Source organism: Rhopalosiphum maidis, chromosome 4 (assembly GCF_003676215.2).
Source record: "Rhopalosiphum maidis isolate BTI-1 chromosome 4, ASM367621v3, whole genome shotgun sequence".
NCBI lineage: Eukaryota > Metazoa > Arthropoda > Insecta > Hemiptera > Aphididae > Rhopalosiphum > Rhopalosiphum maidis.
Genome location: NC_040880.1, coordinates 12,899,016 through 12,971,104, shown reverse-complemented (window position 1 = coordinate 12,971,104; position 72,089 = coordinate 12,899,016). Strand labels below are relative to the sequence as shown.

The window sequence follows — 72,089 nt, the reverse complement described above, 5'->3', positions numbered from 1 at the left end:
CATAAAAATATTTTATTAGGATTAGATTAAATAATGGATGCAACATTAATTATACGAGCTGCTTAAAAAATATTCTTGCCAACATTTAGCCTGCACTATATTTACTGGTAAGTCATAACAATAAGTATGTTCATCAAAGAAATAGAAAATGTCCTACAAACAAAATAATTTTTTGATTTATACATTTATACTGTATGTAAAATATAAGTATCTAAATATAAATTTTAATTTTAATAACACGATTTTTCAATGTTGAACAATTTTGATTGTTTCAAAAATTATCTAAATTATCATTTATATACATGTATCCTGAAATGACTAACCGATGAAAGTGGTGCCAAGTAATATCCCCACTCTCGATCTTTTTCTACACAGTATTAACTGTTTAGAGTGTTAGGTAGACGGTTATAATAATAGTTTAATTATACAATTTAAGATACAAACCAATATTTAATTGATGAATATTTTTTTGCATGAGAGTATGTTAAAATTAGGCAAGTTTACAGGTATTGAGAACAGGTAGCGTTTCTTTTGTAGCTAATAGACGTATAGTCACATAATAAATAAACCCACAAGTTAATATAAAATAATTTTAGTTGTTTTCTATTAACTTATTAATCTAAAACTAATATTGAATAATTTATCTAAAAAAAATTAAACATAGTTAGGTATATTATATGACGAGTTTGTACAAAGAAAAAATATTTGCCCCCACCTCTTAAAAAAAAATTCCATGGACGCCCTCGTGACTACATTTTATTTAAATTTTTCGTAACTTAAAATTTATTTCGACGAGAACTTGGACACAATTTTTCTACTAGGCCGACAATGTATTCATTATAATACGCCAATACGCCTCTCGGATTCAGAATCAGTCATTCCGGTTCGACGGGCGTTGACTTTCTAAATTCGTAAACTCTACAACCGGTTTCGCGAAAAAAAAACAAGTACCTAACAAAATATACATCATGCAATTCACAATGAAATCGGGGTCTTGACGAAAATTATACGGTTCAAGTCGGTTGCCCTAGTCTGAACAGTTACTCAACTATATTATACTGAATAGCTCGAAGCATCGATCGAGTTTGGTTTTTTTTTTATCTTCAATGCCATTAAACGATAATAATATAACATGGTAGAAAATAATACGTGCAATTCTCGTCCAGCGTCAAATCAAACAAATAAATAAATAAATGCGATGTTTAACGATGGAAAAAGTCTAAATTCATCCGTGCAAATATTTGAATATATTGGCCTATCCGGTCTTAGAAATTATTGATGTTCGATTTTTAGAAACTTGGAAGTACTTATACGCGATTACGGTTTACCGTTACAATACTGCCTATATCGGCGCATTGAAAAATTCAAAAATGTCACAAAATTGTAAAAACTATAGTTTAAATACTGACCGTAATCATATGGATACGCTAACAAAAACCCATTATGATTTAATTTAAATTTGTCAATAGTTTATATGTAAAAATAAATACTATTTATTTTAGACTGTTTATAGTAAATAGTTATGATTGTACTATGATTTATTATAAAATAAATTACTATTGTATTGAAATAACAGGTTTTATCAAATTTTTTTTATTTAGAATTTGTCGAATTCATATTTTTTTTTGCAATAGACTATAATAAGTATTATCATATTTAGTTTTGTGAAGAAATTTGAAGGTTGTTAAGTTTTATTCTGCTACGATTCAAAACTGCATGAATATAAAATAGGTAGTCTTCGTACAAAAAAAAAAAAATAGTAGTATTTTTCATAAACCATAATGTAATCCTATAGGTTTTGTGAAAACCAAGATTAATTTTAAGAGAACCTGCTTAGTTAATATATAGTGCGTTAGATACGATGCATCTTTTTCTAAAAAAAATGATAAATTTATTTTAGTATTTACAATAAATAATCAATGTTTCAAATTTAAAAAGATAGGTTAATAACTACCATTCTGCTTTACATTAGATGTAAAGTGTGTCATTATCAATTATTATAGGTCTGATAAATTTGAATTCAATTATATCATTAGATGTATGACATAACGGTATATCAGTCTTATACAAAATATATAAAGATATCCTTTGTGGGGGTCATGTATTATATGTTCAAGCATTTCTAATTTCTACCCAGCTAATAATTTTTGATCGAAATTTATAAAACTAAAAACTAAAAAACTTAAAAAAAATTTATGTCTATAAACAGCTAAAAAAAATCGAAATATTTTTAAAATTTTATTTGATGTAGAAAACGATAATATAAACATTTAGTAAAAATGTTTAGTATTTAAAATTATTAGTTTTTGATTTACATCGTTTTTGAAAATCAAGTCATGTTGTCAACAAATTTTCTCGTGTAGGTAATCATAAAAAATAAACACATCATGATAAGATCAATACATTTATCGCTCCGCTCAGAATCAAATACTTACAAGTTACAAAACTTATTAAAACCTATTAAAAATCAAAATTCAAAAAATAAATTAAAGAAAAAATACCTAAATTTATCGTAATACATAAACATTGGTAAACAGCTTTTATATAATGTATAAAACAGGGGTGGATACATTGCGGTTCTCTTCATCGACGTATTTATTTACAAAAACTACAATTTTAATTTTTTTTGCACACATTTATAAAAAAAAAAAATGTTTTTATTATTATTATTATTATTTTATGATTTCATATTTCGTAATTTGATATGTTTATCGGATGTTAGCTATCTTTATTATTTGTGTGGTATAAAAGTACAGATTAAATAATTTGGCTCTTGATATAATTGCATTAATATATGTGGCTCGCGTACATAGTCATGTTGGCCACCCCTATTATATAACATTAATATTATAACATTAACAATTAGATAACATCATATTTTAAAGAATATCATACTATTTTATTTTATTTACTTATATCATAATGATGAAAAATTTGTTCTCGAAATATGGATATTAAGTAAAATTGGAAATATGGCTACATTTTTCTAAACATCTACCTATATTATCTAGGTAGGTTACAACTTAATAATTTTATCATAAACAAATTAAATATAATTTAGTCCAAATAAGTCTATTTCGGTTATAAATAAAATGATTACCATTGAAATGTATATGTTATTTATTTAATCTTTGGACAAGTATATTATACTAACATAAAAATATACATATTATAATGTATACTGTAATACATTAAAGTTGTTTAACAAAATCTGCAGGGAAAAATGTTGTAAAAAAAAATGAAAATATCTTGTTCCGTTATTTTTTCCGTGAACACTTTTTTTGTATAGAATGAATAAACTCAATAAGCCAAATGTTTCATGTACGATATTACCTCTTTTGTAGATGGAAAGTTAAGATATTTGTCCAGATTTGTTATCCAAGCTCGGAACACAAACAAAAACTCTTGTTTGGTTTTTAACGAGTTCTGCTCAGTAAATAGTTTTTTATTATTATTATTATTACACAATTAGTTATCATCGATTTCATATTGAACTTCCCAATTAACAATTTATACATCTCTATAAATTCAGCATTCAGTTTAGCGAATCGATACCCGAACAGTATTATATTATTTGCATTCTGTTCGGCTTTTTTATTTCAACTATAATTTATATTTGTAGGTATATTATTACATGTGTCTGTATATCATATAGCCCAATGCAATCAATATACCCTGTATCTATTATTATCGTGTTCGTTATCGTCCAACTGATAATTGTTATCAATATATTATAATAATATACAATAATATATATAATATTATATTATATAAACGTATAATTATTAATTACTATGATAATTTAAACGAATTTTTTTCTCACCGATTGTTCATTGGTTGCGATTTTATTCAGTTAAGTTTTTATACTTGAAAGAGTTTACTGTTATATACGTGCGTTTATGCCTGGAACAAATCACTATATTACATTAATTATTCGTGTTAAATTAGACATAACACAATATTATTACTTTACATGCATGGAATAATTAGATACCACCAGGAAATGTCAGATGCAGCTGATGTTGTTTCATTTAATTTTCGATGCGAACATGTAAAACCATTTATTCTAACTTAGATATTCTTAGAAAACTTAACAGCCAATTTGTATTCAATTATAATAATTCCAAAAACATATAGTTTAATGTTTTTGTCGAGTTCGATGTAGGTAATTTAAACATATGCGGCTTGATTAAAAAGAATATTTTTGTGCTGCTATAATGTCAGTACCTACTCAGTTAATAATTATATTAGTGGTTGCACCAAAACAATTACATATAGGCATACTGCAGCCAATCATTAGCGATGTCAAAATATTTTACCATATACTTATTCAGTTATTTAAGGAAATTGTAACGCTAATTTATATAAATTCCCTATATCTCTAATCGACTTCAATTGTATAAAATACTCATGTAAAATAAAAGTTGGCATAATATTTTTAAAATCTATTAAATATATATATTGTTACATTTTTCGTTTAAAAACAAAAAATAAATAAATAAATCTTGTTCGCATCTGACCATAATACAGCTGGTTAAGAACTTAACTAAACGGTTTTCATCTGTCATCGTCGTCAGATATTGGATGATTTAAAATAATTATTTCTAAATCTGACCTATTTAATGAGTAACAGTATATAAGAAACAATTTATGTAAAATATTTTTAAGCTATACAGTTGAAGTACATGTAATATTGAAGGTTTATTATATTATGTATATAATCTCTCTCTCCATTGTTTTCGTTTTTAATATCATCCTAAAAAATATTTTAATTTATAAAACACACAGTATTTTATTTCATCTGAATTGATTAGAATATTAGTATCTTCTAACCGCTAAATTGTGAGTTTATTGGTTGATGTAAAAAATTGCTCCATTTAGATATGCAAATATATATTTAATAAAAAGTAATTTTATACGATTTTTAGTGAAGCAATACCGTCCATATGTATATTATAGTCTGATAGGTTCTAAAAAACTCAATCATGATATTTTTATTTTGTTTTGTATATATATATCTTACCTTTTATAACAGTAAAAATACTTCAATCTTTAGCTTGTAAATAGTTACTGATAAAAAATTGTATCTAAATATAGATACATAAATAATAAATAAGTATTATTAACACTTAAAATTTTTAACAATATTAGTTTTATTATTTTGCTATGATTAAAAAACGAATAAAAATAACTACTTGTAGCTTTCACCAAATAATTATATTCTTTTAAGTATTTTATTATTTTAAAAATGTTTTGGTTAACATAAGCTATGTATATTAAAGATATTTTAAATTATTTTCGTTTTCTCGTATTATATTCGGTTGAAAAGGTTGGAAATTTAACGTAAAGCTCCTCATATAAGTTGTTCTTACTGGAATTCATAAATATTAAAACACACACTACGTATAATTTTTGATATAATCATTATTATTTTTTCGATGTTTTGAAAATATCAATGCAATTTACCATAGGCACCGAATAACTTATAGAAAAATATCTTTAGACATATTATTATACGCTACACGCGGGTAGGCGGATATTACCATCTCCACTCAGAATCGTTTTTCATTATACATACAATAATGTATAATATATATATTTTCATTAAATTCAAATTTAACGCATCCATTACAATGACTTACTCCGTTAAAAAGTACACTCGACACCACTAGAGTGACTCCCCCTGTTTTTTTCTTATTTTTATCGTTCATTGATTCGTTGAATATTTAAATAGCAGGTACCTCTCTTAATATTTAAACCCTGCTGCAGTGCGTGCAGCCAGTCAATAATAACTACGTTTATGACACCCTATACTACCAATTAATTCTATATAGTCTCTAAATTAAAAATATTTGAACTATATAATATTACATAGCGTACACCTATCGCATATATAAATACATAAATAAACTATATATGTGTGTGTGTTTGATTATTGTTCACATTAGCAAAATTATTACGATCAACAAACAGAATAGCGTGAATTCCAGGCACGCATCGTATGTACATAAAATGTATCGTATATTATGTGATGGCGAAGGAGGATGTGTGCACAACGCGAAAAATTACACGGTTGGCAGGATTATTCTCGGGTCGACATTGTAGCCATTAAAACGTGGTCACACAAACAATTATCTGATCCGTAATTCTGCAGTATATTATAATAATATATGTGACGCCCGTGTTATATTATACGCCAGCCATAAGCAACGCGCGTAACTGCAGCGCTTAACGTTCCTTTACGTATAAAATATATATAATATAATAGGATACGCTCCTATGAGCCGGAATAATTTTATACGGCAGATTTCGTTTTTTTTCTTTCTTTTTTTTTTTTTTTTTAACGTTTGTACGTGCACACAATATGCAATAATATTCTAATGTGCATTTTTTTTCTCATTCCAGAACTCTGCTATTTCGTCTACACGCCGCCGCCGTCTCGCGTGTCAGATATAACGGCGGAGATAATATAACCTGCTGCAGCTGCACCGCAGTGTATTAAATATATGTTATATATTACGCGAACGCGAGAGCGAGCGCCGGCGCGGTAGAACGATATGGACGACGGTAATGCGCGCGTATACTTGGTATACGTCGTACCTATATATACGTCGACGACCACGACGTTGTACGACTACGAGTTTTCGTGTCTCCAAAATGCAATTGCCGTTGTCAGATCGCCATACAATCCCGAGTGGTTTTTTCTTTTCTTTGTTTTGCTTGCATGCACTCGCGGACGAACGCCATGCAACCGCGGGTCGTCTGCAGCGATGTTTATGTTCGCGGACGTAATTATTATTTCGTTTAGCCGCCCGCCCGCCCGCCCGCCAACCCGCCGACGCCTAAACCGACACACACACAAAGACGAGAGCGCGCGCATTTCGCGCGTATTGATTCGTGTTGCGGCGTGCGGTGCATCCGACTACGGCGGCGGCGGCGGCGGCGGCGGCGTCGGCCTTGTACGAACCGTTGTCGAAAATAATCGTTTTGCGCAATGCACAACAACACATCACCGCCGTGTCACAGCCGCACCGCGCGTGTTTGTGGAAATTTTCGTCAAAACGAAAATATTAAACACTCTAGCCGTCTGCAGTTTTCGCGGGCGCGCGTACATAATGATCAGACACGGAAAGCCGCCGCGGCGTCGGTGCAGAACAGATTATGAGCTGCATCGTGCAGTGTTACGGCATTGTTATTAAACTGTACGAGCGGCACCGGCGACGGTGATTTATCGCTTTTCATTACACAAAGAGGAGCAGCGCACACATGACATTATACATATGTATATATACTATGAAGTGCACGCGCAGCAAAGTTCCGGCACTTGGCGTGATGCGGTGGGTGTGTTGGAGTGCAGTGGGGTGTTGTCTACGTCTGGGCCCCGCCGAATATAATAGGGTGCCCGGGAGCGTAAACAAACCACAACTACACACACACAAACTCATATATGTAACGTACACATATGAGTTTGTGTGTGTGTATCCTATATATATATATATAAAATGTCTGTGCTTGTGTTTGAGATTGAGTTTGTGTGTGTGTGTGTGTGTGTTGCGGTGCGGGTGCGGGGCAGGAGCGGGCCGCCGTCTGGCGTGTTAGGGTAGGTCCTGGACCCGGGGAACAGACGGGATCAACGCGCCCATCCCGACCTTCAAGTGACCTCGTTCGCGGCGGATCGACGCCAAACCGACGCCGACACCCCGGGAATATGCGTCGCTGCTGTCTTTGTTCCGAAAAATCCCTCGACGCCGCCGGCACCGTCATTACACCACTCGCCCGCCCGCCACTCGTTCACGCCCGGCACGTCTCCGTACTTGCGCGAGGTGGTCGCGCCAGCGCCCGTCCACCCACCCACCCATCCGCCGCGCAACGACGTAGAGAACTCCCAGACGTCTGCGTACAGCTACACACACACACATACCGCCCACCCGACGGCGTTGAGCTTTTTTCGGCTGGCACGTGCGCGCGAATTCACCTCGCACCACCACCACCACCTCCCCCGGGCCGAGCGCCGCACCGCCATACGCCGGCGAAGCGCGAAACGAGTGACGGCAGCAGCGCTTGAGGCGGTATATATAGTGACGGCGATGACGATCGCGGGGGACTGCACCGAACGTTGCGGCGGCGGCGGGTCAGGGTTGAACGACCGAACGCTACGACGGTTCATTCTATATGGCTCTAGGGGTCACGGGTTCAAAAGTTTTCTGCGACGAAATAATATTATACGGAGTACTTTGCGACATATATATATATACCCAACACTACAGATCGGTGATGGCGGGACGGCTGTGCGAGTGTGATGACCGCAGACGATTTCCCCAAATCTGGCCATCATCCCCCTTTTACCGCGTCCCATACGCCGACCCCGCCGCGATGTAAGCCATACACTTATTGTTATTGTATATACACGCACAATCGACGACTATACCCGTGTAGGCGGACGGCGGATGGACAAACGCCTACACACACACACACACACACACACATAGGTAATTCACGCGAATCCGTATTATTTCGTTTCGTTTAGTGTTATTACAGTCGTACGTATATTATTTATTATTAAAATAGTACTCAGATCGCCGTTTCGTAATGTATACACACACACATATTATAATATACCCGGACTGCAGTACTATATGTATACGCTAAAAGTGTTGTTATTGCGCGTAGTGGTTGTCATTAGTATATAGCGCGTGGCCATTAACAATGTACCTACTCGTGCGGGTCATGCTGCACTACTACGCCGTCACCGGTGGCTTTTTGTCGGACGTCTCAAAACCGGACCAATTAAGGGGCGGCGGCGGCGGTGGCCGTCACGCGTGGGATTTGGCGTAGGCCAACTAAGACGGTAAAAAAACAAATCGAAACGAAACTGAAACCGAATAACACTATACGTAGGCCTCTGTGTGTACACGCGATAAAAATGTACGCGTGAATCGCCGTATTCGTTCGTATTTGTTATTTATGCGAGTTTGTATACTGTAACTCGACAAAATGACAATAGACAAGTCCTCTACTGACTCTCGTCTTAAGGACGAGAAATCCTTGTTGAAGCAACTCGAGGATTTTAAACAGGTATAGACCAACTTGAAGGATTTCAAAGTTACTGGGAGCACGGCGTGTCAAGACCTTCGATGTAAGCATAAAACCTATAATGTTAAATTATTGTATTTCATAATACCGTAATTTGGAATACAATAAATAAGTAAAAATCTTTAAAAAAAAAAAAAAAACTTCTCACAACCGATTACCAACCGTAGAGATGACGACAATCGATCACCGTTTTGATTTATAAAATTCCAATTCCTAACCTGTGGTAGTAATTTTTTTAAAACTTATAATTATAATAGAAGTATGTATTTAAAATTTAGTTTACGGAATAATAGTAGACTTATGCACATTCGTTCAATCGAGTTTTTTTTATCCGCATCGATAATATAATACTCGTACTATTATTAACAATATAAAGAATGGAGATTATATTATAGATGTATTATATTAAATTATTGAATTCATAACGGAGCGGTTTTTTCAATTATTATTATTATTATTTATTTTATCTACGTACAGTCGTAGACTATTATAATATGATATTATATGTATGGCTGGTGTATATAAATTATATAGGTACACTCGTGTTCAAGCACCACAAGGGCAACAACTGTATTGTATTTAATTTTTAGTTTTTTCAAAAGTTAATAATATTTATAGGTACCTATACGTCAAAATGTTTTAATAAAAATGAAAACATTTCATTACAAATGTGACGAAAAACTGAAATCCTTCTATTTTACATTTGTTTATAATATTGTATACAAACGTTTCGCTAAATATTTATCGTAGCCTGTAGGTATACCATTTTTAAAAACGTCTATTATACTTATTTTTATTTCAGTATATCATCATCGTGTCTTTGCGGTTCCGTGTGAAAAAATATAGCTAACCGCACCTACGTAATATAAAGGATATAATATTATGCATGACTGAAACAATTCATATCGTTTTAATGTCAAACGTTCGATTTAGTTTATTATTATTGTTTTTTTTTTTTTCGTTATGTATTGAGTGGCTATAGTACTTAAGTAGAATAATCTTAAAACAATAAGGAAAACTATTGTATTTAATTTAAACTTGGAACTGTTTTGGTACTGTGTAGGTCAAGTATAATAATCTAATATGAAAGTCGTCATTTCGAAATTGTCCTAATAATTGTTAATTCTTGGTTGATATTTATACAAGTACCTAGTTCTTATCACAATTAGGTAGATAATTTTGTTTTAATCTTCATTGAAACTTTGTAGCATGTCAGACGTGTTTTCACAGAAAAAAAAACATACTATACACAATGTTAGTACTTTCCATTATATTATTGTTTCTTCTAAAATATACTATACAGGTTTATTGTCTATATACAGTGGCAGTTATCATATAAAATAAAAAAGTATCAATTTTTAATTTATCTATAACCCACTCACCTACCGGCGTACTGATCATAAAATATAAATTACTTACCAATAGTTTAAAATTGTCATACAATAAATAAAAAAGAGGATACATGTATAAAAGAAAAAATACAAGACAAAATTATTTTAATGCCTTATTTACTACCGTAAAACTAAAAATGTAATTTGAGTATTATATATTTAAAATTGTATATTATGTTAAATGTAGGCACATACCTATCTAGTTGAGTTATTAATAAATTATTTAATACCTTAGGTAATATAATACCTATAAACATATATGCGAATTGTATATAAATATAAATACATAACAAGGTCAAGAATATAAATTTGAAATTTAAAATTATAATTTAATATAGATAAATTTATAATACCTATGGGAATCCATTTTGGGGATAATAATTCAAAATAGAATGACTGTAGAAACATAATATTTTCATCAAGTGTTTATATTATCATTTTATAATTTCTATACATGATAAGGTTCCTTATACGTTTTTATAATGAAAATTTAAAAAAATATATAATCATTTGAAGTTAGAATTTTAACCAATTTTGTCGAAATCACAAAAATGGGAAAATTATTTTATATATTTTAGACATGCATTAAAAATTTTATTCTTTATCTAAGATTTAATATTTAATACTTTTATTTAAAAAAAAAAATGTACCAGAAATTTTAATATAATATTCCTCATAAGTAGTTCATATTGAGACTATAAAAATATATAATTAAACATAATTATTTTTTATAGACATTTGAAAATACAATTTTGGCAAAATCACATATTTAAATTAGGAATAACAACAATATAATTAAATATCAATAATATAATAAAAGCAATTTTTCGCAAAAATTGAATTAACTTATTATTTACTATTGGGTAAAATGAATTACTTTATTAACAATGTCAAAAAACATATCATAAAATAAACGCAGTGATCTTGAATTCAAATTAAAACACAGACATCACAGGGGCCTATATTAGAGACCTATCATACAGCGGATCAGAATTCATGCGCATTTTTCAATATGAATTTCTAGTATCTATTAACTAATATTTCTCAATATTACTTATGTAATAATATATTTTTAAATATTTATAATTAACTAAAGTTTTAATTTTTTTACTTAACTTGATCAAATTTTTTTTAATGCCTTGCATATAACTTTTGTAATACATATATATATATACATATATATATTACAAGTAAAATAAACTTCGAGATAGTGAAGTTTTAACTAAACTCCTAAGACTTTGATTTCTATCAACACATATCAAGAGCTAAGTGTTATAGTTAACCTATCCTTATAGAAAATAGCAGGGTTTAAACCCGTTAATCGATTTGTAACGAAAACTGGTAAAGAACCGATAATTTAAGAACCAAAAGTCGCTTTTTTTAAGTAATGCTTAAAGTGCTTATTGGTTACCGGAAATCAAGATAATTACCTAAGTATTAATATCAAAGCGGTTACCTTTTATTTTCAAACCCTATTTTATAATCAAAACTTATTCCTTAACAAAATAATCAACGATTTTTGGAATCTGTATTTAATATTTTAAATATAAATATTTCGGTTTTAATTATATGTATAGTCTTTTATATTTTTATAGTAAAATTTAATTTTCTCGCTATTTTTAAATTCTTTAACCAATTAATAGTTGTCAAGTATTGCTTATCTATTGTGAATATCATATACACATACAGACTTATTTTTAAGACTTATCTTCAAGACAAGATTTCATAATAATTAGAGGCATCTATGAATGTGTAGTTTGAAAATTAATGCTTTTCAGCTTTTTTTTTAAACTATTTTTGTAGTATATTTATTTTTTTTACAGTCAAGAAGACAAAAATACTTAAACAAATTTATATTGAGATTCATAAATAATAAATATCATTTTATTGAATTTGGTTTCTACTTTCTTTACGCTCTACCCACACGTACGGTTTTGTCAACCACCAAGGTTCTACTAGCATTTCCAAAAATTCACTCCTATCGTCATTGCCGATTATAGGCCTACAATGTATTTATGTATGTGCAGGTGATGCTGGTTGCTTTCCCAGTTTAAGTGATGTGACTCCTTTATTATTATCGTTTATAGCTTTTAGGCCTAATGCATTGCCGTCCAGGTACGATAGATACCTTTCTCCCGTTATTATGTGTTAAATGTTTCTTCATACGTCGTGGTACCTTTATTGTACCTTAAATTACTACAATATATCGGTGATCGTTATTTTAATACTTTTGTCTACGTCGCAGAATACTTATTACGTATTATATTATTAATATAGGATATCATAGCACTTAGGATAGTATACATATAATATGTATATATCCAATTATTGTCATGAATTAATGAGTATAGGGACTCAAGTAAACGGAGTTCACTGGCTGTGGCACATTCAAGTTTTCCAAAACCGAATTAAACCGGTAACCGATTGCCGAAAAAGCTAATCTACGTTGTAAACAATTACCAGTAATCCATTGGGTTTAAAATATCCTTAAAGAAACGATTACCAATTACCATAAGATCAATATAAAACAATAACCGGTTACCGGTTTTCAAAATTTTATAGCTCCTATAGGACTCAATTTTTTTTTTTTTTTTTTGGTAGCAGCTTCAAACCCTGACCAATTACAAACACTACTTCCTCAAATACTCTGCAGGTGAGTACCTATTGACTACTGGGTCAGAAGTTTTCTGTACTGTACTGCTGTTTGCTGATGTATGTTCCAATCAAAATAAATATTACTCAAAATCTGAGAGAAACATTCAACAGGTTATTGTATATTCTAAATAAATAATATTCATGATAATTTTGTTTAAAAAAGAATTAATTTACATTATTTTATATACAATTAAAACAATTGGATGTCATTTAAAAAACTAAATAAATTACCGTGATCCAAAAATTGTAGTTTTTCATTCTATGGGTAAATTGTAAAATGGGGAGACTTGAAATTTTTCCAAAAAAAAGTACTATAATATTATAAAAGAATTAATTTTTAATATAGATATCAATTTGTGATGTATATATATATATATTTAATATCATTAATAAAAATAAAAATTAATAAAAAGTTTATTATTGTAGGTATCATGATGTTTTTTGGCTTTGCGAACAGTGACAATTTGTTTTTTATAACTTAATTACTTATAAATACGTTTTTACAGTTCAAAATAAGACCATAAACTCACATCAGAACTGCGTTCACTCCACTATACAGAGGTTGAGAAAAAAATAATAATTATCGTCGATTTAAACAAAATGAATAGACTGCATAGATTAAACGTCTAGAGTCTAGACAAATGTATAATTACTATTTCGAGATAAAAATCAAAATCGCAGTTATGTTTAAAGTTCTCAAAACAGTGTGTGAAAAAGGACTAAACAGTTAACTCGTATGCACGCACATTCGCATCATTAATGTATACACATACGTGTAATAATAATTATAGTGTATTGGCAAGGATTGCCTACTACGTATGTGAAATGTCCGTATATTATATTATGATGATGAAACATGTTCAAAAATAATAATAATAATACACATTAAATGCATACTACTTTTACACAATGATTGATTAATTTTCGCGGTGTTTATATACTGATATACTGAAATATTATTTAGTAAATAATAACTAATATTAAACATTTTATCCACAGTAGAATTGCAATAGTAGTATAAACTACTAATAATCATTATTATGGCATATTTCATGTATAAATACCGCGTTAAGTATCTTTTACGTTTATTTATCGTAGGTCATGATTATTTACTTGTTTTCTTTATTTTAAGATACAGATACTTACTTTAATATTTACATCGTAGCAGTAAAAATATATAGTACATGATTATTACACATTATACGATTTTTGACATCATGATTATTATTATTATTATTTTGGTATTGTGGAATTCAAATTATTTTCTTAATTATTACACATTATCGTTAACGAAAAAAAAGAATATATTCATACATTGGTGCATTATAAGGATAAGTATATCATAGAAATATAAATATTATCCGTGCTCAAGATTTTGAATGTTATTTATGTATTACAAGACAGTCTTAGTTTATTGTACAAAATAAAATCACTACAACCAAGAGCCGTAGTCTATAAATTTTGTGTATATTTGGTTTTTACGATATTTTTTATATTTTTATTTTAACTTAATTTTATATATTTTATATTTTAACAGTATAAAATAAAATAAAAATTTAAATAATATTGTACATTAGATAGAAATTCAACTGTTGTATAGCTGATGAATTCGATATTACGATGTTTAAGTCACGCTGTACATAAAATTAAACACATATAATAAACAGACGTTTAAAATAATTACAAACCGGTGTTTTTTACCTAAAAGTTTTATTGGCTAGTGAATTGCATTTTTTATCGGACCCTGGTTTTACCTAATAAGAATCCTTTCTTCAAGTAGGCACGTCAAAATATGGCAGAAGTCCAATTCAATGTTCCAAGCCGATTTGCCAAAATAACGAAGAAAACACTCACGAGAAATAAATTCAATTTAGTGGTGGGGTTAATAATTTTACATTATGTATGTGGTATTACTGATGAGATACATTTTGCAAATTAATTATACAATGTATAAATTATAATGTAGAAATCGTATAATCAATAAATTGAAACATGTTATTTGTACTATTCAGTTTCACCGTTTGAAATGTTTCTTTTAAATTGCCTATATACAAATCCTTAAATGCCAAAACTATAATATTACTTCCTTTTGAAGTCTTAACTCATTAATTTCACGATGTATTATATAAAATAAATGTATACAATTAATTTAAATTGACGCTGACGGTTTAAATTAATTTCCTTATTAATATGATCACATTGAACATCATTGAGTTTCTATTAACTTAACTCAAATATTTATTAAGTTAAGTGCTCTTCAACATTTTTGAATTTCTATTATTTTTTAAAGAACTCAAGAATTATTATAAGCATATAATATATGTATATATGTATATATACTGTTCTATTGTACTCTATATTAATATATTTTATATAACTTAAAAAAAAATTATTTATGTTACTTTAGCTCGAATGTCATCGTTATTATTATAAAAAGCTTCAATTAATTTATAACATTTTATAATAATAACTAACATAATATTTAGCTTGCAATGTGAATTTCGTATACGATTCAATTAAAAACTAAGAATTTCTAGTATTTATACCAAAGATTATAATTGTATAATATTAACAATTTAGTATTGTACATTTGTATTTTATATGAATGACAGCTGTTATTTTTTTATGTGTATATATGTTTTAAATTTCCCTAATAAGTTTAAAATTTAATTTCATTACAATTGGTTATAGAAACTTATAAAAAATTTTAAGTTTTTTTCTTTATATTTTACGTTTTATGATGTGTTTTTGTAATATTTGTGTTTATGTTCTATGTTTTATTTGATTATCTGAGTCATTAGCCTACATATTAATTAACATAAAGTTTTTAACGTATTGTGTGTTGTTTGTTTGACCGTCAAATTACTTTTCCGTGGTATACTAGTATTGGTAATGTTTTTAAATAAATTCACTTTTTGTTCCGACTTGATAATATTATAATATACTGCAGAGTTAATTATGTACAACGATTCAGTTAAATCAACTGAATACCGACTAACAGTTTTATCCCGTTTTAACAAAATCATGAGATCAGAAAAATAACATATATTACGTTAAAGACATTTTCAGCGAGCAAAAAGGCCACGTACAATTGTCATATTATACATTTGTACATACACAGAGTCAAAACGTCTTAGAGATTAATGAAAAATAGTATTATATTATTAGTGTGTATTGTATGATAAAATATAACGTTTTTTTTTTTGATGTTACTTGTTCGATTAGTATTTCAATTTCTTTTTTTAGCGTATAAAAATTTCGACTGCCCAGTTTTCTCTTTGGACGCTTGTCCTTCACGTAGGTACTTACAAATTACAATATCTGCATTTGCCTGTTATAAATTTAAATAGAGTCTGGTGGGAAGTAATTAATTTTTGTTATTTTTTGCTCGCGTTTTGTTTACTATCACTGCTGTCACGATTTCGTCCACATCACTGACGACGTCTACCAACGTATATAATATATATATAAATGTATATACACAAGCGTGCAACACATTTCAAACATAATATGTCTGCAAACGTCGTTTTTTTCTCGTTTGAATTTTCCGTGAAAATATGTCTGAAGGATCAGAGACGAGTTACTGAGGCTAAGTATAGTGAGGTGTTAATAAATTTTCTCCCAGACGTGGACAAATCGTATAAGTAATGACAGTATGACACTACCGTTTATTGTTATCTTATATTGTAGCATTTGTAGCCATTGAAAAAAAATAACCGGAAAAGTCGTTCTATAGTTTGTATCGAGTGTACTTCTTCATTGAATAGGTCACTGTAACTGATTTGTTAATTTATATGATTCAATGATATATTGACGTATGTACGATAAAAAACGATTCGCAATTTCATTGTTTATAGTATCAATGCAATAACTAGTAATAACTTCGGGTGTTAAAATTAATAATGTTTAGTATTTTTAATTTTTAATAAATTAATAATTTACATACCTAGTTCCGTGACTTTGGCAAATTTGGTAACTATCTAGCGCTAAACTATTAAAAAAAAAAAAAAATTGGTAAATATATACATGCATTTTTTTAATTGCGGTAAGAGTGACTAATGAGAAACTATGTACTAAATTTTATAGCTATTTTTCTCACTAAAAAAAATTTATTAACCATTATAGGTCAAAAAAATAATTTATTATTTAATGAAGTACACGTCTTAGTTACGCCTAGTGCAACATGTATATTACATTTATACTATTATTTTGATTTACTAGTGCATATTAGGCATTTTTCTAAATCTGTTTTATATTTTATTTCACACATTATTTATTGCTATATAAACGTATAATTAATATAAAATACCATATTATCATGCAATAATGGATATGGGCGATTTAAATTTTGTGCTCTGTTACAAATTGTATATATACCGACACTTCGACAGTGCAAAAATGTAGGTATATGCGTATTCATGGATAGAACACTTGAAAACATTAGCTAAAAAAGTTTGACGTTCATAAAACAAAAATTATAATATATAGGTAGGTACCGCAATTTATCTCTACCGGCCTTACGGTCTCTATATAAATATATTACCTTATTATACTACATAAATAGGATATTATAACAATACAGATACGTATAATATAGATGTGGGTAATAATAATATTATATACAGCGGTGGTCGTATTGTAATATCACACCACATCACACGTTATATCACGTTATTCATTATGTATATATACCTATACTGCAACGTATAACACAATATTAAGAGCGGCAAGCGGTGACATTGGTACATAAATAATATAATATAGGTATAATAAATAATAATAATAATAATATAATATACGTCGGGTTTAAGCGGCGCCGGGAGAAATCGATTTGGCCGCGTCGCACGGAGCGGCCGCGGACAGGAGGAGGAGGAGGGGTGGGGGGAGGGCAGGGAAATAAAAAGAAATGGCCCGGGGTAGAGTGGAAAAAAATTTGCCGACGACGAAAATATACGCATATATATATATATATATACATAAAATCCGTACAGTTCGCGTTTTCGCATGTACATAGGCCTGCTGCCGCCGCCACCGCCAGTAGGACGTTTATCGAACCAGAACCCGTTCCCTCTCCGTGTGGCCCCGACCCGGCATGGTCCGGGGCCGTTTTCAATGCCACTCCCGCCGTCCCCCAAAAAGGAACGAACGAACACGCACGCACCGACCGACGCACGCCGACTCGCCGGCACGCACCGCGGCGCCGCACACGTTTTCGCGCACACAATCGGCGGCCGGTTCCATTATATTATATATATATAGTATTATTACTATTATTACTATTACTACTATACATGTATATATAATATATTATATACCTACTGCGTATAGTACGCCGCATGCCACCGAAGGCCAAACGATCCGTTTTCGCGAATGCCCCCCACCCACCCACCCACCCACAACCGAAAATCCCCTCCGTGCCGACCCGTGCGACCGACGCACGCCGCCGCCGTACGAGCATCATATATAATATAATAATAATATGCCTATATCATATTATTTCCTGCGTATAGAAGTACGGGCGGCGCGCACGCAAAACATTTCGCCGCCGGGCCCAGATTTGGACTTTCGGGTCGGCGGGGTGAGGCGTGCGCCCGCTGCAATACGTCATAATATATTATAATATTTGAAGGCCCGTATTGTACGTTGAGAATTATATTGTGTGGTCAGAACCTGATGGGTTTAACGTGTGATGTACTTATACCGTCTACATATTATAATATGACGTGTATGTAAATATTATGATGCACAATGTTTGAAATAATTATTGATAAACAAAATCTTAACCCTAACCGATTATTATAGGTAATATTATATAGTAGGTACACGATCGTATGCGTCCGCGGACTGGTGGTCGCGAAGTGTACTGCGACTGATAAATTATGTGCTCTCCCATATAAATACAAATGTCCGTGAACAATATATAGGTACATGTACTATTTTCATAAAAATATTTAACAACACCTTAACAGCTTCATATTAGAAAGTATTATGATTTTAAACGGTTTAAAACGTATTTCTGTAAAGACGTGTTTATTTAAAAGACCATATAATTTCATGATTCTTGTCACATAATTAAGTTTTAAATATCGATCATACCTACCGTATTTATTATTTTTTATCGTTCTATAAAAAATATTATTTTGGGACTTTAGTAATGATCTTAAAATAAAATTTTTTCCCCGCCCCCGCACAAAGGATATTTCAGCGAATACCCTACATCACCCGAAACATACACATACATGGATACAATTTTTGTGTGTACGTAACTGATACAATAGATATATTATATATATATAAAATTGGAATAAATTTGATTACAATACCTAAGTATAATTTGTTTGGAATGAACGTTAAATAAATAATTTTACAACTAACAAGCTATAATATACTAGATATTGAAAATCACTAATGATGCACTTGCAAATTGCAATACATAATATTATATGTTCATGAAAACTCGTAACTAAATCAACCATCAAATTTCTTAAAAAATATAAAATAAGGTAAGTATTTAATAAAAATGTAATTATGGTAACATCTCCTACATACCTACATACGTGTTTATTAATTTTAAATAATAATACAATTAATTTAGTGTGATATGCATAATATAATACATCACCGCTGGACTGTATACACTATACAGCATGATTTCTGTTCAAAGATCATTTAAATAGTTTTAAAAATTAATTAGCATAATACTAAATATGTACAATGCTATACTCCGGAGGTCAAGCAACACATGTCCATTTTTGACAAAACTAGAAATTCTATTGTCGGCAATAAAATCAATAAAATTAAGCCCTATGTTACAGTAACATATTATTTAAATATGTTAATTTATTATTTACCATTTTTATGTTATTTTTGAGTGCACTGGAAGTCTGGAAACTACTACTAAGACTATCCATCAAATTTATCTGCTTTAATAAAAATGTGTGTGAAAAACAATAATAAATGGTTTTACAATTCGGTTATAATATAAAATAATGTTATATATTCGAACCTTAATTGACTGGATTAAGGGAGACCATGGACCAGTCTCTTGGACTATAGCAAATCTACCATGCGCCTTTAACTATTTTATCAAACGAGCATTGATATATTACTTAGCGCGATTCACATTATTCGTGCATTGTAGTCAGTAATCGAAGTGTATGCATACTGATTTTTATTTTATTGTTTATTTATTATACTCTTAATTTTATTTATTTATACATATTTTATTAACATCACATGAACTTATTGTAATTTTAATTATAATAATATGCTTATTATATTAAATAGTTTTCGTAAAATCAGTGTCAAGTATGTCACTATTATAAAATTTTATAAACCACGATTTACCTACCTATTTATATTATCTGTATAACAGTTGTTACATAAACAAAACAGATATACCTACTTACAATTTACGATTATATTTTGTTAAGATGATGGAACATCCTAAGAGTTTTTGTTCACAACAATTTAATATTACCCCACTTATTTTGTATTACTTTGACTTTTATATTGTTAAAATTAGTATTATATAATATACTTGGTATACAAATTATTTTAAATATCTACTAAAAGATGGGTTAGGTTTCTAGGTATATAGTTGAAACCTAACTTGAATAAATAAGACTATTCTTAATTTTTTTTTTTTAACTAGATAAAATTTACAATCTCCATATGTAAACAACACAATAAGTAAATATGATAATATTTAATGGGATTCCATAGAAGGATTAAGATCAGGTGGAGGATATAATAACTTGGTCTATTTACCATTGTTTGAGAGCATAATATGTTTCTCTGTGAGAGCAGTTAGTAGAAAGATCAAAGGATTACTGTAGTTACTCTTTATTCTAGTTAAATTTATAAAACCACACTTTATTTAATGTTTTTAGCACTTAAAAATATATTATTATAATATTATTTATATGTATTTTATAAACAATTATAACAATACGTATATATATATTTATTATTTATATTATTGCCTGGTATAATACTATAATATCGTAAATAAAGACGATAATGTTATAATTTGTTGGTAAATATTTATAATAAGAAAAAAACTGCATTATTTTTGTTTTCATTGGTTGCGGTGGGACACGGCCAAGTATTAACCACTGGGCCACTAGAGTACTCAATCCGGGCTCATATATTTATAATATAGTATATGAATTATTTGCCGCACCTAGTTTCGCTTTCTACATGCACGCAGTGAAAATTGCACGTAACGTGCATTGACTTGATGTATCACTATTCGTTAAAATAAAAGTCCCGAAAATAATAGTCGGAGGACAGTGTATAATATCACGTATGCAACGGATACTAATTTAACGACTGAATTATCGGGGCTCGTGGATATTATTAATTATTATTGTTGTATATTGTGGTTAATAGTCATAGATTGAGTAGGCGAGTTTGAATAGCAATATAAATGTTTATAATATATAAGAAATGTAGAAAATAAATATTAAAACTAAGTTTAATGGGTGACGAATTTATGACTGCGTACTATTACAATCACATTATGTTTTAATAATTAATAATTACCACGATGTCGCTTAGTTTAATATTCCAAACACAAAGCGAAGTATTTATTACAACAGTAGTTTTTTTTTTTTTGAGGTTGACAATTATTGTCGATCAAAAATAACTCGTTTGTATAATATTTTAACCATCGATTGTGAATACAATTCATACTTTTATTATATTTTAAAATATTTTATTTTAGATTGATTGTAGAATACTATAATAGTTTGATAATAACAATAATTACAACAGTTAATATTATATCAATGCAATTGGCTTTAGACAATATCAGCATAAAAGAAGAGACTTTTCCTAACTTGTATAAATTACGAGTAGATACTTCAAGTCTTCAAACCACTATCATAATTCCAGTTAGTCTTGAAATACGCGAGCACGCAGTTAATCAAAAATTGGTGAAAGATATATTACGATAACGATTCTCTGATTTATCTTTTTTAAATATTCAACAAAATATTACAAATGACTTAAAATCAATTTAGTTAGTTTTAACTAAGCACAAAATAAATATTTAAAAAGGGAGGAAAGTAGGCAACCAATCTGCTATACAGTAGGAGTTGAGTGTATTTCGTTATTGAGTAGGTCACTGTAATGGATATGTTAAATTTGAATTCAATTATAAATCATTGCATATAAAAACGATTCTGAGTGGAGAATGTCTGTCAACCTAACATCATATAAATATATTGCTATTAATTATTATGTAGTAATTTATTTTACCTTTAGTAATAAATAATAATATATATAAATTAAAAATAAGCATCAAAAAATGTAGCTAAATGTTTTGAAAATGTTATTTTTAAGTACCTATATAAAATATGATAATAGTGATAAAAGTTCATACCCCCACGAAAAATATTTTTGAATTTTAACAAAATAACTAAAACCGTTGTTTTTCATTTGTAGAACAAATTTTATCCAAACTTGAACTTCAAATGTATATATTTTTAGGTTTTTTGATTCTAATATAAACTACGTATGAGGGAACTTACGTGTACCTACAGTTTTTAAGCCTCAGTAATAAAAAACGAATACTTTTAAATTTCCAACAATACAAAATGGTTTTCTAAATTTTTGTGATTTTGACCGTGGGAAATGGTTGGGTTAGAAGAAGATTTCTTTTCTATCAACGTAAAGGTCGTAAAGTAATTACTTTCTTTTACTGTAAAATAATACACATATAATTTCAATTGGCTTATACTGCGACCGATCGCATGCATATCGTAAATACCGAATTGCACATTATTAATCCGAAAAAATCTCATTTCTCTCCTCCCATCCGATCTTATATCCAGTCACCTGAACACTTGTGCATCGTGCTGCAGTAATAGACATGCAGCAGCAAGATTTGTATATTAACGTATAATATAATACGAGTATAGACGAGATAGGCGACTTTCGCCCGATTTTATAACGGGAAAAAGCGAATAATTTCAAGTTCACTGCACCCCACGCGCACGTTGCAACTAGTCATCCTATAATACTTATATACACTATATATGCGTAGGTATGTGTATATTATAATTATATTATACATATCGGTCGGATTTAATTTGGGAAACGAACCTTTTGACGTGCTGTTTTCAAACGACGGCGCCTCGTAGTCCCGCACGCGCGCACGAGGTAAATTAAAACCGCAATAATAACGGCAAAACAATAGTAATTACCGAAGACCGTAAAATAATAATATGGCTTTAATGGGAATCGATTAAAACACTATTATTTTATACGTCCGTGGAAATGCAAATATATTATTGACGGTGGGTTGTTCACACCACTCCGCTCTTTACATTAAATGTCTGGTTTTGTTTTCTAATAACGCCTGTTGAATTTTCATCGCATAGACCATAATTTATTGTAATTATGCACTCTGCTGCAAATGATATCTCTAACTATGAGATGGACAAACGTCGTTGTCTATATCGCCGCGGTGTTACTCACTGTCATAATATTAGTCACAAGTTTTCAAGAAATATGATATAAATATAAATTATATATATTATATATATATATATAATTTTTGCTATACAAAAAAAAAACAAATAAAAAATATTATTGTTTAAAATATTGTGTCATTGTTACCTATAGTAAATCCAATAATACCAATTTCTATAAAAGTGTGTAATTGATAAAAATGTATGTATTTTTGTTATGATAAACGCACAATAAATAAATTACTTGTGAAATATCGTGTATAGTAGATACATTTTATTTTTAAAATTAAATAGTAATCATAATTTATTAATTTCATTTGGTAAAATTAAAAAATATCTCGATCGTTTGTTTTCTAATAGACTAATTTACTAGCAATCTCAATAAATATTTAAATGAGTTAAAACAATAAAAACATTTTGTATAGGTGATATTACGGAACTCGTAATACAAAAAAAGTCATCTAAAGATATTTCTTAGTCAATGGGTTTTCCAGTCTCTCTTGTATTATGAGTTATGACATATGCCGTCCATGAAACTTTTTATGCACACTCATAAATGTATGTTGGATTTCCCATAAGAAAATCTTACTATCTAAATAATTATTAACACATTATTAAACGACTCTATATTGATCACGAATTTCGTTTTGATCATAATACTTGTCTTAAACGCATTATTCTTAATGAAGTCCAACTATTTTATTATATGAATCTGTCCAGTACAAAATTAATTTTCAGATTGAATTTTTTTATTATTATTATTATTCATTGTCTTAGAAAAATAACTTAACATAAAGGCAAATATGCGATGTACAGTTCATTGAAATTATTCGATTTATGTAGGTACCTAAACGACATAAATTTATTAAATTATAATAATATTTATTATACTTATTTACAGTGTATAACTTTACTAATGTATATTAACAGGTATATTATAAAGAAAAATTTGTCATTATCATATTTTTTTTAGTTCCTGAACACCAATAAAATTATTCTGTATCAAAAAAGAATAAAAAATTACATTATATCTGAGAGTGAGGTCATTTATCAGTAGATTTGATTTAATTATTATATATTACTTATTAGTACTATTAACTATAGTACCTTATAATTTTAGTTGCTTATATTATAAAATGCAGACAAACACTATAATAATTTGTAAATAAAAATAAATCGTATTTTATCTTAAATTTTCTAAAATTTCTATTATTTTTAACAAAATGAATCTTTTTAAAATCACATAAGTGACATTGTTGTTGTATTTTTATGGGGTCTGCTATTTGTTTGTATTTAAAACGTCCTCATAATCGTTGTTGCTGTCTATTGCTATAGCAAATGTAGGCTTCAAATCCCTACTCTGTTTCCATTAGCCGACGGAATAACTTGATGCGCTTGTATTTTATCGCCTGTAGTGTATTGTACAAGTATATCATACATCATACGGATAATTATGTGCTTTAAATTATTAAGTTTGCCGGGGATTGGGTTCTGACCTCGAGCGTCGGAACCGTTATAAAGTTTCTTTGACGGGTAAAAGCCAAATTGGATTTCGGGTAAGTCGTTGCGGTGGTGGCAGTTGGGGTGCGGTGGTGATGGTAGTTGGGGTGGAGTGGTAGAGAGGGGGTGGTGATCGTGGTGATGGTGGTGGTAATAGCGACGGCGGTGGCAGTGACGAGGGCCTGGGTTAGGTTAGGAAGTGGTGTACAGTGGTGGAATGACAAAGGCGGGTGTTTGGCAAGTGGATGGGTGGTGAGCCAAGATAGGAGGGGTTTTGATCTCCGGGCCGAGGATTTTCGAACTACCCTCTCCATCCTCGAGCTCCCGCCTTTTCCCAACCACCGCACGTTCCTTTTATGTGTTCCCTTCACCACCTAGTCCGTCTGGGAATAGCTCTTTGTACGACCTCGTTTGACCCGGCCGAATTTCAGACACCCGCACCTTGCCACTGTACGACCCAGACACGGTTGCGCAGCGGACGGTGAAGTATTTTTTCTCAATCCCTCTCCGCCATCCATTTCCCTCGACCACCACCGACTTCGCCACTGAACAACAACCGATCCCGGCCATCTCATCCCACACAACCCGTCCACTCAACATCAATCCGGCGCCCGCCACAAGGTTTTGAACCCCTTTTGGCCATAATAGCGGAGACCAGTAGTGGTGGTGGAGAGAATACTCCATATACACTCGATTCCATTAGAACTTTTTGGTTCGCTTGTTTTTAGACCATAGTCCCTCTGCTCCTCCGCTTTTAGACTTTTCCTTCCCTTACTTTTCGCTCTCTTCTTTTCTTTATTATTCTTTGTCCACTCCTCTTTCCCTACTTTATTTCCTTTGTTTTTTTTAACTACTCGATTTTTTCATCTAACTATACTCCATATCAGATTGACTCGTTGTTATCCCTTGTTCGTATGTTTTTAAAAAGCAAACAAACCATTCAGACGTGTAGTATAAGAAAATATATCGTTCTACACAATGTTGTTAGTTATGTCACTGCGAGACTTATTTCTGTTGATTCCACGTTGTTCGATAGTTAAAATAGATTTATATGTTAAAAAAAGAAAAAAAATTCATTTTTTAATTTATTGGTCTTATTTGTATTATTACATATTACATTTTTTTATATACAGTTATAATATTCCTATAATTGACACGATATTATATACCTGTATACCGTATACCACCTGTTTCATGTTTGTAAAGTATTCTGATTTAATTAAAATATATTTATATTTAATTAAGCTATTAAATAACTATGCATGCTCTACAATAATGAAATAATTAATGATTTTTCTCGTAATATTTTCAAACTTTAGATTCTATAATCTCTTCTCCGATCTTGTTTCTATCGTTACTCATATTGTCTATATATCTTTAATTTTAGAAGTTGCAGGATTTGTAATTTTATTTCATATTTTTTTTAACGATTCAATTGGTCTGTTATCATGTATAATCGTTTGAGAAAAACATATAGTTATTATTTGTTATAACACATTGACGGTTATATAAAATGTAAATATGCGAGATAGATTAAACCATAATATTATAATGAAAACAATGTTGTATGCTAAAAGTCTAGAAGTATTGTTAAAAATCTTGATCTAAGTCGTTTTTAAAAGATTAATTGTATACATAATTTTAATTGACTGAAAATACAAATTTTATTATCCATATCCTAAATCCTAATAATATATAATTTGATATAACATTCAAAAAGAATTGTATGCATCCTAACTTAGTAACTTATGTCCTACACAATGATGTATATTATAATCTAAAAAATACTATGATGTTTTATATGTAATATACTAATATGCATAATAATTTATCTTTATAATATTTGATACTAATTAAATACTTGATATAGCTAGTTTCAATATGTAAGTAATAAAATATTTATAAGGAAATATAATTTTTATGATAAAATCTTGCTTAATTCAATGGATGTAATAGGTATATTATATAATAAAATGTAAAATTAAGTTTTAACTTATAGAAGAGTATAATATATAAAAAATATTTTACTAGATTACTTATTCATTTTTAACTAGCTATTGATTTGATTTCTAACTTCTATTTAAAAAAACTTACAGTAGGACGTACATTACGTCTAACAAAAGAAGAACACATTATTTTCTATGCAACTGTTAATAAACTTTAATAATAGGTTATTATTTTGATTTTTACATTTTTTTAGGTACTCCCTAATCTATATCTCTGTCTATTAAAATTAATAATATAACTAACGGTTTTCAATCTTTGGTAGTATATAGATACTTGTATCAAAATATTTTTCATAGATAATCTCTCAACTCAAACAAAATAATTAGGACACATTCCTATGCTATGTTTTATTAATAAAATGCCGTAAAAATTGAAATTTCGGGTGGTCAGCCATCAGTTTATTAATAGAGTGGCATCCATTATAATTTATAAATATGTGTTTTAAGTTTGTACATACTAATAATATTTTTATTTATAACAACAACAATAATAATAGTACCTAATCAGTTAGTGCTAAAATATATTTATGACTACATAATAACCATTAAGGCTCACGTTAATCCAAAAATATTAATCTGTTTGGTTATACAAATCATTACATCATCTGGATGTTAAGGCATGTATTTTTTTAAATATAATTTCTTAATTATATGTAATAAATAATAATAAATAATTAACCGCAATAACACTAATAAATTAATTGTATAAACACGAATAGTTACAAATTGTCTCGTATAAATATTAAATTTATTCTTAAAACATGAACTATTAGCAAAATGCATTTCACTGGATGGCAGTGAGGAAGGAATACAAAATAATAAACTCTGGTTGGATACTAAAACGGTGCATTTTATTTTTGTATTCATTTTGAGGTCAATGCAGACGAATGCAGTAAACCATATTTAAGAAAGAAAGAAAAAAAACGATCCCTGTTGAATATTTTTGCCAAAAAATTGGCCGTTTATCTTTTCAGGCCGTTGCGTGTTTTTCGCGAGTTCTAGAAATAACCAGGCCGTTCACATCGCGAGTCTACCCGCACGACCGATTTTCACGGATGTTGCCAAAAAATTTCCCATATAATTGTTAAGACTGCTTAGCACGCACAGGCCTAACTAAAACAAACGCGCAATACGTGTGTATTCGCCTATAAATATATTTAATGTAGTTTATCTTTTAGCCAAGGCTTCCGTTTGAATTACGTTCCGAAACGTAGTGGCCAAGATATGAGAGTCTAAATGCTCAGAAACAACGAAACCAAGACGTGGTTAAATGGTATTTATTTATTTAATGTAACAGCATTGTTCATGAATATTTATCATAAAGATCGATGAAGATCTTTCACATGATACATGATACGTGATATTTTATGATACTGTTATCCATTTGTAAAATATAGTTCAAGTTTAACTAAAATACATTTTCTAGGGTTTTTATTGAATAAGCAAATTGTACGTATATTATAACTTTTAAAATTTACCAATGATTAATATTTTATAAAAACATTGAAATTATAATAACAATCATATAAATTCATAAAATATAATAATGCTTCTCTACGTATTATTCTACATTATTCGAATTTAAACTATATACCTATTAATTATAGACTCAAACTATAGATATTTAAGTAGGTATATTAGTATATTACCTGACTGAAGGTGGAAAGGATCCTCGTTGATACTACTTGCTGGCAAATTTATAACATTTATTTTTACGACTATACATGCCTTGCAGAATCTGGTTGTACTGATAAAAAAAAAACTTAGGTGGATCAGTTCTGTGGACCGTTTAGACCAAATAATAGTTAATACTACACATTTCTCTATAATCGAATTTTATCATAATATTTCAAACCATTAATAAATAACATATTAGTGCATGAGAAATGGATTATAGGTATATATTGATCCTATAGGATCAAGGAAAGTGAGGTGATATCATATAAAAATTACATTAAATTAATAAAAGTAAAAGTCTCTATTTCAGATTTTCTAATTGAATTAAATAAGTATAATATATTATAATATTATACTATTTTGAAAAAATTGAATTATATAGTACAAGTGTCATTTATGATCCTGAATCATATTTATGATAATTAATAATATATTAATACACTGTATGCATATAATTTTAATGGTGTATATATATAGATATATATATTATACAGATAATATAAGCATAGGTCCGGTATATTCGGTATAGCTGGTATTTAGGTACATTAAATATACACACAGTATAAGCACTATGCCGGTTATAAATTGTATAATTGAAAAGTAAGCAAATTTAACGAGGTAGAAAAATACATAAGAAGTTTTACTTTTTTAGGATAACGGTGCAGACACGGTACATATAGTATAGCTGTTTTGGTACGGTAGAGTAGACATATATTTTCCATGATGTACATAAGTTTACACTTTAAGTTAAATGTATAATGAGCTCCAAGAAACCAACATAACTATAGTATAATTTATATAAATGTATATTTTCTGATAGGTACGTTTTAATATTTTAAATAAAGAAAAATTATGGTATGATTGTTTGACTTTGATTATAATACATTTATATTTAATTTTTATTAAATAAAATAACTCATCGTCTAAATTTTTATATTGAAAGTTGTATCTCATTACTTGTAAATTTAATTATATCATTATTACATTTTTAACATATTCACTTCAGTGAACGTTGTTGCATAATCTACCAATGTGACAATGATTAATAACACTACGTTAGTACGTTATTTTATAGAGAATGATAAAATATCTACAATGATATTTTTTTTTGTGTAAAATACACCGATGAAAATGTATTTCCTATCAAATGTCTTTAATTAAAATTTAACCCATAATAAAATGACATTTCTAAAAAATGTAATAATTATTTTTTTTTCTGCAGTGCCTATAGATATTTTTATTTATATTTAATTTATTTGCATAGAATTCTAATATCAAATTACACATGGATGCACAAATGTTATTATTTTATAACAGGTAATCGATATACCTGTTTCATATTAATAACATAAGAAGATGAAATAAAAAATACGAATACACTAATTTATGATATTTGTATTTTCATTCTTATTAAAATAAATTTTATTAAAAATACAACAAACCTATTTCAGAAATAAAAATATAAAAATGTATAATAATAAAATAGAAATAAAACTAAAGTTTTTCATTTTTGTAATATATAGCAGTGGTTCTTAACTATAGGTTCGCGACCCAATTTCGGATCGCCAATAATCTTAAATGGGTCGGCTAAAATTTAAACCGCCATTGAACATCATTTATAAAAAGGTCGTATGAAAAATTTGGTAAATATCTTGGGTCGCCACTACACAAAAGTTAAGGACCGCTGATATATAATATATAAATTTTTTTTCTAAGTGTCAGCACATACACACATACATATACATCGTGTAAACACACATATTATATTAATTATTTGATGTACATCTCGTATTGGTTGAATATGAATTAAATAAAAAAAAAACAAGCAAACAAACATTTTATATTTCTGTAGGTAGGTGTGCTCCGTACAACAACGAAATCGCGTTGGATGTTTTTTCTTTTTACGACTTTAGTGCGTGTCTTCTATATATTATGGTGAATATATTAAACAGGCGTGCTAAAGTTGAGGATGACTGATGCAATCAGCTGTATAACATAAGCCCCAAACGAAATAATATGCAGCTATCGATATATTTTCACAACGGCGAACGGATATGGTTGGTTGTAATAGAATATATAGAAATGTGACAGAGTGAAACACAAAATCGTACGTTGAATTTAAAACGCTTTGATCGGGAGCGAGCGAGAGAGACAGGGAGTGACAGAGTGAGAAGGAGCACGACAGAGGTCCGGCCGACGACGTTGAATTTATAATTCGGACGACGATGTTTTTGACGGTGGCGATTACGAGTGGGGAGTGAGATAAAAATTAATATTACTTGCGTTCGGACAACGGCCGTCTATCACTTCATAATATAATATAATAATATTATAATAAAGTAACCACCGTATGTTTAATATTTTAATAATATTATTATACTCGACGAGTGAAGATGATAATAATAATAATAATTGGGTATACGCAACGATAACAACGACAGTATCGGCGGCAATGACGCCGACGACAGCTGCTGCTGCTGCTGCTGCGCCTTAATGAAACGTTACATAGTAGATAATGTTTTAAGGTACCAGCTTAGCCGTATAATATCGTGGTCGTGGTTCGTTTCGGCGACGAGCGCGCGTACCGATCGTTCAGATTTGGGGAGGGGGTGTGAGGGGGGCTCGGCCGTTAGACAATGGACAATGTATAATATTATTATTATTATTATTATTATGTTTGCCCGGCGGTTTTTGCGGCCGGGCCGAGGCCTTGAGAAACGACCAGGAAACGCGAGCGTTGGGCGCGCATAAAGAGAATAATGGACGGACGAACCGACGGCGTCGAGACTTGAGATTTCGTGGTTATACATATCGTTGCCCCCACCGCCGCCGAACACGGTTTTAATCATTACACAAAACCGTCTTGTAACATTATGTGTACAAACACAGCCACACGGGCACACGGACGTATGCGTGAGCGAACGCGCTGTATAATATATATATATATATATATAAATATATAAACGCATTGAATAATGATATAATGTAATATTATTACTATATGCTTGGCGGACGCGCCCGCGGTAAAATGTAATACAATAATTGTTGCGCGAGTCGGGCGGCTCGTGATCGCGGCGGCTAAGAGCGCGCGTGTTATTGTATATAATATGTTGTGTGTACGTACAACCAGCGTACGCGACTACAACACCGCATTATACCTAGGTCGTGGTGTCGACGTCATCGCCGCCGTTCCGCGAGTGCGTGTGCGAACGATCACGCGTGCGTGGTAAGTCGGCGGCCGGCGAACCAGTTGCGCACTTGCGCGACGCGCGTCGACCGCCCGCGATGCGACAGCGGGCTGAGGATGCTCGTCGGTTTTTCTTCTATATTTCGTTACGTCTTTCCGCATACTATAACTACTATTGAAATATAATATTATGTATTATTGCACTTTTGACGACGCGATCTCTCTATACGGTCGTTTAACACGGTGCACTATTTAAAATTCGATGTGATAATATTGTATATGACATAATATTATACTATAGGCTCCGATACGTTCAACAGATCGTTTTTATTTTAACGGAAAAGGGGGGTAAAGTTAGAAATCTATGGGTCGGCATCCACCCGCACAGTCGTTAATAATCATGAGACGCACGAGCTTACAACATGATGCTTTTACATATAAGTATATATATACCCTATATACCAGCTATAATATATATATGATCCACACACATAATACCTACCAAATCCCCAATCACCCCGCTTCCGGAGATTTGCACCACTGGATACGATTCGATTCGGACGTTTGTTTTTAAACTTTGAAACGCGCGACCGGGGTCGTTGAACGGCTAGACTTTATTATTCGCAAACGATTTCGGCTGCAAAATACGTTTTTTTTTATCACTCGAACCGCGGTCACGTTATTTACATATGCGCTCGCGAGCACAAAGAACCTACGACCACCCTTGTAAAAATTGCGCCAAAGGTGCAGACCGTATTATTGTATAAACGATACTCAAGTATATATGTTGTCATTTAAATAATATCATATTAAATTCTATATAAGACTCGCCATATTTGAATTGTATTCTCATATTATTATACCCGCAGTGAGCATATGATATACACACACGTCATATTATACGTTACAATACGCCGGGTTATTGCTAAACAAAACAACCCAAACCGAACAAACGACTATTTACCTATACTTAACACGTCCCATACACTTGCACCTATATACGGCTTAATCGGTATATATTGACGCAAAATATGGTATTATGCTATTATATAGGTATTAAAGGTATATAATAATATAATCACAATACACAGATATATCGTGTATAAAAAAAATATAACAATTTAATGTAGTTATTTTTGTCATATAACGACGAACGTGGATGACCATCATCGCTGTCGTCCGCCCTCCAATTCGTTTGAGGCCCCATTATCGTTATTATTACTATATTTTTTTTTTAATACGACCATCACGACGTGCTTCATCCGTCAGCTACGAACGGACATGTCTATGTCCCCTATGTATACACACATAATATTAATATTATTGTCGCGCCACTCTTGTTTCCGTCCAAATATCATTATTTCACCCGGCGTGCATGTTTGTACAATATATCGTTACGATACATTATTTTTACACGTTCGGGTATAATATATATACTGAGTGCATACAAAACACACATTATTATATATATCAACGATGACGATGGACATTTCGCGCTGTACATTATTATTTATTATATTTTAACATCAACGGTAATTATTACAACTATACAATGATTATTTTTGGATCTTCGTTGTTATATCTATATATTATATACAAAATAACTGGATAACGGACCATATTTATAATTTTTATAATTAGAGTATGAAAACTAACACACAATGCCTTGTTTGAAACATATCAAATTTCCAAATACACTATAATAGTAGAACTTGATATGTAGCTTAAAAATGTTATTAGAAAAGTTTTGCCTTGGCAAAAATAACAAATTTAATGAAAACCCTCTTGTTAGTTTTTTTTTTTTTTTTTAATTAACCAAAAATTGATCCAAGATAAAATTAATTATAGTTCATTCAAATAAAATAACACTTACATTAATTTTGACTACACTACAATTTAATAGGTATATTGAACTGACCTATTAGTGTCGAACTACACATAATGTTGACCTGAGCAGACACAATAATAACAACAGGTGTATATAGGATTCCGAGAAACATAATATTGTTACATTTTTTAGAGGTCGAGAGCAGTATTTGCATAAACTTTTTTATATTCTAAAAGAATTGTGAAATATAGTTTGGTTTATTTTAGTATATTATATGAATATGACATATTTTTTATAATAAATATATATAAGATCAATTCTATTCAGGTCCATTCAATTCTTCAGTTCAATTGAACCTTCAAAAAATTAAATTTGGGTCCCAGACTTTTTAGGACTAATTTAGGCAAACTGCAAATGACAATTACGTATTATTAATAACAATAAATGGTTTTTATGAAAATTTTATTCATCATAAGTATTAACGTTAAAAATATAGTTTTTTCTCAATTATTGAAACGCAATTAAAGTTTATTAACGTAAACTGTTAGATAAAAATCATTAAACGCATATATACTTTGCTAAATTGTTAATAAGCACTATAGGATTCTTTTCAATTTCCTGAGCCAAAAGATAATGTGAAAGGATCAGATTGTAGGACGTAGGCACCTATACTTTTTATTATAGCTATCATTTGATTTACTTATATTTAAGTATTTAAAACTTTAAAAATATCAACTTATTATGACTTTTTATACTTATAGATAATTTTACAAACTTGTGGCAATGAAGAAAGTTGTACGCACAAGCGTTAAAAACACAATATATTGCTATATATTATATGTTAAGTATACTCATATTCTTGTAATTTACCTATATATTATTATTACTTTACTAATAATTATTTATATTGCATTAGACATTTTTTATAATACCTATATTATATTGGTCAGTGGTTACAACATACCTATAATTGTATACAATTTTATACTCACCAAATAACCGAACGAGAAATTGTATAAGTAGGTGCAGTACCTATACCTTTTTTAAGATGATTTTACAACACTGTCTTAGAATATAAAAGTTTATTTCATAATAGGAAAAAAATAATTTTCTTATTTTTGTATGTAAGTATCTATTTGATGACATAAAGTCATTACATCTTACACGATATTGGTTGAATCTATTATAATAGCATTTTTTTCCATAATAATAACAATTATTACTTATTTACAATATATATATATATATATATATTAAATGTACCGTGTTTATATACATAACAATACATATTTTATTTACAATGTCCTCCAACGTTAATTATAAAATCGGACTATGGCGGTCTATACCATGGGTCACCAAATGGCGGCCTGCGAACAAATTTTATCCGGCCCACAGACAAAGAATAAATAACACATATTACCACAATATTATATGTTATTGTTGTAAATTATTATTTTTGTTAAATATTATTGATTTTTAAACAATGTAAATTTGTACTTAGAATTTTGATGGCCCGCGAAAAATTTTCAGTTTCCTAATGGATAACGTGGACCTTCAAAAATATTAATTGGTGACCCCTGGCCTATTCCATAATACTACACCTATACGTATAGTACCTGCTTATAAAGTATATAGCCTTTATTGATTCTATTCTATATATACATATTATATACAATATACACCATCAGCTCAAATATTATTCTGACTAAATATTATTCTTCATGATTAAATAAAAAAAATAGAATAGTATTCTATTGACAATTATTAGAATTAGTTTTTATTATTCTTAACACTATTCGTACTCACGGCAAAAACTCTCTAGACGTCTAGACTGCAGTTGTACCTTGGTATACATTTTAATATTTTATTGTTCAAATCAATTTAAAATCTACTTTGTTCTATAATAGAAAATATTGTAATAGCTTGCAAACCCATATTTGATAAGAATACAATCAATACGTTCAATAAATATAGTTAATACCAAACTTATAATATAAATAGTAGGTAGTTGAATATATTTTTAAATATTATTATTTAAACTATTATACAAAATAATTGAATTCAATTTTTGACTATGTTATATATAGCGTGTAAATTGATCCGGTATTTTATTTAGATAGGTAGGTACTTAAATTATTGTTGTTATATAATTCTCATTAAATTATCAATAAATTAGTATATATAGGTATCTACGACTCGTATTAATTAAATAAAAAATATGAAAGACGGTATAAAATATATGCATACATTGATATATATGTATACACACGTATATACATTTTTATTTCACAAAAATAATACAATTTTTTTTAACTATATGACCTTAAAGGTATAAAATTTCAGATTAAAAATCGTAAAATTTTAGAACGTACCTATTGCATGTATTTTTTGAATAGATTATATGCAATTTATAAGGAGCCATTATAAGCACGACTACTCTTTTTGACCAATTAGAATCAAAGACCTTGTTTGTTCAAATAATAATGATAAAAGTAAAATAAAGCGGAAATATATTTCTCTGTAGCTAAATTTTTGCAAACAACAGAAAATACAAAAATAAGTTTTAATAATTTGGATAAAAAAAGTTAGAGCAATATCATTAATAATTATACTATGCCTATAAAATAAAAACCATATGAGTATATTATTGAAAAATTATAAAAAACACGTTAAATGTAGCAACTATCTAATACATCATCTATACCTATAAAATATTTATATAATTATTTGAAAACTATATATACTTAATACAAATTAATTATAATAATATAAGTTTTTAGAAATATTCCTGTTCTTACAGTAACAAATTATTAAACTTTTTCCGATACTATCATTTCTAGCTGAAATTAATTTCATGATTCAAGGCAGTTCAGTGGCCTTAAACGATTTGCATTTTCTGCGTGTTAGTAACCATATTTTGCTACGTTTATACGTGTGGCTATTTCGAAAAGTTCGCCTAGACGCAATCGAATCATTTACGACATGCACCTAAATAAAAATATAAAATAAAACATCAATCGCCAAACGAAAAAATCTCGGTTATGGCTGTATTTGGTCAGTGCAGTTGCCAGTTCTATAATACACTACTCATATATAGTTTATGCTATATTATTTTAAGTGGCTAATAAATAAAATGTATATATATATATATATATATATATATATATTATATATAAAATCGAAAAATTGATTTCATCAGAAAACGATGTACATGGACTTTCGTACAAAACGTCATAAACGTGTTTTAGACGTGTCGGGCGTCGGACCGAAAGTCTTTTAAAAAAGATTTTTTTAAGAAATACACAAATAAAAACCATCGTCGTGAAAGGAATCGGCGTTGACGGTCCTAAACACGGATGTGTACGTGTGCGTATGAATATCATTATAATACGATATAATATGCGTATAATCCGCAAACGGCAATTCGGTCGAACGGCCAATGGGAACGATCGTATAACCTATCTGTTGACGATAAAATACATGTAATACATTATGTTGAATAAACGCGAGGCATTCATAACAGAAATAATATATATATATTCACATTTATTTATATATGTGTGCGTGTACGAGCGCGCGCGCGCTTGAAACAAATTCGCGAACGTTTGATGACGCGTTACGCAACGCGAGGCGATCGGCCGAATATCACCTGCACGTGCGTGTAAAAAAAAATCGCAAAATACGCGAATTTCCAAGGCGACCGGTTTTCGGCGGCGGGACGCCCAATGACGATGCGGAGAGGTGGCGACGATGCCGCGGCGGCTATACACGGTCGCGGTGGGAGGTGAACGTACGGCGGCGGTTTCGCGGCACGGGATGGGTGGGTCGGGAAAGTGGGTGCGGATGCCGGGGCAGCGTCCTCGCCGCTGCGTCGAAGGTTCGTCTAGTGCCCCCTCTCACCCACTCAAAGCCCCGCGTACCCCTCGCACACGCGTGCACGCCAATCGGGGTACTCCGCCGCCAACGCCGCCGGTCGCGATATTCGCGGGTGCCCACCGCCCCACCAGTCGTCCCCGACCCAGACCCAGGGCCCGCGTCGACCGGCCTACGCCGTCGTCACGAGGACGAGGCGCGAGGGGGCCGCGGGAGCCGGCGTCTAAGCGGCGTTGTCAGTTTGGGCGCACCGCCGGCACGACGTTTTTGCGCGCGCGTCCTATTCCGCCCGGTCGTTTCGTTTTTTGGCGCCGCGCGCTATACGGCACCAGTGCGGTGTACGCCAGCGCTCACAGTCACTCGATCAGTCGACCGGCAAAGTCATCGGAGGCCGGTTGAACTCCCATCGAAAGCGCGTGATAACGCACACACACACACACACACACACACACACACACACACACTCACTCACTCACTCATACACACTCTCACTCTCACACACACATACACATACCAAACTTACACACATACACTTAAACAGGACATACACATGCTCACAAATATATGTACACACACACGCACGACATACGCGCGCGAACAGAAATATTCGCGAACGACGCGATTAGTGCGCTCGTCATACGCCGGCGACGTGTTATACCGGTTTGTGAAAAAAAAAAATAATTATAATAATAATAAAAAAATTTTTATCGTTCCGTGTGTCCTCTCTATCGAGTGCCGCCGTGTTACACGCACACTCCAGGCGCCAAAATGAATTCATATAGCTAAGGTATATTAAAGAAAAAAAATAAAAAACAAAACAAAACAAAATCATAAGAAATTCAAAATACAAAAATATTTTTTTACTATTTTTTTTTTTTTTTTTTTATTCAAGTTTTATTTTGTATTTTGTATATAATAATTTATTATTGTTGTTGTTGTTGTTGTTGTTGTTGTTGTTGTTGTCTTTCGAACGTGCATTTCGTAAAAGGCGTTGCGGATCAGCTTCTTTTTTATTATTATTATTTATTTTGGTGTGTGCATGCTCGGTGTGTCGGATTAGCCAAAGTGCAAACAAAATCGTGTTATATATACCTTTACAACCAAACTTCCGTGATATTTTATTAGCCAGTACTAATGGTGTTACGAAAAGGAATTTCGCGAAGGACGATAACTACTAACACACAGTGCGTATAACTATGTGATTTTTTTAAATTTTATTTTATATTTGTAATTAATTTTTATTGTCTGCAATCCGTGGATGACGCACATTCATATAAATATATATATATATATATGTGTGTGTGTGTGAGTGTGTGTGTATTGGCGTACAATGTCGATACTCGATAGCAGAATCGCAATTCGGCCAATGTACGCATATATATATATATGCATATAAAATGTACCGCCGACTATACTATATGGTGCTCATTTAAGGCAAATATATATAGGTATTTACATGTTGTAATCACTTATCAAACGCTTTCAAACTTTCATCTTCTTATCACTAAAATAAAATAAATGTTATCTGACATAAAATACTTTATATCTATAAGCATTACCAGAAAATATTTAAAATTCAATATTTTTTCAAATATTATTTGTATTCGAGATTATTTATCTTTCAATTGAATTAAAATAATAATAAAATACATATATGTAATGTATATATTTGTTATGGGCATGCGCGTCTTTAAATTGCATACACATAACGCCAGTTAACGAGAATTTACAGAGTTCATTACTCAAAAATAATATTTATATAATGCACGATGAATAAATAGTAAAAATAGTTATAAAAAATATTTCAATACAATACAATTAAAAAGATGATTTTTGTAGATACCTTTAAATTTCAAAGTTTATTCCGTCACTTTTAATTGATTTTGTACCGAACAAAATGTATTCAAAAAAAGTCAATATTTCGATAAAAATTAGATTAAAACTTTCAGCGCTTGCTAGTTTTCTCCATTTCTTGAATATAGAATTTATTGTCAAGTTAGGTTGTAGTATTCTATTTCTATAAATGCCTAATCTATGACTGTTTATAAAAACTGTTTAGTATTTTGTATTTCCAACAAAAAATATTTTTCAAAAAAACTATATTGTAAAAATAGCAATCGCTCATTCATATGCATCAAACCCTAAAATTTTAGTAAAATTAAACTATACATTTTTTTCACAACAATACAGTCGACACTGAGCTTAAGTAAAAACCAATTATCTATAATATATTATAAACTATAAAACAATACACATTTTTACTAATATTATTTTCGTTCCTAGTATAAACCTATTTGTATCACACTACTTATTTGAGCATGCATTATACAGTTTTACATTTTTTTTATGCTTTAAGTGTTTTAAACCTTTAAATTATAATACTGTAAAACTATGGAGAACCAAGGTTATAAAATAATTATAAATCATCTGATTGGTTTTGAGTAGAAAGGACTTGCGAATATTACTTACCTGTAGAACACTCTAAGCCTTAATGGTTCCCAAACGTTATGACAACGTGACCAAAATATTTAGTTGATTCAATATTGTTGAGCCATACAAATAAATAATATTTTTAAAAAAAATACTTTGAAAAAAAATAATATAATAATATTTGAAACTTTAAGTATCAAATATTATAAGATATAAATTATAATATATTATTAAATTAAAAAAATAAATAAAATTACGAGGTTATGCGTGACCCACAAATTGAGAACCGCTAGGCTCGTAGATCAAGAATAAGGATAATGTAAGAATTAAATAAAAATAAATTATATTCGTTTTTTAATTATAAATAGATCAAAAAAATTAAAATACCTTCTTTGTTCAAAAATTTACATAAAACATATATTTATCATGTACTATGTGGGCAATATTAAAATTGGAAATGTAACATAAAAATTAAATTAACACGATCAAACTATAGAAAAACGAAAAAAAAAGTTTCAGTTTATGAATTTCTAAATGTAATGAATAATTTTTTTTCGATATCTAAAATAAAATATACTAAATTTCAATTTTCAGAAATATTTTCTACGCAATTTCCATACTTTATTTATAAAAAAGTTACAGTACAATTCTGTATACAGTCTTAAAATACTTAATGATAAAAATGTAACTGTAATATTATTTTTATTATCGTTATGGAGCATATTGTTGAAAATACAATTTTATAATATTTATTTGAATATAATAAATAAAATATTGTCAAAACAAAATTTTATTTGAAATAAGTTTTTGGTAATGAATAAAGTGATGAAATATTATAAATTTATAATTGAATACATTTTATACGTAGAACGAATACTAATTAACATTATCATTTAGTAAATAATATAGAGTTGGCTCAAATAAAAATCAATGGATGATAAACTAGATGTTCGTAATAATGAATACAGACAGTTATTACATAGGAAGAGCAGGATAATGGTTACATTTTAAAGAAAAAGACATTTAAAGTAACTGTAAAAAATTGTATCTAGAATAAGACTATGACCAGCCGATCAGATGACCAGAAGGTAATATAATGAAAACGTGTTTTTTTCTATACTAATTTTTTAATTTAATATTATAATTTTATCAAAAGTTGAACATAAATACTAGTTGAGAAGAATAAACTCCTATAAACCAACTTACCGATGATTTTACTAGTTTGTGGGGTGTATTGCCTACTTTTCCAATCCAATTTAATAGATTTCTTCCTTAAAATAAATATATAGATTCTTTTAGAACAAAAAAGTTATGTATATAATATACATACGGATCTTAAATTATGTTATAAATATAAAATTAAAGAATATTTTCCTCGATTGCATTTTTTATAACTCGTTTCATTCGATCATAGAGGTTTCAATAAGGATCACAACAATAAATTGGATCAAAACTAATTTTTATCTGACTAGAATTCTACCTTAAAAATAATGATATTAGAGAAGTAAATAGAGTAACGTACCCATATACATAATACATATTTATGTATATATATATATAAATCATTAGTTTATAATAACTCATCATTTACATAATATTATTATTTTTACTTATTTAGTACGGTATTATAGATAAAACAACTAAGACCAATATTTACAAGGAAATAATTTACCTATATAAACAGAATTAACATTTATTTGGCTGAAAATTGAATCTAATATAATAACAGTCAAATATAACCTAACATAAGAAAGTATATATATTGTATGGTTCAAACTTATGAATAATACAATACAATATCAATAACACATTTTACTGAAATCATTATTTTAAACACTTAACACGTAAATGTCGAAATCTTCTCTTCAACATATATATATATATATATTGTTATCATAATTTATTTTATAATAAAAAATAATGTGAAAATTACTATACAAATAAACACAAATTGTCACTTATATTATATTATATTATTGTATTTATTTATTAATTAAACAAATGTTTTCATTGTTTTTATGATAAATTTTTATTGATTTTTTATGTTACACTTCTTTATTTTATTTCTTGAGTACAATATACGAGTATACAAATGTATAATATACATAATATATTAATATTCTAGTTGAATTGAAAAAAAATATCTGAAACATTCTGTATATAAATTGTATCTATATTTTTAACTTCATAAATTATCTATAAATAGTATTTTATTAATAAGATTAAAGTAAATAAATATTTCACTATGTCGTAATAGTAACTGTTTAATAATGACTATAGGTCGAGTTCAGTGATAAAGTACTTATTAGTGTGTAGTTTTTACGATGATCGATTCATAATAATTATCTTTATAGCATAGTAACGATCAAATTGCCAATTGATTGTCAAACACTGTACTAAACATTTTTTTTTAATCCGTTCACTTATTTATTTTTCTAAAATATACCTACTATATGTCTGTACATATGCTATGATAATTAATATAAATATAAAATCTGGTGTTTAATTTAAGCGGTAGCTAGGTGTGTGGTGTATGGATTAGTCGGTAACTAAGTATAGTCCTAATTAAATTTTGTTCTTTTTTGATTAGATTATTAAAATAAATTGTATAAATTATAATTAATAATAGTTATTATAGCATATAATCAACGTTGACAATTAGTTTTAAAAAGCCTCATCAATATTTTTATCAACACGAGTGTTAAGATTTTTGATTCTAATTATTCTATTATTCAAATTATAAGTTCGTTTTTAAATTTTTTGAATAAAATATAAATATCATTATATTTTATAGTGATTAAAGTAGGATAGGTTAAGATTGTGTGTCGTGTGTATTGTATTTTTATAATAATCTAAAGTACCGCCATAGTTTTCTATTTATCATTAAAATAATGTACAAATATTGACTTCGGTGGTTTAATAAAGTATTGTTATAGATTTGAATAAATGATTTATTACGAGAGCGAAGGAAATATATACCTATATACTTTATGTTATATAAACAATAAACACACCTAAACGTTGATTATCATTAAGTCAACGGCTATGTATTAGAGAATTATACAGCTGCACTGCCCGCGATATCATAACGTTATAACTTATACACACATCAAGCTAGCTTGCTATAGGTAGTTTGATTGTACAATTGTAATTGTACACCCGATCTATAAAATGAATGCAGATAAGAATTTTTACGGCGATAGGTAGTAAAATGAAATAAGAAATATATCATAAATAAATTTAAAACAATAAATAATAATGGCCAGGACACTTCAGTAATTCAAAATTAATTATGACGAGCTCGTGTGATTTTACCGATGTCGGTCCTTATATCACTCGTCGTGTTAATGTCGAAAAAATACGTTTTTCACAAAAGCATTTTTTTTTTTATTTATAAAATTATTATATTTTATAATAATTATGCATTTATTGCAACATCACAAGTTCTTACATCAAATTTTACAATTATAAATATAATATTGTAGTACCTCCGGTAAGCAAAGCTTGTGCTGGGGGAGCAATTCTTAAAAATATAAAAGAGAACAATATTATATAATAAAATTTGGTATATGAATAAATAAATAGTATGTAGAGTCAAAAATATAGGAATACAGTGGATCATTCCATTATGTATATATAATATACATAAATCTTTTCGATTGTCGAATAAGTCCGCTTAATATGATATGCAAAGTGTTTATGGTTCGATTTGGTGATAATATGTACGAAATGAAACCTCGTGGGTCATACTGAGTGACACGTGGTTTCCCGAGGGAAATCCAGAAAAGTATATGCGTGTGCTTCTGCTGCGTATCATGTATATTATTTTAATGATATTATGTACGACATAGTAAACGTGTGTTTTTGTTCGTTACACAGGCTGTCTCAGACATGGGAAGCGAGCACTACTGTCTCCGGTGGAACAATCATCAGAACAACCTGCTGGGCGTATTCAGTCAACTGCTCCAAGAAGAGTCCCTCGTGGACGTGACGCTCGCCTGTTCGGAAGAAGGCCGACTGATCCGCGCCCATAAGGTAGTGTTATCCGCGTGCAGCGCGTACTTCAAGGCACTGTTCCTGGACCACCCGACCCGGCACCCGATCGTGGTGCTCAAAGACGTTCAATTCTCCGAACTCCGTGACCTGGTTGAGTTTATGTACCGGGGCGAAGTGAACGTGGACCACCGACAGCTGACCACCCTGCTGAAGACGGCCGAGAGTCTAAAGGTCAAGGGGCTGGCCGACATGGCTCGCCCCAGTGACGGCGACGACGACACCGTCGGCGACCGCGTCGAGCTGGTGCCCGCCGACAGGGATGACGAGCCTATGGAACCGGAAGACCTGCGACCGTTGAGCCGATGTCGGACGCCGGTGCCAGCCGAGAGTCGTACCCCGTCGCCACCGCCCACCGAGAGCGACGACAACCTGTCCATGCAAAGCGAACCCAGCGACATGACCACTGTCTGCAGGCACGACGACCAACCGTCCCCGTCCGGTTCCGGTCTGCCGCCAGTTCAGCAAGTACCTTTGGTAAGTGTTTTTTTTCTTTCACAACACATTTTTATACGATTCTCGCATATATACTAGTATGATATTATTATACAACATTATATAATATATTTAATATACCTATCTTTCGTTTGTTAATTTCATCTTTCAATTTTTTCGCCGTCAGTTCTGAATCTGATGTCGCGATATCGATGAGATTCCAATATATTGATTTTTACATGTATATTATACATACAATAAACGATATTTCTTTTTTTTTAAATGCGTAGTGAACACGACCGCAACTGCATCGCGGTCACAGACATAATATAATAATACCAACAAGGTGTCGAATGTAACACAATTTACGATGCTGATAATAATATTATTTTCATAAAAACTACGTGTAAGGAATTATTTTCTTTTTTATTCGGTCAACTTCTCTTAAAATTGATCGTTTCCCTGGAGTTACGTATTTGATATGTATATATGATAAATATGTGATGAGTATGAATCCCCGTCGCCGATCAAAGGAACTCATATCTATCAGCCCTTGTAATTGGATTACGTTGACAAATATATCAGATGATGATTTTATTCGTTCGAGATAGGCGACCCGTAAACTTCTCAGATTACGTTTAAGAACAACGCGTAAAGGTGAGAATATTCAAAAACAATACCGTTCGATCTCAGGTATAGGTAAACATTCAACGTATCGAGAAATCACAAACACCCGCGATTGTATTTTATTCGTTCGCGCCCTCCAAACGTCTATTTTACACTACTTCCGTTATTACATACCTGCGCGTGTCAATTTTAAATCTGTAACACGTCATGACTTTGCTGCTATACTATACCTATATTATTAATACAATGTGGCACTCCAGTAATTCTATGATGTGCGCGTTTGTGTGCTCCCGGGCGAGCGTACGCAATAATTTAGTTTATCTTAGTAAAATCATAATACAAATTACGTACTCATACTCAACATTACAAAAGTAATTTTAATTATAAAACGTAGTTAACATTTAATTATTTTTCTCCGAAATTCAATATTTTGTACCTACTCAAATATAACATAAATAACGGATCAATAACACTCAACAAATCAAATATAATGGTTTAATAATAATTGATTGCTGATTGCATTGACATGACATATATTTAATATTTTTCTGAGTTGACAGAATATTGAATAAAAAGTAATTAGTATTATTTTATTGGTTTAATTATTTTGATAATGAACAGACCTAAAAATTTGTATGCTATATTATATATGTATATTGAAATTATCAGTTAAAGGATTCCATTTCTTTAAAACATCGCTAACAATTTACCCAATGTTTATGTTTTCAATTTTGGATATATTTATTTTGTTTTTGTTTTTTACTGTTAAAATAACTGATTTTTTTAATTACATTTACTGAATTTGAATGTATGTTAATTTTTTTTTTTAACAATGACATTTTTATGAGGAATTTTAAATTAAATTCCTATTATGACTAAAGAGAAAGTATTTAAAGTACTTAAATTTCAGTAACAAAAGTAAAAAACTACCTTTTACTTATTATATTTAATTAATTACTTTAAATATTTAAATAACAAAATCATATTATATTAAACTTATTATGTATTATCTATCAATCTATCATAAATATCATCAAATGTTCAATAAAAATAAATAAAAAGTATCATTTTGAAATATAATATATCTAAAAATCATTAATATTTTCAAAATAGTTTTTGTAAGATTTCATTAAGATTAAGTAAATATAACAAGTATAAAATCGGCACTACATTTTAAAGAATTCAGTTCAACTTGTATAGCAATTTATATAATCGTTTTTATTCCAAGAAAATAATAACATACATAAATAATATCATACGTGTAAAGTTGTAAAATGTTTTTGATACAATCCCATCATTATAGTAATTTTAGATAATAACTGTGAACTCTTGATTTTAAGTTATCCTCTATACATTTTTATAATTTTATAATACGATCGGGTGTACACTATATTAGCATTTTCTATTGAAGCATATAGACACATATTCGTTTAATTGTATCATGTTAAATAATAATTTGTTAAGATTATCTTAAACTTACTGTTTAACGTGTTAAGTTAATTAGTAAGCGTATCTTGAAAGTAACTTATCTTATACATAGTGAACTATAATACCATGAAAGAATACATTTTAACTTGAGTTTCAAATCTAAAAATAATACATATTTTATCTGTATTTTATCTGTCATGTTAAATATTATGATAACATATTTACGTTTTTTTTTTCATTTAAATAAGATATTATATAGAATATATTATTTATTTAATTTGTTAAATGTAATTATTTATTTACGTGCAAAATCATTTAAATTATACTAAAGTTATAGACTTATATAAAAAGTACTTCAACTCGCAATTATTATATTATAATAATTTTAAATTCAAAATTAGTTTTCTTTTATAGTTACGTAGTTAACCCTAATATTATGTATGTATACCCTTGGATTGGAAACTTAATCATTTTTAGTACTTTTAAGAGCTAAATTTTCAATATTCCATAGTGTACATTGTATATTGAAGATAAACTAATGAAATTATGTCAATAACATGAAATTACCAGTAGGTATGCACCTTTTAAATAACATATATTTTTGTTATTTTGTCGTGATTCAAAGAATAATAACAATGTTATAGCCATTTAAGTATACCATGTATAATAACAGACATTAATTAATAATAATAAATACACCACGTATAATTTTATCAGTTTTTGGTAGTAAATAATATATTATTTTAAATAGTTTTCATTCTAAAGTGAGAAAAATAATATTGATTTAACTTACTAAGTTTTTACTTTTTTTTTCTTTTTAATATTATAAGTTCTGGCACAGAACGTTTCGTAAACATCATTATCACTACTGTCTAGAATTTGTATTGATTAGAATCGAATTCAGTTGGCACTTTGGTGAGTCTGATTTTCTCTGTATTTTCATGTTTAATATTTTCCCAACATAATTAAACATTTTTCGTAACCATTAAAAAATTTTGTTAATATTTCAGAAAAATAGTTTTAAGCTTAGAATCGTTTTTTAAATATGATGATTTATCATTACTTTTGACTTGTGCCGTTATCACTAATCACAATACCACCATTAAACAAACATATGCTGAAATGAGCGAAACAAAATAAGTTCTTAATATCCTTGGTCTTTATATTTTGGATATCTAGAGTAATTTATGAATTAATAGAATTTATAATTATAAGTATCAAATCTTGGCATTTTAATACAAGGCTACCTTATCGCATTCATTAAAATATTAATTAAAACACAGTAAATGTTGAAAAACTGTACTTACTAAGTATTTATTTTTAAAAGAAATTGAATATTGTATAAAGTTATTTATAATAATTATACAATAGGTACTATGATACATATAGAGTAGAGTAAACTTATATAAGATCCAATATCCTTTATTTGTATTTTATATGCTTAAATAAGTATTAACTAGTATGCTTTTATCATGAACCAATTTAACAAAATCGATAATTTTATTTGAATTTTTAATAAAACCATACGCGTATGACAATGTAATAAAAAAAGTATCTCTATATATTATATACATATCTTAAATCAACATAATTTTTTTTTATCATATTTTAATCATAAATAAAGGTTGCTGACGTTGCTATTAAAATTATTATTAGGTGCCTACCTACATGTTTTATTTACAACAAAATAAATAATTTGAATATCATAACTTTATAATTTTCGTAAATAAATAGATTTATATTAAATTGGTTTTAAATACTCTCAATAAAATAATTAAATATATCAATATTACGTAATAATCTATGTAGTATTACACTATTTACTATGCTTAATATAATATTTCGAAATGTTTAAAGTATATTATACTGTCACTGTGTGCATAACTGTTGGGTATAAAATGTTATTTATCTGTCAAGTATTTTATTTTTAACCAGTATAGACATATTTGAAGGTCTACATTAAAAATTATTAGTTTAAGCCTAAGATATGATGCAGTCTGTAAATTTATGGTATCTAAATTTAAAAAAAAAATCACAAAAGTATACAAAATATTAAGTAGGTATTCTAATTTAATTATATAATGTATAACACTATACGTATATAAAATATTAAGCCAATTAAAATAAGTTTGTTTAATAATAAGGTAATTACTTGGAATGGAAAGAAAATACCAATTAAATTTTAAATTTTGAACAGTTTATTAATTATACAATAATATGTTGGTTCTAAACATTAAGAAGTACCAATATGGCAATTTGTGAACATAATATATAATTAAATCGACCATCAAATTTCGTAAAAATATAAAATTATTCAATACAATTTCAGGTAATGTTGTATCTTAGAATATAATTAATAATTAAATTTCGCAAATAATAAAATAGCAAAATCATAAGTTCCGACTTTGAAATGACTAATGACTTATTTTTTGCATACTTTATAACCAGGAAATCCTTCACACATAGTTGATCATGAATATGCATTGATATTCAAAAATGTAATTCGTTAACTTTAAGTGCGTGTTTAATTAAGACATGAAATTCAGAGAGCAGAGATAAATAACATGACCTAAATGTATATTTGAACCCAAGTATATATTTCCCAATTTATTATTTTTATGATAATTTATAATTAAGACTTAAAAATATGGAGAAATAAGTTTTTTGAGTGAGTATTTCTTTATTGTAATAGGATATATTTTAAAAATTAACAAGTAATTGTATTATATATTTCATTTCAAAATATTTATTAATTTCCTCAACGAATAAAATTATATTTATACTAATAATTACTCAATTTTTTTAAACTATATAAATATATACGAGTATATTATAAATAAAATTATTATTTCAATAGAAAAATAATACATAAATTCATTACTTACCAAATAACTGTCCAACCTAATTTAAAAATTAATTAGGTTTAAATTAGTAGTCTTGTATATAGTCGTTTGTCTAATTTATTAAAGTTATCAATAAAATACTTAAAGTAAATAATTTTCCTTGATTAAATTTTTAATAATCAAGAACTTTTGATATTTTTATTCTTATCAAAATTAGAGTAACCTTTAATTAAATTTGTTAAAGTCTAATTTTTTTGAGAAATCAGCATAATAATAAAAATTTTAGTAATTATTATAAAATATTACTATAATTATTTTTAACATACATTCTTTAAGTATGTAGTTATTAATATATGTATATATTTATAAATTAAGTATTACGTTTATTTCGTCTAAAGTGTTATGCAATACAACCCCAACTTTGAACCAATAATATGTGTAAAAAATAAAATTTATAATCTCATTACTTTCCTCTGAAAAATTATTTCTAATGCAACAATGCAATTGCATTAAAATAAGAATTAAATTTCAAAATCCAGTAATTAAACTGTTATATTTGAGTTCATAATATGATATTTTTCAACCCTTAGTGTAGTACAAAATATAATAATTAATCTATACACGGACTACACATATATAATATATTTAATATATAATAGATGTTTTTAGTCATTACATAATTTACTCATGCATGATACATTACATAGTGCTACACTACATCTTTAACTGATTAAAGTATTCCAAAAATGGTTTTGGAATACTTTACAAAATGTTAATCTACTACTTCGATCATCTAAACATGAAATACTTAAAAATCTAACTACTCGTCAAAATGTCGACGTCTATGCAACAAAAAAATACAATACATGCATTTTATTTTGTTCACATAAATTAAATAAGAATAACACTTATAATTATATTTTAGCGTTTAACACCAGCTTTAAAAATCACACATTTGATATAATTGATATAAAGGTATCATACATAGAGTCGTCACGCGATTTTTACAATAATAATTGTCCTCAAATTCCACTTTTTTTTTACCGATTTGGCCTTGTCTTTTCTCGTCTTAACGAATATTTTCATATTGTACAATGTATTATGTAAACTCTGAACAAAGGTTTTATAGCCTTGAAACATGTTTTAGTACATTAAGAGCATTCGTATCACGTATTACATGAAATTATCTGGGGTAACTTCTTTTTAATTTAATTTTTGGCAATGTTGATACTCTCATGAAAATTAACTTTTTTTGGTATAGTTTCATCTTTTAGAATAATATATTTACTATCCTATGTAAATTTTAAAGTATTCTGCATTTAAATAATAATACTTTCGAATTTTCTATACTTATATTATAAACAGTTATTGACGGCTATATATATATTTTAATTAAAAACCTTCAACTAATGATTTTTGACATTTATTTTAGTCTCTAGTTTTATATAATATTTATTATTTATATTAATTGTTGGTGTACATACTAAATGTATAAGTTTGAAATAATTTATTAATTAGTTTTATTAATTGTATACAATTAATGATAAACAGTTTATTTTTTGCTGGTTTCAAAAAGAGAAAATGCTCGGAGTTTGATAATAACATATTGTAAGAAAAGAAACTTTAGTTTTTATTAAAGAGTGTTACCTCTTCAGTCTTCAATGAATAATAAGTTACGAGTATTTATATAGAATATAGATAGTAGTTTTATTCAAAACTGAAGTAAAAATAAATTGTTCTTTACATTTCAAAATTTCTATTATTTTTAATAATTATCAGAGAAAAAATATAAAAATATCTCTACCACTTGAATTTTTGTTAAAACGTGAATTATTACAAATACAATACATTGACACATTACCTCTAGAATACCTGTTAAAGTGGCTTACTCAAGATTAAAAGGAGATTATAGACATATATATTGCATTTTTATTCTCCATTTAATTATGTTTTTATAGTATTTATACTATTAGGCAGAAATGGTTATAAATACTAAAATAACTACTAAACATTAAATATTTTTTATATAAATTATTTTACTGTAATTATTATATTATAGTATTCACTTTTTTAAAACTGCACATAGTTATATATACCTGTTTTGTTTTACATATATATATCCTTCAAATTTTAGTTGATTAAAATTCAATTTAAATATTTTGTCTATAAAATTCAATTATATATTATGTCTAAAGTTAAAGGTAACAGTGTAACACTAAATATTTTGTAGAACGACCTTCAATTTGAATCGATATTTTTATAAGGTGGGGACATTTTGTTAAACAATTTAAGAAAAACTCGTATTTTTAGCACTGCATGCATACGCATTACACGCATTTAAATACAAATGCTAACTTTTTATTATTACATCTTTGTATTGATTTTTTTTCTTATAGTATTCGATCTAAATTCAAAATTTAGTAGTGAGAGTTAATTAAAAGTTTTAACATAATATGCATTATACGAAAATATTAATTTCAGGTTTTTTAAATTTAAAATCAAACTACCTATCAGAGAATTAGTATTTAATGTTATTGACGTGAAACTAAATGTTATTTATGCTCATATAGTCATATTATATTGAGAAATATATTATACATTTGTAAAAACTAAAACGACATTATTGAAACCCTAGAAAAATAATCGTAAGAAGTTGGTAAATTAGAGAATTTCAATTACAGTCTGACAAAAACGAATTATTTAAATTTAAATTTCAACTTTGGTTAATTTTAAATTCATATAAATAAAAAAAAATTAAATTAATTATTCATTATCCAATATATTTTTTTAAAGTTTTAGTTCCAACCAAATCAATAATAAACAAAACATGTTGTTATGCGCATATTTATTTTACGACAAGAATTTTTTATTTCAATTTAATTTTACATATCTTAAGTTCAGATGGTTAATAAATGTCAACCAAGCTAAATTATCTTATGTTCTTTTGTGAATAATACATAATTATAAAAACCGTTTTTATCATATCATAATTCGGTACCTACTAATGAATTATCTTATTGATTTTTTTTTTTTGTTATTTATTTTACACACTAATCTGTTATTTTACCTGTACAAACGTCAGGTACCTATAGAATACAAAATATGACAAATATTTTATTAGAGATTTGTAATTAGAATAACTCAAATAAAAATTTAGAATTTTTGTATTAAAATATATAAAATAACTAATCATATTTGTTTATAATTTACCATAAAACTATTTTTTAAATTAAAATTAAAATATGAAAAAATTTATTTTACTGATAGCGTTTTGGAAAACGTATATTTTTTTCCCCATTAAAACATGATATCCGATTATAGTTTTGGTATAAATATCTGGGTAAGAACTTTAAATTGTAATACACTTCTTAGTTCTTAATGATTTAATTTTTTAAATAATAAATATGCATAAACAATCACAGTAAATAATAACCCAATCGTAACTTATATTATAAAAATGTGAAGTTTTGTCTGTTTTTACTAAGGCAAAGTAAAAGAATTACGGTTAAATTTTTTAAATAGGTGAGTATCTCTTAATGAAGTCTACCTAACTTTATATAACCAAATAAAATCATGAATGAGAAAATTAGTCTTTATAAATCTAATAATAATCCATAAGTAATATTCCATATCAATAATAATTTGCATCTATTGGCAAATAAACAAATAATATGTGACGTGATTAACTATATAGTTCAATATAAATGATATTAGATATATTTATAAATACCAAATGATTCTCCTGTGCGTACTGCTAAAGACCATATTTTAAAATTTATTCATTTTTATAACATTTATGGAATGACCTAAGGTGTAAAAATTTCATTTTTTTTAAACGAAAAACACCATTTTTATTATAAATTTTAAAGCAGTTAATTTTTATAAATTTTTATTAATATTATTATTCGAGATTTGAAATCGTGGTTTCTGATTAATTAACATGTATCGGTCCTTAGTAAGACCCTAAGTCTTACATAAAATATAAAATTGTATGTGTATAATAATTAGACTAGTATTTATTATACATACTAAGTTAATTTATAGATTACTTAAAAACGCCTTGAAGGGATCGATAATAATAATGGTTATATTAAATTTAACTAATACTTTAGGTATGCCAATAGATATAATAGGTATATAATTTCATGTATACTTGTTTAATGTATTTTCAGCAATACAATCGTTTAATCGTTTTTAACTATATACAATACTAATCAAAATTTAAACTGCGTTTTTTTATTCAAGTTTTTATAAATCTTTAAATATACAGTATAATAATAACTAACATAAATTATATATATTATGTTTCTAACTGTTAAATTGGAGAAGCCACCCACTGGTAACACACCTACAAAATGTATAAAATGCATCACAAAGTCGTTTTCAATATTAAGAAATATTTGTGCATCGTAGAATTATAATATAATAAATTATACCTATATCAATATTAAAGTTTCACAATTTCCATCAGACTATATTGATTCCTTAATAACTTATCAGTTAACAATTTAAATTTTAGTTCTTCTATAAAGTACTTTTTCTATGTTGAAACTTCAAGTTAGGCAACGTTTATTATCTAAAATTTTATTTCAATAATCTCTTATCAATTTCTGAATATATTATTATTATTATTAAATGAGAAACCAACACCTCGAATGAATAGCATCCACGCTCAATATAATATTATACGTAATTAGTTAAAATTTATAATTTTTTTTAATGAACTCGTTTTAAACGAATTTTGGTATGACTAAAACCAATATTGTATTCTATAGTTCTTGAAGAAAGAAGCTGACTGTGACAAGACTGATGACCGAAGCATTCAAGGGGAAAGCTCTTCAGAATACCGGAGTATACCAGATCCGGTAAGCACAAAATATTGTCTATTTATTTAGTCATTTACATTGCATCCATTCCCGTTATTATTAAATATATTAATATATATAATAAAAATCTAACTCAGAGTAGAAAATGAAAAATATTCATTTTTTTATAACGAGACTGAACATAATTTAAAGGGAAAAAAACTAGAACGAATTGTACAATTTTTTTTTTGCCATTTACTGATTTTATGCGGCTAAGAAATATTTAAATGCATTTATACAAACAAGTGCAGTCTCAAGAAGTTGACTTCAAAACAATTAATTATTATTATTACTTAATATAACTATGTAGGTTCATTTTATTTACTCTCCAAATTCTATAATTATCATAGGTACTTTAAGCGATAAATGTTGTAAGCTGTAAAATTTTTATGTTAATCATAAAGTGGTGACAATTTCAGAATTGGATTGCTCCGAACTGCAACTTCCATGATGATTTGTATGATGTTATTATAAACCTATTTAAAAATAATATGAACCATGAAAGGTATAAAAAAAAAAGGCATAATGATACTGTGCAAAACTTAATTCTTTAAGCCACCGCAAATAAATGATAAATTTATTATAATTGTGATTAATTATTTTAGTTAATTGTATAATTGCAATAATTATATTTTATGAACACATAAACGACATTATAACTAAACTTTGGTTTTCACTCAATTTGATAAATTTTAATGTTAAACTTCGACATATAATTTGAGTATAACATACATACTTAGCCATTCAACATTAATATATTTTTTGGTTCTGTTTGATTTCATTAACTTTGATACTTTCCAAAAATCATTATATTTTGTACAGTTAAATAAAATTATTTGTAACAACCAACTACAGAATTATCTGTCATATTTAAGTCCATAAACCTGTTGATGTGTCTTAAATTGTACGAATATACCCATGAATTAAAATCTTTTTTTTAAAATACACAAAAGAATTTCATGTAACATTAATATTCTTAAGATTTTATAATTATTTTATAATTTGTATACCGCTTAATCCTATTTAATATTGTTGAAAAACTATAACAATTCCATTATTGTAAGTCGGTGAAATTCTTTACAGAGTAAGAATCTACTATTTGAACGTTTAATCGTTAGTTCATTTTTTGTTTTTTTTTTGTCATTTTAATTTTAAATTGGTTAAATATCTATTTACTAAATACATTATCGATTATTATGATATACACCAGAGAAAGATTGTTATAAATAAAATACAATGTGTACTTATCACAAGCGCAATTGAGATTAAAATTCAACGGGAAATCTACGGCCCAATTCGAAATTGTATGATTTTAGTTTTTATTATCTTCAGTATTTTTCGAATTTTTTAATGACACCATTTAACAAGACTTGACAAGTTCTAATGAATACGCGGTCTAAAGAGAGCTTTATATAGTAGTTAAGATGGTCTTAATTGGTCCTCGAAAAGTAGTAAGAAACAATTCTCCACGAAACCGTTGCGGTCAAATAAGGAAAATTGGAACCTAAATTACAAACTGCGGGGGTCAGGCACCATTACCAACCCTAGTTGTGCCGTACCACCGATTGTTATTATAATTATTATATACGCTGCGACGAATCGACCAAAAAATACCAACTACGCGCAGTGGTATAAAGATTGTCAAAAATGTAACTGCGAAAAACTCGCCAAACCAGAAACGACCTGCGTTACGATTATTTCATTTAAATTTCGCATTTGCATAATACCACTGCTCTACCAATGTTCGGTACGGAAATTATAATCGTTAACCCGTGTGATCATAAATTTAAAAATCCGTGCGTTTTGTACACGTGTATATTTTTTTTATAATAATATTATAATACACTTAAATATTATATTGTGCGTTTTCTTAAACGAACGGTGTGCGCGGATTGGAGTTTTCGATCGTAAAATATTATATTATATTTTACATATATATATATATATATATTATATGTATGTATATATATATGGCCTGGCCGCACCTGTAGCCAAAACAAAAACGACAAAAAAAAAAAAACAACGTCAACTTCTTGTGCTGACACTATTATTTTGTCCTCCATGAGTATTATTTACTTGACAGTATATCAATAATATTACACAATTTTTTTTTGTTTTTTTTTTTTTAACTTTTTATCTCCTCGGTTTTTTTCCACACACCCTTTTACGTAAACGATTATACTAAACGAAATTTACCAGCGAAAAGAAGTTGATGAGAGTTATTTTTTTTTTTGTTTTTTTTTGTTTCGGTTACAGGAACGCGACGGCAGGACGACGACGACGACACCTACGCCAACGCCAACGACGCCGACACCGGCTACGATGACGACGACGACGGCTGCGGCGGACGCTATTGTCGCTTTGACCACGACACCGACGCGGTCGTACACATGCTTGTACTGCAACCTAACGTTCCCGCATCAGAGCAAACTGACGCGACACATACTGTCGCACAGCCTGGACAACAACCAACCCGGCGGCACGTCGTTTACGGACCCCGGCGGTGGCGGCGGCGGCACGACCGTACCACCGCCTCTGTCGTCGTCGGCGGCGCTGTCGCTGTCGCTGTTGTCCGCGTCGTCGTCGGCCGCCGCTGCGGCGTCGCTGCAGCAGGCGTGCGGCATCGCTGGCGCAATGGACGACGGCGTGGGCGGTACGCTATGCAAGTTTTGCGGCAAAACGTTCCCGGACGTGGCCACGCTGGTCGGCCACCTGCCCGCGCACACCGGCGACCGGCCGTTCAAGTGCGAGTTCTGCGGCAAAGCGTTCAAGCTCCGGCACCACATGAAAGACCACTGTCGCGTGCACACCGGCGAACGGCCGTTCCGGTGCGCGCTGTGCGGCAAGACGTTCAGCCGGTCGACGATACTCAAAGCGCACGAGAAGACGCACTACCCGAAGTTCACGGGCCGACACCGGTTCGTGTCGTCGCCCAGTCCCGAAGAGGAGCCCGGAGGAGGCGGTGGCGGCGGTGGCGGAGGAGGGATGTTAGTTGGCGGCGGAGGGTTGGGGAATTTCGGAGGCGGAATGGCGCAGGCGGTCGCGACGATCGCGTCCGCCGCCGTCAGACCGTTCGACTTGACCGTCATCCAGCATCATCATCACCACAGGCACGGCAGCGGGTCACCGCCGGCCCCACCGCCGCCTCCGCCCACGCCACCATGACGACGATTGTTTCCTTATAGGGTGTAGTGGAAATGGGGTCGCGCCAGTGGCCGTTCTCTACGCTCAGAGTCATATACGATATACTATTATATATTTTGTTACGTTGTAATATCCGTCATATATTATTATTATTATTATTATTATTATATAGTTATTAACTTATTATTATTATTATTATTATTACGTCGTCTTATTCGCTACATTATATCCGAGATAAACTGAAGACATACACCGCCATGACGATTCGTATAGGTTTTCGTAGGTAATTGTTTTGAACGTAAAAAAAATTAAAAAATTAACAAATTAAAAAAGTTGAACTACCCGAATTCGAAAAATGCCGTCCGATTTGAATCTATTGAAATTCGTGTCCGGCGGCCGGTGCGCTTTCGCCCCCGTGCACACGATGACATAGTCCTATAATATACGGCTATACACTCACTACTATACGTATTTATGTCGTGTACGCGAACCGCATTTCGCATTTCGTGTATTTTTTTTTTTATTTTTTTTTACACGCTTTGTTGCGTGACGAAAAACAAAAACGATCGCCACCAGAACGTTTAACGGCTTCGCCTTCTCCTCCTCCTACCACCCCCCCCGCCCCATTTATTCACCCCACTCGCCGTCGTCGAATGTTAGGATCGTACGCGAAAACTGTTCAAATATTTTAGGTTAGAATCAATACCACGCGCCGCGCCGTCATTCATGCATGCCTCATATTATTATTATTATTATTATTACGTACACACGTATAGCGGTGCCCTCGTCGACTTTCGTTCTGTGTCGGCGGCAAAATTGGCCTCGGTCAACAAATTGTCGGGAAGACATGGCCAATAGGTATAATAACAATAATAGTAAGGTAGGTACGATATGCGCACCGTTAAATACCGACGGAATATGAAATATACCTATATTTCGTGCGCAGTGAAATAGTCGACTGGAACGCCTTCGCGCCGGTAGTCGGGGCGTCCTGCAGTACTTTTTACCGAAATCGGCCGCAAATAAATTGAATACGTGTAGCTCGTAAAATAACACAATAGATCATTCGTGGTTTTTTTTTTTTTCTCGTTCGATAGGTATACCCGTCATAATTAATACACGCGTTATTGAATTGTTTTTATGTCCCCCCCCCTTTTGCACCGATGTTTGATTTATTTCGGACATAAAGTACGACAAATACACGTGATACATTCAACTGATCATTTATCCCATTAGATATTATGTATTCTTATCTTTACCACGTTTGGCAACAAAACTAAACAGCCCGTGATTGCCGTTGTTGGATCCCGAACAGACGATTGAATCTGTACGTGTATTATTTAGTGCATATAGCTCATTGCACGTCCCGTCCTCTTTCGCCTCCGTGAGCAATAGCAGATCGCCGTAAAGTTCTCAATTAAAATGTTAACAATAATAAACAATAATCACTGTTTTTAAAATACATTTGATTTGTATTGAAAAGCGTTTTCATACACAAGCCAGATGTTCTCTTTTCACGCGGAATTGACAGAAGTTTAAAAGAGTTGGACGCGCATCATTTATTATTACGCCGACACGAGGACATTTTATTCATCCGTGCATTGTAATTATTTTAATACTCTCATGAAAAAAATACTCCTTTTTTACGTTCGAACTAATTACCTTTGAAAACATTACATTCAGCTAGAGCCCTTGAGTACTTCTAACATTAGTAACAATTAACGGTGTGTATAATTGGTTAAGGATTCAAAAATCAAGAGAACATTTTTTAACGTATTTAATTTCGTTCATCATTATTATAATGCTCTAGCGCCTATTCATAAGTCAGTAGATTTAATTTTCTGTGATATGCATGTATATAATAGAATTTATATATTTATATGAATAATTAAACAATATCTAATTTTAAATAACAGAAGTAGGCGTTAACATGGACCAGTACAGCTTATTAATATAACATTCAAATGTACTGACATTAAAATTTCGAATCTGTTTTATTATAATATTACTAGTTCCGCTAATGATGATAAAATATGGCGTTAATAACATTGTTATTGTTTATTTTATTTATTAGTTAACCAACCAAAAAACTACTTTACTCTCATTTGGTTTTTTTAGTTACTATCGAATATTTAATTATACGTATTCAATAAATATAAATACAATTTTGGTTTAATTCTCGGATTCAATTTTTTAAATCGTTTTTCAACGAATTCAGTTTAATTCGTTCGTCCATATTTTAAACTTTTAAATGATACTCAGAATGTTATAAAAATCCAGTTCATCGTTATAAATTCATCATACGTGTAATTTAAGAGTATCGCAAATATTAACCTCATAAATATTTACATATTTTCCCGAAGACACGTGTGCTCATAAAAGCTTGCGTAAGGATCAAAATATTATATTTTCTAAAAACATTTACTATGATAATATATTATATACGTTTTACCAGTCATGTCACCGTTTTTTGTTAATTATTGGCACTCAATCGCAAAATATAATATAAGTCATTTAAGCTTTTTATTTATTATTTGTTTGTTAAAATCTATGTAACACGTGTGATCAAATTTTCTCATTTTCATAAAATTATTATTATTATTATTATTATATAATTAAAACTATAAAGTAGATTAACACAAAATGTGCGTATTGTCGAATTCTATACCAGAATGAAAATAGCGAGATGTGAAGGAACAAGAATGTGATATTTTTTCGATAGTTGATTAGAATAATATATTGTATTATATTACTGAATAAGATTTCTTTTTAAAGATATTATTTGTACTGTACTTAGTCGTGGAATGTATCAATCTATACAAAAAGTATAGCATCAAATAATAGTTTTATGTTTTCGAATAATTAATATATTAATAAAAATGAATAATATAATATAGGTACCTACACCATAATTAAAATGATTAGAAATTAGGATTATATTTAGTGTTTTATTAGTTATTTGTACATAACAATACCAACTAACTTAAATTTTATATAATAAAAATATTTTTCTTTAAAATAAATGATAAACTTGTCAATAAGGATGTATCAAATCCGTCTCATATATATAATTTCATAATATGTAGTTAACAGTAAAGTTACTAAAAAAAAAATTGTACAATTTTAATGGCAAGTCTCAATTTATTGTTATGGTACAAAATACAAATGTCACTATGTGAGGAAATTATCTCAAACATTAATGTTTCATGATTTAATTCTATTCAGTTTGTTGATGGACCAAAACGAACGTAACATATGACCTGAACTCGAACTGAGCAGTGGTATTTTTAAACGATATATATATGGCCATATGGGCTTAATTTTAGGTTAGGCCATGGTCGTCTGCGATTACCGTGGGTTAGGATTAAGGTGTTCCGACTGTGATAGGCTACATATGTATGGTATTTAAAAGATTTGTTATAAAATATGTAAACAGGGGATTTGAAAGACATACTCTTGATGCTTTGTAATCTTCGTCATTGCGCGCTCCTAACCAAACAGCGCTCTAATTCTTATCACTACATTTTATAAAGTTAATATCTAAACATAATAATATAAGCTCAGAATTACTACCTACGTAAAGGAAGAACATTCGATAACGATAACCAAGTCATGTAATGCTCAACTCGTATATACTTTTTAGCTATAATGCGCGACCAAAGTCGGCTATTTAACTTTACGATATCATATATTATTATTATTATAGTATTATATGTTTCGGGTAAAACCTAAAGACATGTGGTATTTAAAAAATAGCGAAGTTTACAAACACGAAGGAGAGTCTTTAAAAATCTCCTGCGTTTATTAAGTATCTTTTTGTTGTTAAATCGATTAAGTTTTTTTTTAATTTTTGAAAGATCTTTTAATACATTTTAAGCATTTATATTTGTCACCAAAATCATTTATCATTTTCAGAAGCACTTATGCACACTATTTTATTTTTATCTAACAGCACAACCATAATGTTTCTTATAATGTTACCCAATTATTAACGTTGTGGCCCAATGCAAAACGTTTATGTATAAGATTAGGCAGTATTTGTATTATGTAATGAAAATTCATTTTTCAATAACGCGTTCGACGACGATGATGATGTGAACCCCGAGTAGCGTATAAGAAATAATTTTTAGTAAATGTGATAACGATATAAGTGAGAACATCGATTATTTTTTATTATTAGGTGCTAAAAACATTATAAGATTAGCTTTTTGTGTATTTTATTATAGTTTTTTTTTCTGTCAGTGCAATATACGTATATAAAAAAAATTGCTAATGTACGAAACAACAGAGTTTTTATTTTTTTTTTCACATCCTACATCATACACACACACATTATACATATTACAACATGCGTTGAACATCTAAACATTTTATATACTCCGCTATATTTATGCTCATCAATACTGCTACTATCGACTTGCAATATAAAATATAATGTGTGTAATAAAATTCGTCCATTGCGTATAATAATATTATGGTTTCCGGACAACTGGCCAATTGTATCCATTATATACGCCAGTCGTTTTACGTTAACATTGATTGATTCGTGTGTGTATTATGTGTGAAATAGGAAGTTTGCTTGGTGGAAGGGGTGTTCAACACGTTGGCCGCATACAGGTCGCAAGTTTCCGTTCTACAACAAGGATTTTCCGCTTTCAGTCGGTTCTCGACTCTGCCGCCCGTTTACAATACAGGTAAAAAAAAAGAATAATAATAATAACCCTATACACAGAAAAATACTCTAAACCTAAACGGTCGGTGGATTTAATCGCTGACCGCTGTCGTATATTATTATGTTATATGTACATGGTATTTTACCGGTATCGAGTTCATATAATATAATAATATATCTAATAAATCATACGGTTCTAATGTATTATAATAAACAAGTACTACAATAATAATTCTTAAAATTTCACTATTATAATATGATTGTCATTTCTAAGCAATTAAAATTCTATAATTATAAATTATAATATTATAATATAAATCTCAACTTAAAAGTCACATTTTAAATAGTAATAATACACCACCATACGTATATATTATGTCTGTAGTGTATTTTATTTTTCGCGTTTACGGTTATACGCGTATAAAACAAAAAACGTTTGAAACCCAAAACAAAATTTTAGTATAGTGAAATTTATTTTAACATGTAATATAGATAGTTAATATAATCTAGACGAGCTAGACAGTGTTAATCGTACATCTATTTAAATTAAAATTTCAGATAACAGTATATAGTTATTATAGGTAAATATAGATAGGCGTACGTTAAATATTCGCGTGCGACGCACTGACGCGTATTTGAGATAAGTGTTTTCAGATAAATTTGCGTATCATTAAAAGACGCGCGTCTGACGTCGAACGAATCGAGTCGAAATATACAGTAGCTCATCGTCTCTTGTGCGTAAACCTACGTTACTCTACATATACATAGGTACTACCTATATTCGTATATCTGTATGTATCCATGCAGTCTGATCAGATAGACTTTGACAAATATTCAAATTCCTATCTAGTGTTCAATATTATTTCAGTATCTCTAATATATATATATAAGCTAGATATACGTACCGCACTTCGACTTTTTAAATTTATATACAAAAAAAAAAATCGATAAAAGTCATTTTCTTTCCGATACACGAGTCATTTGTAAGCCATCGACGAGGTATATTTTCATCTATTACATTCAGACATGCAGTCACACAGATACTGTCATAACTTTATAAAACGTTATAACCAGTTGGATGTATTAATTTGATTTTATACGAAAATATAATATATAACACGTACATCTAATAATATACAATTACTGGCTAGTATAGGTAATTACTATAGTAACACAGACGCGCGCGTTATATTTTAGCTTCGCGTTGCAAAGGCGTACAATAAAATCCTACCGTGTATAAAATATAATATCGTTACGTAACGTTTGGAGTTTCGATGAGATCAATATATGTATATGCCATACTTATGTCTTAAATACAATAATAATAGTTGGGTGTATTTGTGCGCACAAAATTTTTGAAAACAATTTTCTATCCTTGCTTAAGACTTACACACTCTTCTTGATTTCTTAACAAGCAAATCGAGAAAATTATTACGTAACTGGCGTGTTATAAAGAAACAAGCGACAGAAAAAACAATAGCAGACGCGTTTTCAACAATACACAAGCTGTGTGTATTTTGATTTATAACAATAATCACCCTACTAACGAACACAGTTCCGACGAATATATATATATATATATAAAAAAAAAACCTGTCACGACACTTGTTACGCAACTTGTGGAGGGTGTTTAAATTGGCGCGGAATAGTGTAAAGTTTTATTTATTTAATATTTAGTTATTATTATATAATTTAAAGCTATGACGAATGAATCGTCACATTATAAAACTGAAACACTAAACCGAGCTTAGTTTACCACTTTAATGTTTATAAAAAAAACACTAACAATAATAAAAAGAAATGCAATTTTTAAATGTCTTACCATTTTTATTATAAGTATTTTTACTTTTAGTTTGATGACCCTAATTTTTTGTTTCGTGCTCTAGCAGAATATTTTCTTATTTTCAAAAACGTCACTGCATAAAATATATTAATATAATAAAATATTGAGTCAATAGAGAAGAATTAAGAATTTTTATTTTCAGTGAGCTAATAACAGTAGAGTAAAAACTCGTATCTTCCCTTTTTCAAATCACTATTCCTATTATGAGGGACCATCCACATAAATCATAGGTTGGAGCTAAGCAAGATAGGCAAAGAAGGCGTTCTAAGAAATTATTTCAATTTTAATTATTATTAATTTCTATAACAATTATTAAACCACATAACTACCTACCTACCGGCTACCTGAAATGCTTAAAAATTATATGTTTATTATATTATAAAATACGCTTTTTAATTTTTATATTTCAGGTGCTACATAAACATTTAAATTATTCAATATATACATTGAATAAACTAAATAACTAAGTACCAAAGTTATAAAATATTTTTAATGTTGATTGTTTGGTACTTACGTAGTTACACATCTTGTTTGTGTTCAGTACAATAAATTATATCTAAAACTATAACTAAACTTTTTTAGGTAAACATTTAAAACAGTTTGAAAACTCCATCAAATATTTCATTATTGTTAAATATAATAGTTTTATTTTCCTGATGGATTTTTGGTCATAAAATATACAATGAAACCGCGATCAGTCGAAATACAAGAAAAATGTAATCAAACTCAAATATTATAAATTTTAATATTGCGTCATTTAAAAATTTTAAATTCTATAAATAATTTCTTAATATTTAACAATATTATGAATATACCTATAAGGCTATAACGCTACTATAATGTCAATATAAAGAATTACAAGAAAGAAATAAAAGAAGACATTTTGTATATGAAAAAACTATAAAGGGTTGGCGTCCGTGATCACTTAACCTAACCATTGCATAGATAGAACATAAATTTGAATACCTACTATATGCTTTTACATAATACAGTATCTGCACAGAATCCATATATATATATTATACACGACATTTGGCGTGTAAAGTGCGTAAGCTATTTTGTTTAGATAATACATTTGCCTTTAGGGACAAATAATAGACGCATACACGAAACATTACGAATAATATTTTGAATAAACATTTTTCTTGGGATTACGGAATGTCTTTATGGATATACGTTTAAATTAAATTTAAAATAAAAATAAAGTTTTCATTTTTAATAATACCATAACATGTCTATATTGTATTCTTCCATCGTGTCACTTACCTACCTACTGGCTACTATACATAAATCGATTTGCTTTCAACCTAATTATACCGTTGTCGACAAAATAAAATATGAAAAAAAATCAACTATTTTTAGTCCATCAATTATCAACCCTCAACAATTATTATAAATAACTAGAGACTATAGATTAAAATAAATAAGTGTTTGACATTTTTTTATTGACGTTTTCAAACAAGTAACCTGCTTTAGAGCATAAAAACCAAAATATTAGAATGGCTGCTAAAAAAAAAAAAAAAAACGTTGACAACTCATGTACAATACACCTAAACTTAACTATTTTTCGATTTAAACGAGTACCATCAACTTAATCTTGACAAATAAACTTGATTAAAAAATACTCACCCTATTAGAAATCTTATTACTATATAGTTTAGTGCTCTCTGATGTATACAAGCGCTCAACCTTTGTGAATTACGTTGATAATGTATACGGAGTAGTTCATTTAAGATTTAACTATATACATTTATTTAACGCCAATTTTACGTAATTTTGAAAAAAAATGATAATAACACTAAATTTTAAGAAATATTTTCTTATTCTAGTAATTTAAAATTTTTTTTTTGCTTCACAATCGGATGCAGAACATTCTTTTAAAAAATCCGATGTATTAATATTGAATATATTTTAATCAATCATCTATGTTCTATTGCAGAAAAATCAAACACAATTATAATGATAAGAGTACAGTTACACAGCAATATAGGGATAGAAATCTTGCCTGCAAAAGTCACGATGCTCTAGAATAACTCGACTCATCTAAATTCTAAATGCTTATATTAATAAAAAAAAACCTGTTCAGTATCCGAAATACATCAACGTTTTTAGTAAAGTATTTTGCTTCCGGTTATGGTGTTGTTTGTTGGACATTAAAAAATAGATTGCTTTGTAAAAACTTCTACAGTACCACGTTTTTATAAATAAACAGTATCAAATCACGATGACGTTATGCAAAAGACTTATTTCATTTTTATTTTTTCAAAAACCACAAAAATCGGCTATAGGACCAAACTCCGTTTGGCGAGAGTGTAAATATAAAATATATCTGCCCGCAACCGTTTGTTTCGACAACGCGTAACAATGTGGCGTGCACGCGCTCGTGTGCATGTGTTTTGTGTGTGCAGAAACTTCCGTGTCGCTGTACTCGGTGCTCCAACAACAAGGGCTGATCGGGCCGTGCGTGAGCTCCAGCGACGAGGTGGCCAGCCGGTGCCTGATCCGGTGCGCCATTTGCCTGGCGGGTTTCCCGTCCACGTGGCTCCTCGAACAGCACACGGCCCTGCAGCACACCGGGCAACCGGTGCGCGGTCACGGCGGCGACGGCGGCGACGAGAAACCGTTCCAGTGCGACCAGTGCGGCCAGAGTTACCGTTACCGTTCGGCCTATCTCAAACACCGCGAACAAAACCACAGGGCCCGCTTGCCGGCCGACAAGCTGTTCACGTGTGACATATGCGGCATGCAGTTCAGGTGAGTCCAATGGGTTTTCGCTCGCCGTTATAATTATTATTATTATTATTACTTTTTTTCGCACGCCAAAAGACGCGCGTGACACCGTTTGACCGAACCAGTTTTCGCGTCGGAAACCGGTCCCCCGAGTCGTACGATATAATAATAATAATAAAAATAATTGCGATCCGTTTGGGTACCGCAAACGCACATGTCGGCGAATCGCACACCGGTTGGATAATATCGTACTCCGTCCGGTTTTTACCTCTCTCTCGCGTTCAACATTATAATCTATTATGCTGCAGGTATATACCTCTCTATTACCTGTATAATGCACCGCGCGGTTTTATTACTATCATACTATTTCGCTTAATCTCGTATACCGAACAATGTTGTCCGCGGTACTGGTTCGACTCCTATTCGTAGTCGTTCTGCAGAACACCGCCGCCACCGGTGCTCTATAATTTTCGTTCTCGAACTAACGTTCGTTCTTGTAACCATCGCACACTTGGAGCTCCTCCCCCCCCCCTCTGCAGATGTTTACGGCCGTGTGCCAACTCTAGATATTACGATAATAATATATAATATATAATATACAAATTAAACGCTAAAATATTATAATACGTAGCCTTTGACGGTAACGAAATAAAATATTCGTAAACGCGATAAAGTGTCCACGAGGATTATGCTAAGTTGATTTTTTATGATTACAAATGATATTATTCTCATTCGTTTAAACGATATTCGCGCACATAACACGTTTTATACAAATCATTGCATGTACATAAAATATGAATAATATAATATACAACTGTGATAAATTTTCGACATTATTATGGTACTTACGTACGATACTTTTTGAATGTGCGCGACACGTTTGATTCTGTATAGACATGTAAAATACCAAACTAAATTGTTCGGTATCATTTTAAATTTAAATGTTTAAATATGAATTAAATAAGTTTGTGGCGCGTTAGGGTTGACATTATATTATATCGCATAATAGCGCGGTTACTACAATGCAAGTGCCAAATGTAGCCGGTCAGAGTACAGATTTTAGTTACGTATGATTCTATTACTATATACGGTTACCGCGAATGCGGTATTCACCATTGTGTATATATAGGTATATAATATTGAATAGATTTACAACGATATCGGCGTTAGTATTGAATATCAAATGGTCCATGTCCAGTCATTTGTTATTGATCACAACTAGTGATATCGGAATAAAAAAAAACTTCATTAAACCGTTCAATCTTCTTTGAAGTCTCGATAAAGGCACCCATATGACAATAGATATAGAAACCATCATGATTATCGTGATAGTTTTTACTCTTATTACGGTTTTGCGCCTTGACATTTTTCTAATGGTTATTGTCAACCACGGGGACATAGGCGTTTCATTTTACGGATTGATCGATCGGGCCTCGTACATTTCACAAGTACAATAAATTCGAATATTCACCACACATTATATGTGTACGTACTACAACTACTGTAATACGACTATATGGACATAAGCGTGGAAAACGATTAGGTCTGGAGTAGACACTTTTCGAAAAAAAATCGTCTAAATGATAGTATATATAGCGATTGCGCACGGCCAAAATTTTCCAAACTAGGAATTCCAGTTGCTAAGTAACTGATATCAAAATTTATCAAAAAAAGATATCAAAATTATTTGACTGATAGCAAAACAACAAATGATCATGAACGTTTTTTACCATAGACAAATTACTTTTCTACTCGCGTTTGGTCGATCCATGACATCGACTTTTTATAAGACGTATGAGGCCATCAGTACAAACGGGAAATTTGCAATTTTTTCGAAATTCTGTCTTTTCTGTTTTTTTATTATTATATGATAATCTGACGATAAAAACAATCGTACTGCGCAATATTAAAACGATTACAAATTTAACGAGAACCTTAATATGTCACGAGCGTCGTAAGTGTGCGTACATGTTGTGTGTGTTTTTCGCAGGTATCTCAAGTCGTTCAAAAAGCATCGGCTCAACCACGCGCTGGAGAGGCTACAGCGAGACGTACCGGCGGCCGTGACGGCGGCGCACAGTGACGACAGCCGAGACGTGCCGGCGACACCGACCGCCGCTAAGTCATCGTCGTCCGACAGCCAGGTGACCAGCACGAACGAAGTGGTGTCCGCAGTGGCGTCGGCGGCCGGACAGCAGAAGGCGTCCGGTGACGCAGCCGCCACTTCGCCGCCGTCGCTGTTCAACATGCTCAGATCGAACGCTCAACGCACAGCCGCCGCTGCAGCCGCCGCCGTGGCTGGGTCCACTCCAGTGGCCGTTGTGGCCGCGGCGTCCGCTGCCGCAGCTGTGACGACGGCCGCCACCGCCAACAACAACAACGGTAATGGCATTAACAACAACAACAACAACAGCCGAGACGCCAAATCGTTTGCGTGCCCGTTCTGCGGCAAGTGCGTCCGATCTAAGGAAAACCTAAAGCTGCACGTGCGCAAGCACACGGGCGAGCGGCCGTTCGCGTGCCTGTTCTGCGGTCGCGCGTTCGGCGGCAAGAGCGATCTGACCCGACACCTGCGCATCCACACCGGCGAGCGGCCGTACCACTGCGAGATGTGCGGCAAGTGTTTCGCCAGGGCAGACTACCTGTCCAAACACCTGACCACGCACATACACAACAACCATCAGCGTTGAACGCCCTGCGACTATATATTATAAATATTATAGCTTCAATATTCATACCATCGTCGTGTATATGACGTGTTGTTGTTGTCATCGTCGTCGCCGTCGTCTTTATAATTAATTTTATTATTATTATTAAAATTATTATTATTATTATTATCATCATCATTATTATTATTATTATTATTATTATTATTATTATTATACTAATATTACTCGATCTAGAAATATACGACGCGTGGCCCGGCGCCATGGTTCAAAACGGATTTCCTCTTGGCAAATACGTCTTTTGATTTTCTACTCGTTTTCAACGCGTTGTTCGTTTCCGGTGGTCTGTTTGTAATCGAATGGTCTTTTTTTTTTTTTTTTTTTTGTAATTATTATTTTCTATCTATCAATACATTTTGCTATAAAATATTATACGCCCGACAGTTATTGTGTCGTCGACGTCGGTCGATTTGGTTTCTGAGCGCCGCTCGGAGAAAAGCTCAATTTTTTTAACGTGATTTTATATATACCTATATTAAACAGCACCGCCATAATATAATAAATAATATGTCCGGTGATTTTTATTATCATAAATTTTTTTTTAATTCGAAACGATTGATACCGACCGATAACGTATAACCGACGTGTAATGTCCGCGATCGTATATAATTATTATCTTTGCCATCCGTTTTGAACCATTGTCGTCGTAAGGAGGAAAAATCGAACGTCAAAGAACGACAGCGGCCTATAAATATTTTAATAACATTTTATTATAATAATAATACAAAATATTTTAATATTTTAATATATATATATATATAAATATAAAAATATATACGTGTATATATACACTACGTATATATCGAATCCAACTCAATTGTACACACGAAAGATAGCAACAACAAAAAAGAACTAAATTATATAAGTAAATATATAATTATAATTCTCTAGTCATATAAATTAACGTTTATATTTCCTTTGAAAAAATCAAAATTGTTTTTGTTTATGTGATCAGACGTACGGTTTGTTTTTTATTTCGTAAATCGTCGTGCTTTTCTCTTTAAAATGTTTGACATATTTATATTGTTTTAATTTTTGTTACTTTGTATATCTATAAATACGTTTACTCGCATATTCACGGTTAAATTCGTTCGCGATTTTCTATGTGATAATTTTTATTTTATTGTATTTTTTTTTTTTTTTTTTTCTATAAACCTGTATGTGATAAATGTGAAATTACATTACGATAGTGATTGGGGGCGTCACAAACGAAGTCGAGTGTCTCGCACAATCGTCGTACGTCCCGGAGTGATGTGTTATAGAACTCGACAATTCGACATTTATATTTTAACGGAAACATATTATTATTTAGATTAGGATTTATTCAATAGGGCTTTTATGTATTTGTATTTTTTTTTTGTCTCTCGTAATAAGCATATATTTATCTTGAGAAATTGTCAAGGAAATGTCATGTGATTGTATCTGTGATAGAAACGGTTAGGGAAGTGATATGTATTAAAACGTCGAACCATTAAAAAAAAAAAACAAAAAACAAAAAAACAAAAAAAAAAACAAAAATAGGGAATATTATTATAATAAAGTATATTATTGTGACTGCGATTGTGATAACATATATAGCAATTTGTTACCCATATTGTTACGTCGCGAGTACGGGTTATGACCAGATAGATAGGTGTTATAATTAATGATAAGCAGAGACGAGGACACGGGTGATAATAATGGTATGTGTAGATGTAAGTTTGTGAATTTTAATAGCGAACGAATTGTAATAGTGAATATATTATATGTAATATTACATATATTGTGATGTGTTATGTATAATAATACATACGATATTTCTATGAATGTATTATTATGAAGGTATTGTAGAGTGTTAGAGTGTTTTGTACTATCTGAAACAGTATAATATTACAAAATATTATGATGTTATAATAATTATTGCTATTTTACTATTATTGTCAATGATGTGCATTTATGATAATACGATACGGATAATAAATAGACTGAGATTTGGGTGGCCAGACCTGAGCCAGAGATAACATGACATATGTAAACATATAGGACATATTATATATTGTACAATTTAACTAAGAAGATAAATATTGCTCAAAAACAGTATTAAAACACATAACTCACAAATCTCAAACACACCGCGTATACATAATTAATTGATAATTATAAATAATAAATATATTAATTGTAATAGTCAAAACTCGTAACTGTAATAGTACAATTTTTTCGTAAAATGTTTAATTATTAAGCTTTTTTACAGCTCTACCTCATGTTTATATAATGTAATAATATATGTAAAACAGTACGATATTTCACAAATACTTGTAACAAAAGTACAAAATAGCCAATTTTTTTTGTTAATTAACTCACCTCTTTATATATTTTTATTTATACTTAACCTTAATAACTTATTATTATTTCTTTTTTAAATTTTTATTAAGTTTATATGTTTTCCATCAGTACCTCCGTTGTTTTTTTTTTTTTTTATTAACTATTATTTTAACGACGTATAAAAGTGTATTGATTCTGTACAATTCGATAAAAGGAAAATATATATATTAAATATAAAGAAATGTATTAAACAATTTTCGAAAATTTCCAAACATAAATAAATTTTGAAAAAATATAATAT

At 30.0% G+C, this 72,089-nt stretch overlaps 1 protein-coding gene across 5 annotated transcripts; it reads left to right on the top strand.

Moving 5' to 3' along the window:
- Positions 1 to 38,055: 38,055 nt before the first annotated feature.
- Positions 38,056 to 71,822, top strand: LOC113550367 (protein bric-a-brac 2-like). Of its 5 annotated transcripts, none has more exons than XM_026952132.1 (6): positions 38,056 to 38,475; positions 43,998 to 44,648; positions 54,280 to 54,369; positions 62,084 to 62,207; positions 66,437 to 66,782; positions 68,749 to 69,448. In XM_026952132.1, the coding sequence occupies exons 2-6, from the start codon at positions 44,010 to 44,012 to the stop codon at positions 69,446 to 69,448; spliced, it is 1,899 nt and encodes a 632-aa protein (XP_026807933.1). In that variant the 5' UTR covers positions 38,056 to 38,475; positions 43,998 to 44,009. The 5 variants fall into 5 exon arrangements, with proteins under 5 accessions (XP_026807933.1, XP_026807938.1, XP_026807934.1 ...); XM_026952133.1 differs by lacking the exon at positions 38,056 to 38,475 and adding an exon at positions 38,576 to 38,872; XM_026952135.1 differs by lacking the exon at positions 38,056 to 38,475 and adding an exon at positions 43,744 to 43,935.
- The last annotated feature ends 267 nt before the right edge of the window (positions 71,823 to 72,089 follow it).

Excerpts from the sequence above, each read along its gene's own strand:
- LOC113550367 (XM_026952136.1), top strand. The coding sequence starts at position 44,010 with ATGGGAAGCGAGCACTACTGTCTCCGGTGGAACAATCATCAGAACAAC. Across the intron at positions 44,649-54,279 it reads CAGTTCAGCAAGTACCTTTG|TTCTTGAAGAAAGAAGCTGA; the intron begins GTAAGTGTTTTT and ends TGTATTCTATAG. Across the intron at positions 62,208-66,436 it reads GCCGCCCGTTTACAATACAG|AAACTTCCGTGTCGCTGTAC; the intron begins GTAAAAAAAAAG and ends TTGTGTGTGCAG.